The 64086-nt window shown below is 47.1% G+C and overlaps 4 protein-coding genes and 1 long non-coding RNA gene across 8 annotated transcripts; 3 read left to right on the top strand and 2 right to left on the bottom strand.

Moving 5' to 3' along the window:
- Positions 1-6133: 6133 nt before the first annotated feature.
- LOC122376246 lies at positions 6134-7753 on the bottom strand. Its single transcript, XM_043356043.1, has 3 exons — positions 7597-7753; positions 6889-7133; positions 6134-6458 (listed from the first exon to the last, which is right to left on the bottom strand). Exons 1-3 carry the CDS (start codon positions 7639-7641, stop codon positions 6398-6400), a joined length of 351 nt encoding a protein of 116 aa, XP_043211978.1. The 5' UTR covers positions 7642-7753; the 3' UTR covers positions 6134-6397.
- A 7556-nt stretch (positions 7754-15309) lies between these two features.
- Positions 15310-35001, bottom strand: LOC122376248 (protein SSUH2 homolog). Of its 4 annotated transcripts, none has more exons than XR_006255570.1 (8): positions 34903-35001; positions 21792-22521; positions 21247-21446; positions 20467-20612; positions 20067-20174; positions 19352-19539; positions 16180-16311; positions 15310-15854 (listed from the first exon to the last, which is right to left on the bottom strand). XR_006255570.1 is itself a non-coding variant. In XM_043356045.1 (8 exons), the coding sequence occupies exons 4-8, from the start codon at positions 20572-20574 to the stop codon at positions 15714-15716; spliced, it is 753 nt and encodes a 250-aa protein (XP_043211980.1). In that variant the 5' UTR covers positions 20575-20612; positions 21247-21446; positions 21792-22521; positions 34903-35001; the 3' UTR covers positions 15310-15713. The 4 variants fall into 4 exon arrangements, 1 of the variants encoding a protein (XP_043211980.1); XR_006255568.1 differs by lacking the exon at positions 34903-35001 and adding an exon at positions 23869-24083 and having other exon boundaries at positions 16180-16387; XM_043356045.1 differs by having other exon boundaries at positions 16180-16387.
- Positions 35002-36743: 1742 nt separating this feature from the next.
- LOC122376249 (protein SSUH2 homolog) lies at positions 36744-42158 on the top strand. The gene is made up of 8 exons (XM_043356046.1): positions 36744-36917; positions 37390-38006; positions 38356-38555; positions 38804-38947; positions 39251-39358; positions 40048-40232; positions 40510-40717; positions 41094-42158. The coding sequence occupies exons 2-8, from the start codon at positions 37511-37513 to the stop codon at positions 41232-41234; spliced, it is 1482 nt and encodes a 493-aa protein (XP_043211981.1). The 5' UTR covers positions 36744-36917; positions 37390-37510; the 3' UTR covers positions 41235-42158.
- Positions 42159-51808: 9650 nt separating this feature from the next.
- LOC122376247 lies at positions 51809-52517 on the top strand. The gene is made up of 2 exons (XR_006255567.1): positions 51809-52023; positions 52241-52517. It is a non-coding gene; the product is annotated as an uncharacterized LOC122376247 (long non-coding RNA).
- Positions 52518-54330: 1813 nt separating this feature from the next.
- On the top strand, positions 54331-59336 carry LOC122376250 (glutamate receptor ionotropic, kainate 4-like). The gene is made up of 2 exons (XM_043356047.1): positions 54331-55302; positions 59277-59336. The coding sequence occupies exons 1-2, from the start codon at positions 54331-54333 to the stop codon at positions 59334-59336; spliced, it is 1032 nt and encodes a 343-aa protein (XP_043211982.1).
- Positions 59337-64086: the final 4750 nt, after the last annotated feature.

Genomic DNA, 64086 nt, shown 5'->3' on the forward strand with positions numbered 1-64086 from the left:
TCTCTCTCTTTATATCTCTTCTCTCTCTCCTCTCTATCTCTCTCTCTCTCTCTCCTCTCTCTTTCTCTCTCTCTTCTCTTTCTCTCTCTCTCCTCTCTCTCTCTTCTCTCTCTCTCTCTCTCTCTCTCTCTCTCTCTCTCTCTCTCTCTCTCTCTCTCCTCTCTCTCTCTCTCTCTCTCTCTCTCTCTTCTCCTCCCCTCCCCCGTGTGACAGATGGCTGACTTTGACCTCACCTCGGGCAGTGTCGGCCAAAACCGCCCCTCCCCCTACCGCCCCCTGTGGGGGGACGCTCACGGCTCGGCACCGAGCCAAAGTCAACGGCCTCGAGAGCGGGCCGTCCGAAACAAAACAGACGTCAGCCTCACTGACGCCCACGGCGCCGATAATACAGAATTTATCACGGGAACTTTGAACTTTCTGTCATTGACCTGGAATTCTGCGATCGGTGAGGGTCGCGACCTGTACAGCGGCCTCTGAAAGTTTCCAGGTCCTGGACTTCAGAAAGCCTCTTGTATATTAGTTGATGTCTTGATCTCTTTTTCAAAACATCCTTCTCATCAAAGATAGAGAATCCTTACTGGCTACGGCAGTTGGAAAAGGGCACCCCCTCTCCCTCCCCCTGTGCCCCACTAACCCCCTGTGGGCGCAGAGGGGCGTCTGGCCCCCTCCCGAACAGGCCCAGAAGCGTGAGCTCCCCCCGCCCAGCGAGAGACCCGTCCGACAGACCGTACCGCAGCCGCAGCGCGATCTGCCGGACGCTCCAGTAAGTGGTAGTACGTGTGACGGCCACCAGGGCGGCGCTACGAGGCATTTGTAGCAAGCAGTTCTTGTTTGATATTCGATAGCATCGAGTGCAGAGAGTCAGAGACATGCTCGTATGAGTCTGCATTAAGGCAGGTTGTCGACTTGATCTTATGTATGTAAGTGCCAAAAATTTGTAGTGATCAGTTGACGAGTTCCGCCTTTGACCTTGCGTAGTATAGTTTTTTTTTTCGTGAAAATTACCGCTAAGGGTAAGCAAAACTGAGTAGACAACCGGCTTGTCGACCCTCTGACAGGTCGTTAGCTGTGCATCATGTTACAAAGTATTCTTTGATTAAAAGTCACTTCAACAGTCCAGAAGGTAACAAGCATGCACTGAACATGGTAGCCTAAGTTGCCAGTTAGATTAATCGGAACGAGGCGAGAAAGCCAAGCAGATCGCTTTGGGAAGTTGTTTGGCGTTTCATCTTGTGAAATGACGTCTTTCCTATTAAAGAAGAGGACGTCAAGGTTCCTTTTGCAGCGTTCCCTTTTGTAGTTGAAATGTATCTAGCAGTATCATGACATTAAGTTGTAGGTACAGGTCTCGCGAGATTAAGCGGTAGGTTTTGCACTTTTACATTTCCGGTTATATCTCAGAAACTAATCGATCTACGATGAAGCCATTTTACACGATCATGGCCGGCTTGTTACCCAACAAGTCGATCGCATCTTCAACACTTTAAAGCTTAAGACGACAAAGATATAGCCTGAAGTACACTAAATTTTCTAGGTGCAAAACCTACCGCTAAAACTCGCGAGACCTGTACTTAGGTACCATTGTTTTGTTTAGGCTGGAAAATGCGGAGCTTATGTTATTGACCAGGTCATTGGTTTTCCTTTCTTATAGCTAGTGGATTTTTGTCATTTATCAGATTTACTATTTCACGTTATATCGTGTAACAATATCTATTGTATTCGTTGTCACGTTTCCTCTCATTATCTCAAATAACTTGTGATCAACAGCGATCTCGTGTATGATTGCTCATGTGACCTCTGATCGTCTCAGCAGTTGACCTCTCATGACCTTACCAGCTGACCTTTGCTGACCTCAATCGAGCTCTGATGACCATTTGATCTCAGCTGACTTAATCAGATAACCTCAGCTGACATCGGCAGTTGACCTTTGCTGACCTCATCAAGTTACCTCAGTTGACCTCCCCAGCTGACCCTATAGCTGACCTCAGGTGACCTCACCTGACCTCATCTCTACCGTGTCCGCAGGCCGTCAACCAGCCGCCCTCAATGTTCACCAACTCGGACAAGATTGCCCAGAGCTACTCCTTCAACAAGCTCATGTGGTCTGTCGGTACGGCGGAATGACCAATCAACGGCCGCTACGTCCGCTCTCGGCCAATGGCCGCCCTGCTTGCCGCTGTAACAGCCAATAGGCGTCCGGCTTGCCGTTGTAACAGCCAATGGGCGCTCGGCTTGGCGTATAACAGCCAATGGGCGCTCGGCTTGGCGTATAACAGCCAATGAGCGTTCGGCTTGGCGTATAACAGCCAATGAGCGCTCGGCTTGGCGTTATACCAGCCAATAAGCGCCCAGCCGGGCGTTACGTTGGTGCAATGCGGAACTCGCAGCGACTCTGGCTTTTTGGATAAGTCGACGAGTGCTGGTTTGCTTTCGCTGTCCCGTGTTTGAGACAGAGCAGTGTAAATATACATGTACCATAACCTCCGCCATTTTGTCCCACTCTTCTGACGATTTTGAAACTGATTTAACTAATTGCGATGCCTGATAAACAACGTCAGCGCATGGCTTTCTTCCGTTTCTTTTTCACAACACGGAGCTCTGCTAGCTCTGATATTGCCTGAACATCCTGCACTCTTTTGTTTTATGAGAGGTAAGAATGCATTTGCGATATGATGTTTACTTTAACTAACTTCTGGATATGCCCAAACCGTGTTGTGCTTAGGAATGTGACACTGTGTTTTGAGACTAACAGTGTCCTAACAAATCAAAGGACCATGTAAGGTTCAATGACGAACTCACCTGGTCTGGCATGTCTAAACTAAGATAGTCATTTTACGGTAGGTACGTCATTTGATCAGAAATTGCACGAAGAAAAGTTATACCTACATTATGAATGGGTTTAGCGATTTGGGAGTAGGACAAAGCGGTCAAGACGTTCAAACATCTAGTCCATATGTATGTACCTAATAGCATTCTTGAAGCAGACATAACAAAGATATAACGCACACTTAATTAGTCATAGCAGAGTTCCAAAAGGACGTTTAGCCTTTAACAGAAAGTAGCCTAGCCATTATAACATAGGCATAGCTCATTCATGGCAATAAAATTCCGGTTATCGGGATATAGAAACCGAAACAAATATCAACCAAATCATGTGACGTGTCGAAAGCGAACCGATACTTTGAAAAAGAGGCTAATTATTTTAAATAATAATCACCCATCGATATCGTCCATCAATCAGACTGCTCGCGACTCTAAAAGCTAACCGTGGTCCCACTCGTTTCAGATCCCGTAGAGAGGTTGTAAGCCTCTCCCCGTCTTTTCCCAACACCTGGAAGTCAGTTCGTCTGTCCAGCCCTCGGCTAGTCTACCTACCCCCGGTCGCCCGAAATCTTCGCTTCGATCGAACGAGATTGCTTTGGCGGGATAAGGCAGGCCTCCAAACGCGGGCGACGCTGAGCGCAGAGCACCAGGCCTCTCTCTCTCTCTCCCTGCTTAGCCGCCGTGGTCGCGCAGCTCTAGACGTTTTCTTGCCAGAAGCTGCAGGAAGCGTTTCGCGTGTGTCTTTGGTTACGTTTCGGTGAAGCTTATGCGTGGCGAAGTATCAGCGCTTCACCGAACTTGGCGCGTCTCAGTTTTGTTGTAGGTAGCGGTTCATTCGCGTTGTGGTTGTTATAGGTGGCGCTTCAGTCGCTCCCAGGATGGTCGGGCGGGTATGCGCATGCGCGCTGTACTGTAACCCTCAGGCGGTAGTGGCGTGGTTTCCGGTTAGCCTCTGTATAACATGTGGCCATGCTAAAGCTGACGTTAGCCTCGCGGGCCCGGTTGTCATGGTAACAACTGACGCAGTGACGTTCTACTGACGTGACGTCAGTGACGGCTACGGTTTGTCGTTAATTGTGCCGTCGACGGTCGGATTTTGCGGTTAATAAACGCTTCGGGACACCTTTGTGTTTCACCACGGAGCAGAACTTCCTGAACGGCGCACAGTGGCCCTTTTTCAGAATTAGCACGCATAAATTCAAAATATTTTTTTCTTCTTTTGAGTAACAAGCAGTCTAATCGTGTGCAAAACATTCCAAACTATCCGATGGTGCCATTTTTACCTCCTAAAAAATAATTATCTTTGGTAAAACTGACCGCAAAATCGAAGTTTGTCGAGAGGCGCGCGGACACCACCGGCGGACCCTAAAAAGTAGGGTGAGATGAACATCAATTTGTAAGGCTTTCAGTGAGAAAATATTAAAAATTAGTGGCATGGCTGTGAAGCTGAGTTTACGTAGAAGCCCTAGAAACCACAATTTTCATTGTATAAACTTAAATAGACCACTTTTGCCGAATATTGTGGACACAATAACAGGACAATTATTAACTGGAGATGGCGGCATACATATGAAGCTTTATGTTAAGTAACACACTCTGGGACATATCGTATTATACATCGTTCGAATCGCCGATCTCTTCTGACTATGTCCACCAAAGGGCATCGCGCCATTTTGCGCCATTTTGCTTCTACGGTGAATAACGTGAGCCAGTTCAGTCCGCGAGCGGCTGTGGCTCCTATTCGATACGACTAAGCTCATTGACCTGGCTCGAAGCTGGTGTCACCTGGTGGGCGCCTAAATGTGGCTTGACTTTTGCCATAAGATGTGCTTATTGCAATGTCATATAGGCATAACGCTGTGCTCAAGAAAAACTGTCCGATTTCTTGTCGCGTTTGATGTCCAAGCCGCACAAGTCCCGTGGTCGGCTTAAGATCTAACGTCAAAAGCGCCTATGTGTTTGTATTGTTCGCGTCGCGCTGACCTTAGTTGCTGCCCGGCCGGGGACGATTAACGGTGGCTGGCAACAGCTGCAGATGCGGTCACGTGACGCCCTGAGGCGTCCTGGCGGTCAGTGCAGCGCGGTCGGCTGGCGGGCTCGCCACACTTGCGTTCGGAGCGGCCTGGGCCGGCGGGCGAGCCGTGCGAACGTGCGCCAAATCTTGGGCCGAGCGGCCTGTCGCTGTTGGGCCGAATCTCCTTGGGCAGTTCGTTTCTTTTCTTGTCTTTGCATTGGCAGGGAATACGTCCTTGATCACGTGGTGATGTCTTGCACCACTTTCAGGTAATGTGGGAATTAATGCGTGCTAATTCTGAAAAAAGGGCCACTGTGCGGCGGCTGACATGACCCACACGCGTCCAATATCCCACGACTGATCCTCACACAGTGAAAAACTCAAACGGGTTAGGAGGAATCTGCCAAAATTCCGCATCTAAGTCTCCAGATAGTCCTGAAGGATTCACTCATCACTGGAACTTTGGGCCAAACGAGGATCATCTAACGAAACATTTTTTGTAGTAAAAACAGTGTCATTTCAAACAACGCTCTATGCTACGTGGCTACTGCCTACGCGTCGCTGAAAACCCGGCTCAGAGGAGTTCGTAAAGGAGCCTTATAATACGAAGCCCCGTTGGATAGCGGTTCCAGTCAGGTCAAGAGAAGCCAGCTGCAGAAGTCATGAGCATTGTCCGCTGTTGAGTCTATGCACCAAGCTCTGCACCCATACGATTGGAATATGGTGACCTACTGCTTTTGCATGAACCATGGCTTCATTTTTCCGAGTATACGAGCACCAGCAAATCCACTGAGCGCATAGTAATTCAAGTGAGTAAGTGACATGAATGTAAATTGGTAGGTTGTACCTCACTGACCTAACTTTTGTGAAAATATGCCCGGACGGCATTGGTATTCATTTTGAGCTGAGTTTCGCTATAATATTTTCCCCACTCGCAGTGACTCAGTTTAGCATTAAGTACGTATTTTAGTAACTGTAAGTTATTTAAACTTTCAGTTGAGGTTGCGAAAAAGATTAGTTAGGATGATGAAAATTGACCTGTTGCTCGCTCCAATTGATCTAAAAAAATAATCCGGTTTGTTCTTTTCATAAACCACGCTTTTTTACTTGGCATGAGCAACAAGTTAAATTTAATTAACCTTCCAAGTTTAATCTGGAATCTTAAGCAACGCCATAAACCTTCGGTAAAGCCAACAAGCTCACGACGTCTCTCACATCGTAACCAAATCGCTGTCCCTATTTCAATAGCTATTCAAGGCCAGGTTACTGCAGTCGCAAACAGGCAAAAACAGCGTATTTCTCTCTGTATAGCACATATATTTCACAATCAACAACAACAAAGAGTGAGTTGGCTCCAGAATTCCACATTCTGGCAGCGTGATGGAAGCCCTGGTATGAACGCGTCTGGACGTGACCTTGACCGGTCACATTCAGGGATGGCTCGCCGGTCAATGAGCCCAGCGAGCATGACCTATGACCCGTGATCAGTGACTTGACCCCGGGTCAGGTCATGACTGGAATGTAAATGATATTCTCCGCGAAGATTGGAGACAGATGGAACTAGGCCTCGCACTTCTGGATGCACTTGTCGGTGTCGAAGATGTAGCAGATCGAAGGGCACCTGAAATCAGAGACGTTTGATTAGCCTAGTTGAACGCGAGGACACAAGTGTAAGTTTTACAATAAATATCAAAAGTTACATTTCAGTAGTCTGTTGCGGCGAACAAAAAAAACGTATATGCAAGGCAGAGAAAGAAAACGCCCAGTTTAACCTTTTAGCGATGTCAATGAAATTTATTGGCGGCAAACTTTGCAAGTTAATGTGGTGTTGTAATTAAATTCAGTCTTTCTTTATATATTGCGCCTTTTTGTAAAATAAAACACCATAGCAGGTATGATCGTATCTGTGTCTTATTCTCTTACTGAAATTCGTCTACGCTCGCTTTCCGAAACATAGCAGCCTTTACCCGACCCCTAGTCTTTCATTAACCTACAACCCCTTCCTCTTCCCCACACACACTCTTCTTTGATCCTTCTCACCCTCTACTTACTTTCCAGACTCGCACATGGCTGGCCTGTCACACTTCTTGCCATTGGCCTTCTTGGCTACGCATTCCCATCTGGTACCGCCAAAGTACTTGCAGTAAGCGTTGGTAGCTACGCATCCGGCGTCGCCGGGTACGGCGGAGGCGGGCCCGCAGTTCACTCCGTTACCCGTCTCTTTATCCTTCTTCTCGAAGTCGAAGAGGAAGAACTTGGCGTCCCTCGGAGCCGCTTCCACCTGGGAGGCCAGACACTGGAACAGAGGAGAGGGATCGGGTCAGAGGTCGTCTCAAAGGTCACTGAGGCCATACGCTAATAAGATCATGCTGAACTGACGCTATGAGATAAGCTGACATCATCAGATCATTTCTAACGCTGCTATCTGTTGGTAATTTTTTATCCAAGCAATGGGAGATATTTGGGCAAGAAACCGACTACTGTGGCATCAGTGGAGGCATTTGTGTCTGGCATCACTCTGTCAATCCTGCAATCATATTGATAAATGATACATAATATTATAATATATGATGGAACTTATGATACTTATTGAAGTCCCCGCAAAATTGAAGTGCCAAGATCAAATCAAATTTTAAGTAACACCTCTCAGCCATTTAAGTTCATAAACCCTTTTAACTTCGACTGTCGGTTTTGCTAAGCCGGTACCTGAGTACCCCTGTACCCCTGTACCCCTATACCCTCGCACCCCATCCACTCACCACTAGAGCAGCTGCCGCCGCAACGAGCACCATCCTGGACACCATGACTGGTTCTTCTTCTCACTGAATCCACCAACAACACACCAAGCTGGCTCTGCGGAGCTGCGCTGCGGACAGTCTGCTGCCGTCGACGACTGGTTAAAGCTCTGCCGTCTCAAGTCTCCCCGCCGCTTTTATAGGACGTCCGACGACAGCACGCGGCGGCTCTCCTAACCCCATTGCATCGGTAATGGGTAACCTGGCGGGACGCCGCCGCGTGCCCCGCGGTGGCGCCATCCGGCTGGGGGCGCGCGCGCGCCCGCGCGCGCGAGTACGTTGGCGCCCCGGTATGCAAATCTGGCGCGACGGAGGACCAGGGCATTGTGTCGCCGCGTTGGGACAGTGCAGAGGTGCACGAGGGAAAGTGGATTGCTCAAACGGGGCGCCGATTCAGAGACGGGCGCCAGCGCTGGAGGCTGCTCCGGTGGCAAGGACGGTGATTTGGAGGAGCCCGGGGCTCAGTGGAGGCACGTGGCCCGGGTATAGCGTGACGGACAGAGTTCGGTGTGAGGCTGAGGGCTTGAAGAGAGCCTATGGGGCTATATTTCGGAGTGGGATGAATTTGGGTAACAATTTGGATTGAATTCAGTCGCTCCCAACTAGTTATCTCTCCCAAGGCCGTATATCAGGATCTCTTCTGGGAAACGCAGCCTCAAAGTGCGACAAGTTATCCTTTGTCGCATTTTTGACTTAACTTAACTTTGATCCTCGTTTAACCCGCGCACCGACGGGGGTCTGCGCCAACTTAGTACCGACGGGGGGGGGCGGATGACCGCCCCCCCCCTGAGATCTCGAGAACGAAGCAAGATAGCGACAAGCGGTAAACGGCATCGGATACGCACGGTCAAGATCTACAATTTTTACTAAGGTCATTTTCAGGTCAGGTCAAAGATGACGTCACAGGGGTCGAAAAAGTCAAAATGGCGGCGCTAGATATGGAGAGAGTTTTTCTCGAATAACTTTCGAATTAGTCAAGATAGGAACAAACTAAGGGCATCATCGTGATCCTCTCGTCAATCCGCATCGAATGATATATATGTTGACCTCGAAAGGTCAAGGTCAAAGGTTGACCTCAGGTCACGTGACCTCGAGGTCATCATGTATATCATTCGATGCGTCTTGACGAGCTGAACACAATGAGACCATCCACGCGTCTGTATCTTGTTCCTGTACGGAGTTATTGGCCAAAAACCTTTGGTGACCTTTGATGACGTCACATGACCTCACAGCTGCCCAACAGCAAAACAGACCTCAAGGTAGTGAAGGTTGATCGTATATGAAGTCATGTATGGTATATGGGGCCATTCCGACCCGTTTTAGTGGTAAAAACAGGGAGTTGATTTTTCCCCCATTGACTTATAATGGGGAGGTCGCGAAATTGACCTGACCTTAGGTCACCGATATCAAAATTCCGAGATATACAAATTGTAGCTACTAATGACCTAATAACATCCTGCGACTTTCAAAGGCCTCCGACATCTACTGTAGCTCTGGCACGGTGACAAAGTTGCAAAAAAGTGACTTGAGGTTGGGTCATTCAAAGTGACCTGGTGACCTGACCTTGAAAGGTAGGAGGTTCAAACTTGCACACTATGTGTAAAAATGATAAGGGAATAGTCATACCAAATTTCGCGGCGCTACGCGCCGCGGTTTTCCCGCTATTCGCGAAAAACCTCAGGGGGGGGCGGATATCCGCCCCCCCCGTCGGTGCGCGGTACAGTGTCAAACAAATCCGCGAATGAGCTAGCGTCTTTCTACAGGTTTTGCGAAATGTATACAGAGGAATTAATTTTAACCTTACTTTAATGAAAACATTTCAACGGGGCGCCAAAGACGAAATAGGGGAAGTTCCATTTGCTCTTACAAGGGGTTGTAACTTAGTGTATAAAGTTTCCTATGAATGGTTTCGGGTTAGGACCATTCACCCTATTGAGCTATTTACTGGGTAACAAAGACCCAAGAAATCAAGAACGGACGTATGGCCATTCCATTTCCAACATAACTGATTTTAAAAAGAATTCCCAGAGTATTCTTGCAGCATCTTGTTGCTGTTAGTTTGTGTCTTTTACAACCATTAAGCTAATGTTGTCCGAGATCTCCCAAAGACCATTGAGCGCACGGGCGATCTTTTGCCAAGGCTAGATCGCTGAGACGGTAGGTCAATGATTCCACACTGGGTCAGGATTGAGACAGAATTCGATGCCAAATGGAAATGCGCGCAGTGTTGCAGCACGGTTGCATCCAGCTGGCTTGGTTCTATCAGCATTGCATGTAGCAACAAAGACATGTGACGAAACTGTGGCTGGCTTATTTGAGTCAGATTGCAAAAACTGGTCTGTAGACGATAAGTTGTGCTCCTAGCAACATAATGCATGTATGTATCGTATTGTTGAAAGGACTGATCTGCCAGGCAAGTATGGTTATCTCCTCAGAAAATGCTTAGAGATTGGAAGAATGTGCCACGAGGTAGCAATTATCTGCATTGAGCTACCAATTATTGAAAAGAAAAAGTAAATATATGAAGAAGGCACTGGTAATAAAATGGATGCATTGGAATCCTTTTATAGCGGGTTTCGATCAGATTTTACTAACGATCTACCTGAGATTCTTTTTTTAGCTAACTCACTTGAATGCACCTTTGATAGGTAATGTTATAGCCTTGAAATGATAACGTGAGAAAATTAAATGGATATTTTAAGGTGACTTTTTGTTTTCTTTCCTTCAAAGACACACTAGCTCCTTCCTCCACTCTTATAGAACTAAGAAGTTATCTAAAGGTTACTACCCCTTGTGGGGTCAGATATGCCTCTTATGTCATGCCTGCACTCTAAAAATGTTTATTGTGGCAGCTGATATCGATGTAAAGAAGCGTGGAAGGCTATCCTATCGAGCACACCATAGCATATGGACAAACATTAGGGAAGCCATCCCATCCACACATTCATTTCTCTCTTGAGATGAAACATAAGGAAGACAAAATATGGCGTGTCTAGTTTGGTGGTTATCGTTGGGCATATACAACCACATACCACCTATCAACAGCTCATATATTTGGCCACATGATACCGACTGTACATATGTTTGACAAGCACTGGTTGAAGATATATTCTGCGCAACGAAAGACGTGACTACATGACAGGCAAACGTTTCATGCCGAGGCCTCTTCCCAACGACGAGAAAGCAAGAGACACACACACTAGCTCAAACGAAACAACTAAACCACCTGAACCCCCACCCCTTATAACGGTTCTCTCGAAACCACAGCATCGTCACAAGAAGCGTCACCCGCAGTTCTTTGCTCCCTCTCCGGCGTGTGCGGATAATCCGCCACCGACCAGGCCACGTCGTGTCGCGAATGTAAATTCGGCACCGATGCAAATGTCACCGGCTGGACAGGCACATGCCAGACCCTGGATTGTGTGTCACAGTCGGGCCGGGCGAGTTGTGGGTCGCTGCGCCCGTAGCGGTCAACGGTGCAGTGAATCCAGGGCCTCTGTGCGGTCCAGCGCGCACGGAAGTAGTGATGGTCTAGTTTGAAGGGCTATGGATAGCCTGGGTTTGGGGAAACTTTAAGGAAAACTTTGGAGAAATATGGGGGAAATATATGTTATTCAATAATTGAATTGGTTATCATGAACTAAGTTTTTTATTGCATCGTATGTTAAATCAAGTTTTTTACTTCATTATTATAACCTCGCCTATGGCGTTATCCTTACATTATTGATTTTTGGAAGCGTCGTGTTTCTACAATTACGATTCTAATTGTAGAATTACAATTTACAATCGTAATTCTACAATTACGATGTGACCATTTCTTGGCATTTCACCACACTACCCTGAAACACCTAACTGATTACATCCCCGATATTAGCCCCATCCCTTACGTAACCCATCTCTTGCAGGGCTATTTCCTCACCCAGCCCCGTATTCCTGCACCCCTCTGCCACCCAGCCGCCCGGCGCACAGTGGGTCCCCTCGGCGGCCTGCCTGTCCCTCTGTCGTGGCGAAAGTTCGTCCCTGTCGGCCAGAAGACGTCACCTCCTCTGAGGTCGTTTTTGTGGGACGAGCCGCCGCGGCGGCAGCCGGCCGGTCAACTCAGCTGGCTCAACTCAACTCAGTGGGAGCTGTAGTGGTGGATCTGAGTGAGTTGAGTTTAGTGAGAGTGTAACGTTTGGAGTGTACTGGTAAGACAGGGTTAAATGTTAGCATGAGGAGCATGAATGTTGAAAACATTGATGACGCTTTAGTTGAATGAGGTTAGAAACTCGGGTGTTAAATTATTGATGAATAGAAAAGAGGATTTATTTCAATCGGTTTTGGGCTATGCCTTTCCGATAACTTTGCCTTTCCCTGTGCTAACCGGCTAGCTAAGTACGAATTACTGTGCGGCATTTCCTGCCATGACTTGCAGTTTTACAGCTATTCAATGCCATAGCCCGAGCTTCAGATGCTTCAGGGGTTTGATACTCTGACGCTCGACTGGTAATATGGTATCACCAACTTGGGTATGACGTTGGCAACTGGCATCTTCAACTGGCATTCGACATCAAACATGTCCCAGCACAAACACCACGACCAAAGGAGCTAGATACTCAAACTAGAGTGTTAAAAAGGCATACTTTTAGAGTGATGGAACAGGGAATATCACAACTTATAACCCAGCTCAGCTACTACACCTCATCCTCTCCGAGTTCGAGCTGGATTTGTTCAGTAGGTCACCGATACGGTACCAGCAGCCAGCAGGTCATCGACTCGGATTCGCTAGAGCTAATCCCACTGCTGAACCAACCTACACACAACCACTAATCCCATCTCCGACTCCAAGTCAACGATACGCAAGACGACCCAGTCAACCATCGCCACAGGTAAGGCCGCGGCGGCAGAGAGGCACCTCGACAAAACCGATGTCATTCATTCATAAGTCTTCATCCTGTTGAATGAAAACATACGCCACAAAACCTAGCGAGCATCTCAGATCGCATCTCTTCTAATGTCTCTTCTGACTTCTTACTGCCTTGGATGGGTTAGGGTATCCACCAGTCTCCTCGCCAAGAGACCACTACCCACCCCGGAGTCGAGGCGGCAGCGGCGGCGGCGGCGGTGGCGGTGCTTCTGATACGATCAGGAAGTACTACCTGGCCCCTCTGCAGAGGACCTCCCCACCCATCAGACACCCTCCCCCTCCCCACGAAGGGTGTCGGCATTTTCACCTGCCAGCCACCCCGAGCGCGGAGCGTCTTTGTGCGAGACTTCTTACGCAATAAGGACCGTTTCTAACGGCGTGCGCGCAGCGGCGGGGGTAGTTCGCACGATGGGGTGGTCCTGCACACTGCAAGGAGTGAATGTCATCGTAAACCTAGGGCTGTTACAGTGGCGGACGAGTTAGTAGAGGGGTGAAGCACAGAGCGGATGGCACTGATGCTCTAGTCGCTATGCAAAGTGGCCTCGGACAGCTGGCACACAGCAGTGACCCATTTTGGCAGAGAAGGGGACGGGGAGGGTAGAGGGGGAGAGAGGAGGGCAGAGAGGGAGAGAGGGGCCGATATCCGGTGCGGGAGAAACCGCTCAGAAGGGGTGGTGCGTGCGTGAAGGAGAGAGAGAGACAGAGCGAGAGAGAGAGAGAGAGAGAGAGAGAGAGAGAGAGAGAGAGAGAGAGAGAGAGAGAAGAGAGAGAGAGAGAGAGGGAGAGAGAGAGAGAGAGAGAGAGAGAGAGAGAGAGAGAGAGAGAGAGAGAGAGAGAGAGAGAGAGAGAGAGAGAGAGAGAGAAGAAAAGAGAGGTTTGCCTATGAACTATATTCGGCTGCATTGTCCTCCTAATTTACATTATTAATTGCAACAATCTCATAGTGACGCTAAGCACCTGGCAGTAAAAACGTTACATGGAAAAATAATCCATTTATTATTTTATTTGAAAAATAATACCTTTTGAAAAGGTACAGAAGTAAAAAGAGCGTTCCATTGTCAGTGTTGGCTGCCTGCGAAGTGATGGATTGAATTTCAATCGAGCAAGATACAGGGTGTCCGGAAATTATTTGCCCCTCCATCAACTCGCCGCCATAATTAATAAACAAAGAGCCCCCGGGTCATGGTTTATTTACCGATTTATCCCCTGCCGTGTCCCACCCATTTCCTCATCCGCTTGGGCATTTCATAGATCAAGATGTCCAGTGTATCCGCGCTGATTTTCAGCCACACCTTTCACAGGTTCCTCTATAGTCCGTTTTCTGTGGGAGCTGGTTCAATCTTGTTGAACTCCTCCTTCATGATTCCCCATAGGTTTTCGATTGGCATTAGGACAGAGGATTCGATAGACTTCCTACTTCATTTCAGTCTTCACCATAACTTCAGCGCGATGACGCTTTGTAGTTTGTCAAAGAGTTTCTTCGGTCATAGTAGACACCACGTTCAGGTGCGAGTTACGCCTGCCAAACACTGGCCCCTGGCGCCTCGCAAGTGTCAAGGTCATGTGACTGGGTTAGGTCATCTGGATAACCGACAGCTGTGGATAGCGTGAGGCACGGTCTTAGCAAATTTTCAACATTTATTAAAGCGCATGGTGGGATTTAGCTGAATGAACAAGGGGTGAATAATTTCCGGACACCCTGTATATCTGTGTGTCATCAGATGATATCAAAAGATATTGTTTTACTATTACAAGCAATCAGAAACGTGCCTGTCAGCTGATATGACTAAATAGGTATGTGCAATCGCCAGGTAGGTAAATGCAGTTCTATCATATGCATATTTCCTCAACTCGACTGATAAACAAAGCGATGTCTCATGTTCATATTATTGCAAAACCACTAGTTCGCCACAAGATCCTCATCAGAACAATTTTTGTTTCCAAGCACCTTGATCCATGTGGTTCTCATAATGCAAAACACGTCTTTGATGACCTAGAAGAATACATGTTTACTCGATCAATCGCAAATATCCATCACTAATCTACCCGTGATTCGTATCAACTCCTGACGCAAACCAGTTACCCGTGACTTCGCAACGAATCCAAGCGCTGACAAGCATAGTGCAGACCTTGTTCATGAACGGGATACTGCAATGTTTAGTGGGCCGTGTGGGCCAAATGCCAATTGCAACTGTGCACACTGTAGGTCTTTCACGATGAGATACAAGACAGGTTCGGTGACCTCCATAGGGCATAGATGGATGAGTGTTCACTTGATAAAAGTTAGCATCATGTTGCACAATGTAATCTGGCGACTAAAAGATGTGCTGGACAAAAAGGGCGATGAATGTGTTCTTTTTAAGACAGAAGGTGATATAGGTATTAACAAAATACATATAGTTATGTTAGGAAACGAGAGCAGCTTACTTTAAAATCGGTAATAGCTTTCAACTAATAAGGTGTAAAGCAACGGCAATTGAAATAATTAACCAACCCTGTTATTATGGCACCGTCATTCCTGTTATTTATGCATTTTATTTTATTTACTTATTATATCCAGCCTTCATTGCTAGCAGCTTTCATCTTTGTCATTTCGATTTTGATACGTTCCGAAAAGATCACTGACATAACCAGAAAATCTTCGGTGAAATCTCACCGCCAAATGCAGATGAAACACGATTGATTCATACGTTGTATGGAAGGCATTTGAGCAAAATGTATCTGCTAACAAAAAAAAAAATTGTTTGTGACTTCACAAGTCTTATTATAGAGGTCTAACCTGACAGACATCAACATAAAAACTAGACTGCGAGGTGCCTTGACTTTGAGCAAATGTCAGTCACCCTTACTTCACAGATTCTGAATTAGCATACATAAGCTCATACCTAGCCAATATCGAATTAACAAAATATTCATCAATAAAGACATTGACATAAATAAATATAAGACAAAAAGACAATAAAGACATCAATAAAGTTCATTCTTCAAATGGTCACTAAATCAATTCTGGGTCATCGCATTGTCGCGCTTCTTCAAAGACACGCAGGCCTCCATGAGCCTCTAGTTCAAGGCTATAGATTGTGTAGAACTCCCCCTAGTCCTTCAAACACACACCAATCAAAACACGATTTCGTCCAGCCTAGCACACGAATATCTCATACGTCAAGCTCTCACTTCACATGATCACACAGCAGCACTGTTTGGGGTAGTCGGGGAAGTGGATTTTCTGGCTGTTTCCGTAGATGAAGAAGTCGTTCTGTTTGCCGTCGTAGTGGTAGGTGACGCAAAATACCGGCACAGACTGCACCGAGTGACGCTGAAATGAAGGAAAAGATGACGGTTAAGTACGTTTCAATAGACAATGCATAAATATTTAATAGTTTTGAACTCTTGTTATGGTAACATCTTGTTATCAATTGATATTCATTCATTCATTCATTCATTGATTCATTCATTCATTCACTTTCACTCGATTGTTCGATTATTGTTCATTTATTTGAGTTTTGATGCTTTATTTATTCATTCGTTTCTTTGAATACCATCGCCTTTGATCCAGCTGCCAATGGCAATGGCAACATTTTTTTCTTTTCTTTCTACTGAGCAGCCCATTTCAAAAAGTCCACTGTAGTAGCACAGCCCACCTGTCTGAATATCCGCTCCTGGGGCCACTGCTGGCCGTGTTTGTGCACCAGCTCCCAGGAGCTCTCGCTGACCAGTCGGTCCGGAAAGCCGACGATCGGGTGCACGCGCTGCTCCTCGGCTCTGAACACTTCCTGACCGGAGACGGAGCGGATCAGGTTATCGGGCAGGTCGGTGCGCTCCACTACCTTGATGTCCTTGTGGTTTTGCCTGACGAAACAGAAGGTAGGAGAGGTCAGGGGCTACATGAATAAAGGGGAAAATTACCGGGTTCAGAGGGAGATGCTTGCGTGTAAAAGAAATAATTTCAAAGTAAAAGAACCAGGATGAGAGCTGGTTGACAGAAAACAACAAAATGCAAGAATCCCAAGGTTTCTGGAACAAAATCTCAGATGTAGATACATTGAAACCTGAGCTTAAGAAAAGGAGTCTAAGTCAAAGACGGAAATGTTAAAATAACTAATTATTTTCAGCCGAGCGGAGACGCGTTATTGAAAGGGGGTGAAAAATAATTCAGTAAGAGTAGACAAGAAGACATTGTTGTAATTCTCTCATCTACTTCATGTTGTACACGTGTTTTGACAGCTGGAAACCTTAACAGAGAGCGATCATGTAATATAGTTTAACCCGCGACCGCCTGGGGGGTCGGATCCGACCCCCCTCTGTTTTTCTTAAATAACTCATGAACCGCTTGAGCTATCAACTTGAAACTTCGCATACCTTCTCCCCCATCAATTTGACGTCTCCTGTGCAATTTTTAAGAAAACATTTTCAAAATTTTTTGAGATATATCGATTTTAGTGATGTAACTACATGGCGTTTTTAGTCAAAAAATGGTAAATGTTTAAAAAATCGCCAAAAATCGAGGTTTTAAGCAAATTGCAAATTAAGGACATGAAAAGACGCAGCTCAACGAGTTCTTTAAAATGGCTATCTCGGATTTTCCATAAAATGCGTTTTTCACTCCTAAAAATTCAAAAAACTATATTTTTTGGAAAACAGCTAATAAAATCCAAAATTTTGAGAATTTCCAAAAAACCGGAATATATGTTATAGAGCTTTATTAGAACATTAGATGTCCCAAATTTCAACTTTCTATCTTGATTTTTGACCCCCAAATTGTAAAAAATAGCACCAACATGCATAGGGCATGGTGACGTCATAAGCATTTTCGCGAATTAGAGGCACTTCTGAACATCGCATGTGAAAACAAATGGCACCACTAGATTCCTGGGACAAAGCTCGTCTAGAAAAGTGCATTTTTATGTCAAAAATAAAAAGTTGAAAAATTGACTTTTTTTCTTAGCCCTCGTTTAGTTATGTATGGTATAAACGATTTTTTATGCTTTCAATGCACACTTATCACCAGCACAGTGACTTGGGGTCACATATAACCATTACTGACCTTGACCCGTACTTAGTATGACCCCTATACGCACATGGTACCTTCACTAGGTCTTTGAGGTCATTTGTGGTGAGTTTCGAGCAGCAGCTATCGATTCCGCTGTCCGTAAGCCTAATCATGCAAAACCCCTGAATTTGACCTTTGACCTGACCTTGACCCGAAAGTTGACCTCAATCTTAAAATCTTAAGAGTGCTTTGGGAAAGTCTCGTAGAGACCTTTCGAACGCCGCCTCGCGGGGCTCGATACGACCATTGGTTCTCGAGATAACAGGGGGGGTCGGATCCGACCCCCCCCCCCCAGGCTGATGTGGGTACGGAAATAGCCCAGGCGGTGCCGGGTTAAAAACAATGATACCTAACGACGATCTATATAATGTGAAACCGCAAATCATTGAAACCCAAATAGGTAGTCATTTGGAAAAGACAGCATTCGTTGCAGAACGTTGTCATTTCTTGGTCATTTCAACCCAGCTTCAACTCGACTGAAGACCAACGCACGTGACAAGTCACTGCATATGCAACGGCACTGACTTGAATTCTGTCACTTTCGCGACACTCTTATGCGACCATCTAATTTGCAACCGTCGCAATGCGAACGCTTCGTCCGCTTTCACTTCTCGTCTGAGACCGTGGTCGTGTTTAAAAGATGACACCACTCGCACATCCAATGTACTCAGTGAGAATTAGCATAGTGTGTGACTTCTTTATAGAGCGGGCAGCGTCAGCTGACATTATGTAAGTATGTGAGGTTGTGTCATAAGACGAGCATAGGTGTGGTTGGAACGATACCATGTCGTGTACGGTACACCAGTACATACAAAATGAAAGTGGATCTACTCATCCTTTTGTTTGGTAGATCTTGCGAATGGTTCGTCTGCCATTTTAATATGCTTGCTTGGCATACGAAATTACTCGATAAATTTAAAACACTATTTTTATGAAAAATAAGCATCCTAAAGCAAGGCGATTCTCGAATTTCCATTACGCAAAAGAGTCACCAGCATTTCCCTTAAATATTTTAAGGCAATAAAACAGGAAAGTACAGAAGGTCAGGGAAAAGCTGGCCCAATTTTAAGCAGATTGCATAATTATGCCGTCCAGTAAAGAAAGCATCTTACAATAAAAAAAATTCCTTCCAGGGTTTTACATGAGCATCCTGGTTCACAAAATTTATCTCGCTGAGGTGTGCAAATGCTACCAGATCTGCCACCCCAAAGAACTCTGGCAAGAAGCTGCGGTGAAAGTCCTCTCCGCATCGGTCGAGCCTAAAAAGCCTCAGCAACAATGGTGGCTCCGACGTCTCGCGTCTCTTGGTGTCGTCAGTCGTGTGCCCTTCCTCTCTTCTCTACCTTACGGACGCTCTTTCCTGTCCCTCCCCAACGCTCTTTAGCGCTTGAAGTCAGGTTATCACAAGTGACTGAGGCAAGAAAATGAGTTTGAGCACAGCATGGGGCTCCATAGACATGTGAGCTTGGCAAGGTAGCTTGCCAATTAAAGTCGATTTTAGTCTGACTAGCACGCGGAACCGAAAATCAGGACAATTAATTAATTTCCTTTTCAGTACTATATTATCTTACATGCGAATTAATCCTTCATGAAACGATAACTGTTTACGAGCAAAGCTATGGATGGTTTGGGCTAGTTTTCAGCGTGGATCTCTATAAATGCAGAAACACATACATAACATGATATTCACAAAATCGGACCACCACTTCATACAAATCAAACACCTCTCAGCTCATCTCACTCATCTAACTCATCCTTCTCACCATTTGACTGTGAGTTCCACGAAGCAGCGGATGTGGCCAACGGCCTCACATGTGGGACAAGGAATCATCCCTGCAGCATCGCAAGTAAGACAGCGTCTGGAACCTCGGCCATGACAGAAGGAGCAATCGTTGTTCAATCGGCTTGAGGGCGTCGATATGCCGTGCGGATGGCAACAATTGCACCGTGTCTGCGAAAAAAAAAAACGGGAGAGAGAGAGAGAGAGAGAGAGAGAGAGAGAGAGAGAGGGAGAGATAGAGAGAGAGAGAGAGACAGACAGAGAGAGAGGAGAGAGAGAGAAAGATGAAGTCTAGTGCGTAACATTCAAAAGAATCATAAATATTGCTTCACAACACTTTATCTCACCCACTTTTTCACACTTCGTGCGTAGTTTAGCCCAGGCTTTTAAGTTAGTGGCTTAAATTCGTGCCTAAGTTGAATGGCGAACTTCATATCACCGCTTAGCATAAATGCGTAACCATAAATGCGTAACTTACGAATCGCATCCGACAGGACAGATCCTAGCTTATGAATCACTGTGCTTATCAATGGGTATCATGCGTAGTACGCATGATACCCATGATACCCATTGATGAGTCGCGTACCCCCGTCAGCGTCAGTGCGTAACTTATGTTTCCTGTCCGTATCAGAGCGTAACTTACGCATTCGCGTAGGACGTAACTTACGCATCCACGTCCGTGGTAGGGCATAACTTACGTATCCGTGTCCGTGGCAGCCCGTGCAGCGCGTCTCCCGGAGACCGCGGCAGTTGTGGCAGACGCGTACCGTCTGGGTGTTGGGCACCTCCGCCACAGAGTTCAGGTTCTGGGGCACACACCAGAGGGCGGTCACAACGCGCAGAGGGCGCGGGAGATAGCAGAAGGGTGAACAACCTATCTGCTACTTCAACTTCCCTGTATAAATTAAGTGAGCAGAGCAAGATATTCTACCACTTTTCCTACCGGCTCACCAATTTATTATTTTGTCTGTACGCTTCTCTGCATCAAGTTTGAGCCTTTTGGATGACGAATATCCAAAAACAAGCAGCTTTTAAAAGCGACGATATGTTCCTCGCCTGACCCAACCAAACCCTTCCCCTGACACCCCCGGAGCGCACCTGGAACCACTGGGAGGGCTCCAGGGTGATCAGCACGTCCCAGGGTCCTGGCGGAGGACCGCTGGGCGGCGGCACGGTCTCACCACGCCACGGCACGTATAGTTCCATCGCGTGATGCGCGTCTCCGTCATGGTCTCGAGCGTGTACTGCCGGAACGGGAGGGGTCAGGGGTCAGAAAGGTTTCGTAAAGGCCATGTGGGTCACATGGGGTCAGACAAGTGCACGTTTGTTCGTTCGTTTTCTTTTGTTGGGTTACGCTCTTTGCGTCTAACAAGAGCATTTCAGAGTCGGAAGGATGATAGGAATTAGGGGGAGATATTGTTCTGGGCGGGCACCCTGGTGACCCGTCGGGGCTGAGCCCATCCAGTGGACAGGCCACCCAGCCCCCTGACGGTCACCGCAGTCGCACCTGGCTACGGGCCTGCTTCTGGGGTGGAGCAGGTAACGACGGAGCGGAGGTCCATTGCTTCCATCCTCAGGATAGTCGAATGATCGAATCCTTCTCCTCCACGCCTCCACCCCCTGTTCCGGGCTGGAAGGGCAACTTTATCCCATGCGGGAAGCTCCTATAGGAGCACGCCCGTAGCCGGGTGCAGTGAGTGCCTTGGGGCTGGTCGGCCTGTCCTCTGGACGGGCTCAGCCCCGGCGACTCACCAGGGTGCCTGCCCAGACCAATGGCTCCCCCTTATTCCCATCATACTTCCGGCTCTGCAATGGTCTCTTCTATGCTCATTAGACCGAAAGTGCCTAACAACAAAACAAACAAACCCATATTCTCACCTTCAAGGCGGGTGTGGGCGTCACGGTGACAATCTTCATGTCCTCGATGGGTCCCTTTCCGAAGCAGCAGTGCTCGGCCACGTAGCCGGCCACAATCTCTCTGATCCTCTCAGTGCTGGGTACTTCGTGCTGCACGTTCACCTGGCCGTAATTCTCCGGCGGAGGGGGCAGGGCGGCAGGAGGCGGCGGAGGCGCTCCCCCTGTGCAGAGGGGGGGGGGGCGGGGGTGAGTTTCACCTGGAATGGGTAACGGTAGTTTACCTCTACTGTCTCCGTGCCATTTTCTGCATTGTGTATGATGAGAGAAAGATCAAAATGGGAGAAGTTCGCTCATATACCCGCCCATTTGATACCTACTTCAACGTAAAACTACAACGTGAACAGAACTCTGTGAAAGTGAAAATATTGTAGCACTGGGTTTAGGGCCCACGCTCCTTTACCACATTTTTATAATTCATCCTTCCCTTCTCGCACAGTATTTCTCTTCAATCCTTCATCCCACTCGCAGCCTTCTCCCTCCAAGTCTCGCAAATCCCTCCCACCCACCTCCAGTGAAGTCGAGTCCCTCGTAGCCGGGCAGCTTGTCCATGGAGTCGATGGGCGGCGCCGTCGGCGAGGGGTCACTGCCCTCCTCTGCCAGCTCCTCATCCGGAGTCAGCGAAGCGCGGCCCTCCAGTTTGGCAGCCGTCTCCGGCTTCAAAAAGTCCATTGGAGGAGCAGATTCTTGCGGGGGAGCGCCCTGGGGTGGGTAGGCGCCCTGTTGTGGGTATTGCCCTTGAGGTGGATATTGCCCCTTCTGCGGATATTGTCCTTGAGGATATTGCCCTTGTGGTGGATATTGCCCTTGCTGCGGATATTGTCCTTGAGGATATTGCCCTTGCTGCGGATATTGCCCTTGCTGCAGATATTGCCCTTGCTGTGGATATTCTCCTTGCTGTTGAGGATACGCTCCCGGATTATAATACCCATGTTGCGGTGGATATTGGCCCGCTGGCGGCCGGCACCGGGACAGTGGGACTGGATCCTGACCCATCTGCAGTGGATTTTGGTCAACTCCCACACCACCGGAGAAGCCACTTTGCACTTCCACGACACAATGAGATCGACTTGTCGATATCTTCGCCGCGCTGGCGAATTTAGCTTTGGTGAACATCAGACTGTTGAAATATTCGTCTAGGATGAAACGATTACTTCGATTGAACTCTTTGAACTTATATTAATTTAATTGATGCTTGAACTGATCTTGAGTGTGCGTTAGATAACTGGTACATTTGGCCTGAAAGAAACGGAAATTTATCGGTGAGAGGAATCATAAATGATGATAAACATACAGCCAATAGCACACTGAAAAAAATAATGACACCTAAAAGGGGTGTTTTTTGAAGCGTACCAAAAACGCGCAGTTTTCTGGAGTCCGATTACACCCGGAATCAGACACTTTCTAGGGTATTATGACACTGGTTGAGGGTGTATTTTTATACCGTACGGCGTCAAATGATTCCCGGAATCATACGCCTTATGGAATAAAAATACACCCCAAATCAGAGTCATAATACTCTAGGAAGTGTCTGATTCCGGGTGTAATCTGACTCCTGGAAACTGCGCGTTTTTGGTACGCTTCAAAAAACACCCCTTTTAGGTGTCACTTCAGGGAGTAATCGGATTTTGAGGGTGTATTTTGATCCCACACGGTGTATGATTCCGGGAATCATTTGACGACATGTGGTATAAAATACACTTCCAACCAGAGTCAGATTACCTCGGGGGTGTCTGATTCCGGGTGTAATCGGACTCCTGGAAACTGCGCGTTTTTGGTACGCTTCAAAAAACACCCCTCGTAGGTGTCACCTCAACGGTGTCAAATGACTCTTGGGATGGTTTTTCTATACCGGCTCAGAGCCTGTTCCTGTTAGCGCCATACATCAGCTAATATCAATATTACCGGTACTTTTGGTCTCCTATATAATAAATACCGGTAATATTCGAATGCGGGGATTGGGTTGTGTGCAGGGGTGAGGGATGCACTCGAACCGAGCTGCGGCGAGGGTATAAAGGGTATATTCATCGCATCAGAAAAACAGGTCGCCTGGGCCCTTATCTTGAGACCAATAGTTTGGTACAACTAACCAACATACGGCATACCCATGGGTATGTTCTGCTTCTGAAGCTTATAGGAACGATTAGCCAGACTGCAACGAGACTTTAAATGTAGCTTACATGTGTCTTCACCCTTGCAGCTACAATTTTATTTATTGACGACGACGTCTTCTTTTCAATCAGTCTTTATACCAGATATTGTCAAATGATTCTCGGAATCATACATCTTATGGGATCAAAATACACTCTCCAACAGAGTCATAATTGCAGTTGTTAACCACGTGACGCAAATTAACAATACATGCATGTCATTCTTTATTTTATATGCAACAATAAATTCCAAAACATTTGGGCACGAAATGTATGGCGAAATCTAATGAAAACTTATCGTAAAGCTCATGGGTCCGTGACTCCATTCACCGTAAGGAATTACTCACATTTCAACAATGTTCCATCAACCGGTGATTATTACTTAGCTACTTACTTAGGTAGAGTTATTCTGCAGCTTGATGACATAAAAACTTACCTCCGTCTCCATGGTGCGTTGATATCTTGTCCTACTTCAAAATTTCGCCGAGTGCAGGGCGCCTCGTTGTTTAAATACGCATGTTGAGCAAACTACAAATAATATCTGAAGTTTATCGTTAAAGCGCTATTACTTGAAGTAAATCTACACTTTAAACAACGTTTGGCGACATTAAAAGCGCGTTAATTCAAATAAGTTCCTCTCCCCGCTCACACCACACGCCATGGGCGGCGCCACCGGGGGGGACGGGGGGGACAGGTCCCCCGCTATCGAAAGTTAGGGGGGTACAGTACCCCCCTATCGGCGAGGGCCGTTCAATAGTTGATAATAATGCATTATAGAGCTATCCGTCGCATTTAATGCATCGTTGGTTAATCAAGGCAGGTTCTGAATAAAGATTGCTGTTGGGATGCATCGCAGGGGGTCCTGGCCATCTGCAAAAGGTGTGGAGCTGTGATGCCTGTAGTTATAAGGTGATCGGCAGGGCCTCGGGGATCGTGCCCCCTTTTTGGGGCGCCAGGCAGGGTTATTACTTATAACCTCCCCACCCCATTGCCAGACCCCATTGCCGATAAAACCAAGTTCACTGAAATTCCATAGATTTCCGTTACCATATGAAAATTTTCCATTCCTAATTAGTCAAATTCAAGCATGGCAGTTCTACCACAGGAACCATTTGAAATCTATGCCATTAACCCCAGCACTTGTGGGGAGAAGTGTTCGGATAGATCACAGGCAGGACCAAAAAAGCACGCAGTAGCCCAAGACCTTATAATTGGATATAGCATTGACTCCCTCTCGTCAAGGGGTTCGATAGCACTCGTTTTTTTTTTCTGCAAAACTAAGTTCGGTCGGCGGGTCTAATCGAGCCCCCCATCCCTCCCCTTCTTACGTCAGCGGCTGTGAAAATGCCATTACCAGCTGTTGAAACATGGCAGTTGCTTTTGCATGAGTGCACGAAAGGGTTTTAGGTTCGTGATACGTGAAAGGTTCTACATGAAAATTGAGATACACCAGCTTATCAAATTGTGCTCACTGTGGTGCGCTCGGATTTACCTTGACTATTATAGTCTTTGAATTCTGGGGTGAAACAGACCAGTCAAGAAACCTGTTCCATAAGGAGAGCCACTAATGCTAAAGAGATGTGGGATGAGGTTTCCAGAGACCTTCATTACCTCCCAAAGGGAGGTAATGAAGGTCTCTGGATTTTGCCGAGCTATCGTAACAGCGCCTGCTGTAGTTACGATTGGAGGGTGAATATGAGAACGATGCAGGTCGTGCCAGCTCGAGCATGACGAACACAATGGTGCCGACATCACAGCTCTACTGCCATTTTTGACGAAGTTAATCAACAAGCACCGGAATCCTACCCTGGGGCATTTCACCTGCAGAGGTCGCCGGACCTGAGACCCTTTCACTCAATTTTTTCAACGGTGCATGCGCTCGTTTTTCCCGCGAAGCTCTTGGCAAGTAAAATCCATCAGAAAGTGTGATCAAATAACGGCTGGTGACCTTCCATGACCTAGCATGGCCTTTTGAGTGACCACCGATGACATGACCACTGACGGCTAGCCATTAGCTGCACCCTGCCCGTTACATATGGATCAAGTGGTGATGTCATGATTCTGAAATTATATTGCAGTTTTGGCGCACTTGTCAGAGCAGAAGACATTCCCACTTTTCCTCCACCATGACTATATGATGGTGAAGCCCTGAAGCTGACCAGACGTAAGATCGAAAATTTGAAAGTACGAAACGTAAGAATAGCTGGCACTGCTACTCATACCTAAGCAATTCGCAGCTTGTAGGAAACCAGCTTTGAGTTGGCAAGACTGCAAATTTTGATTTAGAGGCAAGGATGCTTGAAAAGGTGATCGATCTTAATTGTCCTAGGATAAGTTTGGAAACGGGATGCACCATTCGATGTGTTTTGGGCCTTGCCAAGTTTCGCGGCGTTACGTGCCTCGTTTTTTTTTTTTTGCATACACAATCAGTATCTCCTTTTGGGATTTTCGATTTTCGGTCCCCGTCCCCCCCTATCGAAAACCCGTGGCGCCGCCCCTGCCACACGCACCCACGTGGGCACACTTCCGGCAACTGAAGTCAACGGCTTTCCTAACGGTTTTCCTGCAAGGTCGAGCTATTTCATCTTCGTGGCGGACCGGCATGGCTAGAACACAAATGACGTCACACGACAATGCAGCTTGCTGATTGGCCGGGCATTGACTCAAACCACTGGACCTGCTCGCATTTCTTCGTCTCGCATTTCTTCGTCTCGCATTTCTTCGCCTCGCATTTCTTCGCCTCGCATGTCTTCGTCTCGCATTTCTTCGTCTCGCATTTCTTCGTCTCCGTATTTTTTCGTCTCGCATTTCTTCGTCCGCACATTTCTTCGTCTCCGCATTTCTTCGTCTCGCATTTTTCCGCAAATCTTCGTCCGCCAATTGACAGTGCAGCCTGCTCATTGGGCTATTGCCTATTTCATCTTCGTAGCGGACCAGCCATGGCTAGCTCACACATGACGTCACTCGGGGTGTGACCGCCAAAACTGTCCTGTCGCCCGTCTCGCGAGCAGGGTGGCGGGCGGCCGGTGGGTCAGCCGAGCGGGCCGCCGCGCCGTCCCCCCCCCCCCGCCCCAGTGGGGGTGTTTTTGCGCGCACCTGTGTGTGCCGGACCTGACCCCTCTCGCGGCGACGCCCGTCGATAGCTTTGTTCACGGGGAACGTGGTCAGCGCGGCGGGCCCGGTTACGTTTGTTTAGCGCGCTGCGTCCGTCCCGGCGGCCGCTGGCGCGCTGCGTCGCGCCCTATCTCTTTCTTTATCTCCGGTTCGTCGCGTCCAGTTAGTTTGCCTAATACCGTTTGCTTTGCTCCCTCGCTATCTCCCCTGTGTGTGACCCCATTGCCAGTCGTATTTAAACCTGTTGTAAACACCTCCCTCTCTCTGTTCTCTCTCAGTCTTCGCGCCGTGCGGTTGTTCGCTCCTCTCGGCTCAGCTTCCACGCAGTGTGGTGGTTTTCTGCCGGCTCTTTGCTCATCGCAATATAGACTGTGAATTAGTGCAGTGGTGTGTCCAAAGAAGTGGTCACCTGGAGCGATTGAGCAAAAGACTTCAAGTTAGCGGCACAGTATACTCAAGTTATTCTCTGTTCTGCCTCAGTCGTCGAGCCGGGCGGTTGTTCGTTCCGCTCGTCGCAGCCTTCAAGCAGTGTAATTGGTTTGCCGGATCTTGCTCTTTGCAATACAGACTGTGAAATCAGTGCAGTGGTGTGACAAAGGAAGTGATCACCGAGAGCGAGGAGTGAGAGAATCAAGATAGCGGCACAGTATACATTCCAGTTACACTTCACTTCACTTACACTTCAAACGCAGAATTACCCTCCTCCCTATACCTCGCCCGATCGTGCCATCACGGTCTCTATTCCTCACCTCTGTTCACGCCATCGTGGACTCTGTCCTTACTAGCCCCTGTTGCGCCAGCGCGACTCTTTAACCTTCCCTCGTGTCACGCCATCGTGGCCTCTATCCTTATCTCTCTTAAAGGAAATAGTTCACTTTTTAACATGGGTTTTGAACTGGAATAGCAGTTCCGTAGCTTGGGCTGAGACGAGCATAAATCAGGAGCTTTTACAGCCCAACGATCACCCTAGGCAAAGATATTCTATTTCTCGTCCCGAAAAAGGTGTCTTGCGTTGAGGATGTGTGCCTTGCATATATTTCCATCCAGTATGAAAAGAGCATGGGTCCCGAAAATTCTTCAGAAAGTAGAGAAATTATCTACGAGAACTCTAGAGAAATTCTCGTACTGATCAATTAGGACATTCAGGGGAACATTATCAGATCGAGCAGATCGCCCAAATGCCGGTGGCTGCGATAATTTCTCTGTTTCTGAAGAATTTTCGGGACCCATGCTCTTTTCATACTGGATTGCGTGTGCCTTACAGAAACTGAAAAGTTCTTCCTATATCAAAATATAGAAAATAATCTTTTGTTATAAAAAGGTTTTATTTTCTTTGCTGATTATTTTGAACATAAAAAATCATAAATCCGTTGCAAAAAAATAATTTCGTGAAAGTGAACTATTTCCTTTAACCCTCGCCCATGTAGGGGGGGGTTGGTGCAACCCCCCCCCCCCTGAGGTTTTTCGGAAATAGTGCAAAAACGGCGGCGCGCAGCGCCGCCAAATTTTGGGTACCTTATGGGGCAAACCTTGCGCATCTTTTGATAAAAAAAATTTGACCGGGTCATGTCAGGTCACGGAGTTATGACGTCACAAAGGGAACAGCCTCCGGCCGGATTTTCACAAACTGAGTGCCAACGCCCGAGGTTTCCTGCCGGTGGTACGGACATCGGTTGATGGATCGTGATGAAACTTCCCATGCATGTTGGGGCAAGTATTGGCTATCATATGGTATAAGAAACTTGACCGGGTCAGGTCAGGTCACGGAGCTATGACGTCACAAGAGGAACAGCGTCCGGTACTATTTTTGAAAAGCGCCCGAACCACTATTTTGCTAATTCTTGTCACCTCAATGGGAATATGCAGCAATATTAGCTTCTATAGGGAGCAAATGGACCTTCCAAATCCAAAAATACAATCAAATTTCAAAAATTTAAATTTTGATTTTTCGAATTTCTGCCGCCGACTGTGACCTTGCCGACTTCCGGCGCTCCCAACGCGCCATTTTTAGAGCTAGGGAAACGAAATACATACCAAACGATAGAGAATTGATCAAGGAACACGACAGTGAAGGTTTCAAGTCGATATCTCTCACCGTTTTGCCGCAATCGCCGCGGAAAGTTGAAAAAAGTCTATTTTTCCGAAAATTTGACCTTTGACCGGTCAAAAGTAGGTCAAATGTTGACCTAGGACCAAAAAATATACCACCAATCGCGAGATCTCGGCGAGAGCAATCCGTTGGTCTTTTCCGCTAAGCTCTACGACGCTCCGTTTTCAAACGCCAAGGGGGGGTCGCACCAACCCCCCCCCCTGCATGGGCGAAGGTGGCAGATCGCCGTTTACGGGCGAGGGTTAAAGGTAGGTCGGCACAGCCCCAACCTCGCCCGATCGTGCCATCACGGTCTCTATTCCTCACCTCTGTTCACGCCATCGTGGACTCTGTCCTTACGAGCCCCTGTTGCGCCAGCGCGACTCTTTAACCTTCCCTCGTGTCACGCCATCGTGGCCTCTATCCTTATCTCTCTTAAAGGTAGGTCGGCACAGCCCCAACCTCGCCCGATCGTGCCATCACGGTCTCTATTCCTCACCTCTGTTCACGCCATCGTGGACTGTGTCCTACGAACCCCCGTTGCGTCAGCGCGACTCTTTAACCTCCCCTTGAGTCACGCCATCGTGGCCTCTATCCCTACTCATCCTTGTACCTGTTATGAGGGTCTGCGTTTCAGTCACCTAAATGCCATGGACCAGTAGCCAAGCCCAGTCACACAGAAACAAGATACAGTCCACTATAGAGCGCTCGTGACGCACAGGCACAAACGTCACCGAGTCGGCGCCGGCTGCTGCGTCTGCGACATTTAACTGGTCCTCCGGGCCGGATAGAGCCCGCATCATGTCAGAAACAGAAGGTACAGATCAGCCCGGCGCAGCCGAGCAAGAAGAGAGCGTCCAGGAAGAAGCTCGTCAAGAAGCAGCCAGTGAAAACTTGAAACTGCTGCGCCGAAAACGGGGGCAAAAGTTGGCAGCATTCTCACGGGCGTGTCACCGAGCGGAAGCGATCATCGCCGCTCGTGGGAGTCGGTCGCGCCTGGTAGGTTTGTTGGAAACCATTGACTCGACCCTGGAAGGTGTCATCGCAGCAAATGAAGCTTTAGAAGCCTGTCTGACATCTCAAACTGAAAGGGCTGAGGCAGAAGCGTATTACGCAAAAGCTGAGCACGACAGGGAGGAAATTGGGGAAAGAATCACTCAGCACCTTGCTGAGCGCAAAGATGAGGCGCCATCGGAAGCCGGCTCTCATGTGTCTGTCGCTCAAAGAAGCAACACAAGTAACGCCTCGAAAGCTTTGCAAGTTGAAGCAGAAGTCGCTGCAAAGTTGAAGTCTTTACGTCTACAGCAGCTGAAGCGCAAGCAAGAAGAGGAGCGGCTTCAAGAGAAGCAAGAAGAGGAGAGACGACGAATTCAAGAGAAGCAAGAAAAGGAGAGACGACGAATTCAAGAGAAGCAAGAAGAGGAGAGCCGACGAATTCAGCAGAAGCAAGAAGAGGAGAGACGGCGCCAAGAAAAGGAAGCTCAGAGGAGAAAACAGCTACAAGACGCCGTAGATGAAGCTGAAGCCGCCCAGCTAGAAGTCAGTCTGCGCAAAGAGCTCAGCGATGACCTCCAAATGGAAAGAAGAAATGATTTTGAGGATGAGCTGTTCGAAGCCGAAGAAGTTGTGACAAGGAACCGTCAGCTTGAAGTGCAACCAGTGTGTGAAGGAGCGATCACCAGAGCGGCCCGTCGAGTGGGAGTGCGTCCTGAAGAGCCAGTTGAAAGATCGGAATCACGCAAGGTGGGAAACGCGACGTCATGGATACAAGGACTGCAAGGCCCGCAGCAGGCGCCGCGCACAGATGGAGCGACCGCGTTTTCTGCCTTCACAAAGAGTATTCCAAGACTAACTCTCCCTACCTTCAGCGGAAAGGCATCAGAATGGCCGAGGTGGGTTGGGTTATTCAAGGCGCTGGTCCATGACCAACCATCCCTCTCCGACACTGAGAAAATCGCCCACCTACAATCATCTGTAAGTGGTCTGGCACAGCAGACTATATCTGGCATGTTATACGACGGAACTCTCTACCATCAAGCTCTAAAGGCGCTTGAAGAGCGTTTCGGCCAGGACGATGACGTCATTCAGCACAACCTCAACAGCATCTTTGACGCTCCGGACCCACGTGAAGACGACGCCGAATCACTGGAAAGGTTTCAAGCAACCGTGCACTGTGCGGTCACTATTCTGCGAAACATAGGAGCGAGCGCAGACCTGCACAGCAGCAATAGCTTGCAGCGAACAGTGGAGAAACTACCAAGAGAGCTGAGGCGCGAGTGGGGCAAGTTCTCCTTGAAGCTGAAACCTGGAAGACCGTCGCTTTTGGATGTAGATGCGTGGCTGCAGACTCAAGTCAAGATAAGCAGAAGCTGCCCAAAAGGAAAACAGAGCTCTGAAGAAGCCAGCCGTAAGCACAGGAAGGAGAGCGCTGTTGAGACTGTCAGCAGACAGGCCTTTACCACGGCTGCGAGGCCCATTCAGAAACAGGAATGTTCTCTCTGCGGAGAATACCACAATCTGGATCAGTGCAAGCTGTTCACTGCAAAATCTCCCGACGCCCGGTTGAAGCACGTGTTTGGTGAGCAACGATGTTTCCGGTGCCTGAAGAAGGGCCATCGCGTGAAAGACTGCCGGAAGGCAAAACGCTGTGGGAAGAACGGCTGCAAGTACCGGCACCACGCTCTCCTCCACGGCGGCCAGCCAGTCAGGCCTCAGCCTTCCGAAGTGTCAACCGCGGAAACGGAGAGAAAGGCTGATGAAGCAGCTTCGAGGATACGTCTCGCAACCAAGCAGAAGAGAGTCGCGGCAGCCTCGGGATGCCATCAAGAGGACAAAGGCAATGTTACGCTGCTGCAAGTAGTCTCAGTCCGAGTCTTTGGAAGTACAGGAACCAGAGACACGCTGGCTCTACTAGACCCTGGCGCCCAGACATCCCTATGCAGTCAGAAATTAGCGGACAAGCTGGGCATCTCAGGCGAGCCACAGGAACTATGCATGCAGACGATTCAAGGTACCGGAAAGAGGCAAGTGGCCAGGAAGCTGGCAATGGAACTGCAAGGTCTGTCCCCTGAGGCCAGCGAGAAGCGGATAGCATTATCCGAGGTGTGGGCCGTACCGAAGATGAACATCTCTGTGCCACGAATCAGCAAACAGCACCGACAAACATGGCGTCACCTGGAGAACCTAGATGTGCCAGACTGCTCCAAAGGCGAAGTGCAACTGCTTCTCGGTGCCAACGTTCTCGAAGCTGTGATCCAGCACGAGGTGAGAGCTGGACCACCAGGGCAGCCAGTCGCCATCCGAACCGACTTCGGCTGGGCCCTTACGGGGGCGGTGCATGCCCTCGTCCAAGAGCCCGCGCAACAGAAAGCATCAGCGGCAGCAGCAGCACCGGGGGCGGTGCATGCTCTCGTCCCAGAGTCTACGCGACAAGCAGCAGCAGCAGCGGCGGCGGCGGCAGCACCGCGAGCGGTGCATGCCCTCGCCCCAGCCACGCAACCGACGGCGGGGCATCAAGAGCGTGTTCGCCGGAGATCCAGCGCTCCTCGCCGACTCCAACACACTGCCGGCTACGCGACCGCTCGCCCGCATGACCCAGGTGTTCCCGGGACCAGATCGAAGAGTCCGTTCTGTCCAGATCAAGACAGCGGGAGGATAAGCGGGTAGATGGTCGTCGCCCAGATCGCGGTGATGGGAGAACAGTGAGCAAGTGCTGTGAACAGTAATGTAAATATGTGTAAATATGTGGGAACTGCCGATCGCTTGCCCGGTCCGGACTCCGCCCCGTCGAGGCCTTCTACCAGCCGATATATCAGTGGCGGTACAGAGTTTAGTGTTCTCATAGAGTCGAACACGGGGGGCGGGATGTGACCGCCAAAACTGTCCTGTCGCCCGTCTCGCGAGCAGGGTGGCGGGCGGCCGGTGGGTCAGCCGAGCGGGCCGCCGCGCCGTCCCCCCCCCGCCCCAGTGGGGGTGTTTTTGCGCGCACCTGTGTGTGCCGGACCTGACCCCTCTCGCGGCGACGCCCGTCGATAGCTTTGTTCACGGGGAACGTGGTCAGCGCGGCGGGCCCGGTTACGTTTGTTTAGCGCGCTGCGTCCGTCCCGGCGGCCGCTGGCGCGCTGCGTCGCGCCCTATCTCTTTCTTTATCTCCGGTTCGTCGCGTCCAGTTAGTTTGCCTAATACCGTTTGCTTTGCTCCCTCGCTATCTCCCCTGTGTGTGACCCCATTGCCAGTCGTATTTAAACCTGTTGTAAACACCTCCCTCTCTCTGTTCTCTCTCAGTCTTCGCGCCGTGCGGTTGTTCGCTCCTCTCGGCTCAGCTTCCACGCAGTGTGGTGGTTTTCTGCCGGCTCTTTGCTCATCGCAATATAGACTGTGAATTAGTGCAGTGGTGTGTCCAAAGAAGTGGTCACCTGGAGCGATTGAGCAAAAGACTTCAAGTTAGCGGCACAGTATACTCAAGTTATTCTCTGTTCTGCCTCAGTCGTCGAGCCGGGCGGTTGTTCGTTCCGCTCGTCGCAGCCTTCAAGCAGTGTAATTGGTTTGCCGGATCTTGCTCTTTGCAATACAGACTGTGAAATCAGTGCAGTGGTGTGACAAAGGAAGTGATCACCGAGAGCGAGGAGTGAGAGAATCAAGATAGCGGCACAGTATACATTCCAGTTACACTTCACTTCACTTACACTTCAAACGCAGAATTACCCTCCTCCCTATACCTCGCCCGATCGTGCCATCACGGTCTCTATTCCTCACCTCTGTTCACGCCATCGTGGACTCTGTCCTTACTAGCCCCTGTTGCGCCAGCGCGACTCTTTAACCTTCCCTCGTGTCACGCCATCGTGGCCTCTATCCTTATCTCTCTTAAAGGTAGGTCGGCACAGCCCCAACCTCGCCCGATCGTGCCATCACGGTCTCTATTCCTCACCTCTGTTCACGCCATCGTGGACTCTGTCCTTACGAGCCCCTGTTGCGCCAGCGCGACTCTTTAACCTTCCCTCGTGTCACGCCATCGTGGCCTCTATCCTTATCTCTCTTAAAGGTAGGTCGGCACAGCCCCAACCTCGCCCGATCGTGCCATCACGGTCTCTATTCCTCACCTCTGTTCACGCCATCGTGGACTCTGTCCTACGAACCCCCGTTGCGTCAGCGCGACTCTTTAACCTCCCCTTGAGTCACGCCATCGTGGCCTCTATCCCTACTCATCCTTGTACCTGTTATGAGGGTCTGCGTTTCAGTCACCTAAATGCCATGGACCAGTAGCCAAGCCCAGTCACACAGAAACAAGATACAGTCCACTATAGAGCGCTCGTGACGCACAGGCACAAACGTCACCGAGTCGGCGCCGGCTGCTGCGTCTGCGACACGGGGCATTGATTCAAATCACTGAGCCTATAACCAGGGTTACGGAGTCAGAGTCGGAGTCCGTTGGAGTCGACAGTTCTGGCCGTAGTCGGAGTCGGTTGGAAACGACAGTTCTGGCCGTAGTCGGAGTCGGAGTCGATATTGGAAGCCGGAGCTGGATTCGGAGTCTGATTCACCGAAAATCTCTTGACTCTGCAGTGTTGGTTCCTATAGGAACCAACACTGCAGAGTCAAGAGATGGTGGTATACCACCAGTGACGTCAAAACAATTTCTGTAATAATTTAGTGTTTTTTGATACTATCATGTGGAGTTTTTTAACCCTCTGGGTGTCATTTCACTCAGTTGAGCGTTTTCGTAATCCGTGACTCGCTTATTAGGTGTAATTTGACCCTCAGTGGTGCCATAATATTTCGGTGTCATTTGAACCCCATGGGGCTCAAATGACACCGGAATATTATGACACTACCGAGGGTCAAATTACACTCAATAAGTCATTTGAACGGAATATTATGACACCACTAATGATCAAATTACACCTAATAAGGGAGTCACGGATTGCGAAAACGCTCAACTGTGTGAAATGACACCTATAGGATAGGTATAAAAACTCCTCATGACAGCGTCAAAAACGCTTAGATGTGTTATTTTACACTGACACCGTGCAGGATCTTTTGACACGACCCCTAAAATGGGAGTCAAAATTTTGGGAGTCAAATGACCCTTGGGTATATGATTCTGATCGAGATCAATTTACACTAAAAAACGGTGTATGGACACTGTTTTTCAGAATCGGATTACACCTTGGGTGTCAGTTGATTCCCAAATAGGGGATCGTGATTCCCGGGGGGAGTAATTATTTTTCTCTAGTAATATCTACACAGTGCTGGATAAAAATGGCTTACCTTATAAGCAGTTGGGCGTTTACTGGGCGTTGTCAAACCAACCACTGCCACTCAAAATATGTGTCGTACTGTCGCGGTATACTTTGAATCAGTGAAAGAGCCGTATCAGACACAATAGTCATTATCGGGACTGGCATGGGCGTACATATACGAACCAGGGGTCGTGGCCCGTATGTCAACGTACTACTTATCAAAGCAGCGATAGGCTATCACACTCTAAGTCTTGCCATATGTCTCGGTAAACGACGAGGACCTTGATAAGACATGGAAAACACAAATGGAAAGCGACAGTCACGTTAGCAATTGCTTCCACCAAGTGCTCTAGCACACGCTTGGGCGGCCCGTAAAATGCCAAATAAATTTGTACTAAAATAAATTTGAATACCGTGAGAGAATGATAGTCACATCACACGCTAAAAAAATACATGCTTGCATTCCTTTTTGCAACAGCGATGAAATTACACGCAGCATTCATATTTCATGAGTACCCGAAGCCTACCCTGGCAATCCTGACTGTGCCACTGTGACCGCGACCCGCCCACTCCCCACACGCACCTCACCTCCAAATGCGAGCCTTGCTAAGTCAGCTTTTCTCCAAAACTTGCAGTATTTTAACATATAAGCACAAACACTACGCTTGGCTCTAACGCAGCTCTTAAAACGCTGCAAAACAGGTTAGAAGTGAGGACCTTCTGTTCGTTGTCGGACATCGGCGATAGACTGCTTCGTCCGAGTTCCGACTCCGAGTCTCGCACGCCGCACGCATTAGCGAGCTGTGTTGGCTGCCTCAAGGCCCCCCCACTTCCTTACCCCCCCCCCCCCCCGGATGCTCTGACTAGGCCGGGATCTGGCGGATCAGGCGTGTTGCAGAGTATTGCAAAGACAGAGATTGAGGTAGCGCGAATCTAAATTTAGCTGATGTAATTCTGGCAAAGTTCTATCTGACGTGATTGATAAACTGTTAAGCAGAAATAGCAGTGCAGTACAGTACAGGGATTAACCCTATAAACGGTGGAATGGTTCAGGATAAGGAAACGATTTAAAATCGACCTTCGTGTCGAGTATCATCTAATTATGCTGCATCTTTCGATCACATTCAAATGTTAACATTCCTGTCCTGAATTCACTGTGGGAATTCTTACTAATCCCGCTATCGCCGATAAGTCGTTGTTGATAGCTTAGAAAGTGCATCGGTGAAACGTCCCAAACTATCTCAAGTCGTGTGTTGTCCACGCATTGGCACGCGCCATGGCGGCAGTTCGATCCAACACATCGAGGAGGCGTGACAAAATATTCTAGCAACTTCCAACAAATCAAGCGATCAGCGAGTAAAATCGAAAAGCAGATTGAGGTTCCGCCGTGCCGTATAAATGCAGAGAGAAGACAACAAAACGACAGATATAGAGACGCATACATTTCTATGCACTTGCATTGCAGTGTACAAAGACAATGTAGTTTGCTTGGCGGATGAGTCAGAACTATGTTCAATAGACTGTCACAAGAAAATGACAGTTCTGAAGATAAAGCTATTCGAGCAAGTTCTGATAGCCCTCCTTCAAACCTGTCAAAGATTTTGTCCTGACAATGACATAGTTACATACATACATACATACATTGGGGAGACGGCAGCATTGGGGGCAACGCGGAAGAAGGAAAGGGGCGGCAGCAGACGGACAGACGGACAGGATTCGGCATTCGGACGGCATTCGGCAAGGGCGGATCGAGCGCAGTAGAAGGGGGGGGGGGCGGCGGCGTACATGGCAGTTAGCGGCGGTAACCTTCAGCCGACGACAGGCGGCCTTGAGCAACGCGCTGGCGTACCCACGAACGCGGGACAGTGCGGCAGGCGCCGACGCAACAGCGGGCGAGCATCGTGCTCGTGCCCTCGTTTGGAGATTATTTTACACGCTAGAGCAGTGTATTGTGAGGTGTTATAAGAAGGTTTATTTCTGCGTGTTTGTTTTGTATTTTTGTGGTGAGTTTGGAAGAGAAGTCGAAGAGGATTGTGTGCTGAGGTGAGTCGGTGCAAAGGGGGGACGTGTGGGCGCGGCACGCCGGTTCATAGGCGGAGTCAGGAGCGCAGCAAGGGGAGGCGTCCGAATGCTGGTGCATTGACGCATATAATATCCGACGCACAAAAATCATTTTGCACAACTTCCTATGTAGAATAAACTTACGCTGTTCTTTCCTTCTTACATTATGCGGCATAATGTAAGAAAGAAGGAACAGCCCTACGTGTCATAGCAATCGTACGGTAAAAAGTGGCTCGCAATCGGTCTAGCTAGAATCAGTCATGACGAACGGCTTTTTTATTACACTTAGTAGTGTTATTTACACATAAGTGATCATTTATTAATTTTTACCCTCATCAAAAGCATCCCTTGATCCACCCGTACCGTTTTACCGCTTGTTGTTGGGGGCGTGGCGGCAGCGGGAATTTTGTCATAGGTACGTCTTGCATTATAACAATTAACTTTTCTATTTCAGACTTTTTGTCAAGTAATCCAGTGTTGAGTGTGCCTCTAAAGTCCAATCAAGATAAACACCCTTTCTCAAGCGAACATCCGAGCAATTCAAAGCAGAAAACAAGAGTCATCTCGATTAAACCATGGCACAACCGACCCCGGGCGGTTACCCTTCTTACCCTCAGCCTGGCGGGCACAGTCCTTACCCCGGAGGTCAGGGAGGTTACCCATATCCACCACAAACGGGTCAATACCCACCACAGCCGGGTCAGTACCCTGCTCAACCCGGGTATTATCCGGGTAATCAAGGGCAATATCCACCACAAGGACAATATTCTCAAGGACAATACCCGCCTCAGGGACCATATCCTCAAGGACCATATCCACCCCAAGGGCATTACCCACAACAGGGGCAGTACCCACCACAAGGCGCCTACCCACCCCAGGGCGCTCCCCCGCAAGAATCTGCTCCTCCGATGGACTTTCTGAAGCCGGAGACGGCTGCCAAACTGGAGGGCCGCGCCTCGCCGACTCCGGACGAGGAGCTGGCAGAGGAGGGTAGCGACCCCTCGCCGACGGCGCCGCCCATCGACTCCATGGACAAGCTGCCCGGCTACGAAGGACTCGACTTCACTGGAGGTAGGTGGAGGATGTGCGGGATTTGCAGGGAGAAGGCTGCGAGTGGGATGAAGGATTGAAGAGAAATACTACGCTAGGGGCTGGGTTATACGAATGTATCTGGTAAAGAATAGTGGGCGACAAGCGTAGTTCTACCTATGACAAGTTTCACTTTCACAGAGTTATGTTCGCTTTGTAATAGCTAGGTGGCAAATGAGCAAGGATGTTGCTCGACTTGATCCGCATGGAAACACGCAATCGAGCTTGGAATCATTGTCACCTAGCACAGATAAAAGGCACGAGGACAGCAGTAGCAGCAAACTACCGTTACCCATTCCAGGTGAAACTCACCCCCCTCCTCTGTGCACAGGGGGAGCGCCTCCGCCGCCTCCTGCCGCCCTGCCCCCTCCGCCGGAGAATTACGGCCAGGTGAACGTGCAGCACGAGGTACCCAGCACTGAGAGGATCAGAGAGATTGTGGCCGGCTACGTGGCCGAGCACTGCTGCTTCGGAAAGGGACCCATCGAGGACATGAAGATTATCACCGTGACGCCCACACCAGCCATGAAGGTAGGAAGATCAGCGGTTGGGCAGGGGTGATGGATGGCACGAAATTGTCCGAATGTCTTATCCAAGTTTATGTAGTTTTCGGGGATGAGAGACATCTCGTCTCGAGACGACATACGACTCCCCACTTTCAGTATGATACGCTTGACTTTCCACAGCTGCAAATGAGTCTAGCGCACTCGTCTGACCCTATATGGGACCCACATGACCTCTGTGGCACCTTTCTGACCTGATCTCTCCGGTTCCGGCAGTACACGCTCGAGACCATGACGGAGACGCGCATCACGAGATGGAACTACGTGCCGTGGCGTGGTGAGACCGTGCCGCCGCCCAGCGGTCCTCCGCCAGGACCCTGGGACGTGCTGATCACCCTGGAGCCCTCTCAGTGGTTCCAGGTGCGCTCCGGGGGTAACAAGGGGAGGAGTTAGGTCAGGCTAAGAGCATCGGCGTTCATCGCTGCTCATCATTCGAATCTATTTGTTAGTTGTGGATATCTCTTTGCATCTCTAATGCTCAACACTGATACCTATAAGCGTACAGACAAAAATAAAATAAATTAGTGAGCGAGTTGGAAAAGCGGTAGAATGCCTTGCTTATTTATTTCATACAGGAAATGTCAAGTAGCAGATAGGACGTTCTCCCTTCTGCTTCCTCCCGCGCCCTCTGCGCGTTGTGACCGCCCTCTGGTGTGTGCCCAGAACCTGAACTCGGTGGCGGAGGTGCCCAACACGCAGACGGTACGCGTCTGCCACGACTGCCGCGGTCTCCGGGAGACGCGCTGCACGCGCTGCCACGGACGGGGATACGTAAGTTACGCTCTGCCGCGGACGTGGATACGTAAGTTATGCGCTGATATAGATGGTGATACGTAAGTTTAGCGCTAATTATAGATGCGGATACGTAAGTTACTCGCTGAAACTTACGTGATGTGTCAATTAGGTATTGCTACGAACAGTGGTGCAGATGTTAGGGCCTGATATGCTTAGCGATTTGTAAGTAACCTCACCGCTACGGATGTTGATACGTAATTTCGCAATTTTGATTAACAGTTCTACGTATGTTGAAGCGGCATATAATGCTCAAACCATCCGCACGTATGCAAACTTTAGTTTTTTTTTGTGGAACTAGGAGTATGATGCCTCTGTTGAGCTGTCTAATTTCACACTTGCCTCTATCCTCCCTTTCATTCCCTTCCATCCCTCTCTCCTGCTCTCCCTCTCTTTTCCCCTTCCTCTTCCTCTCTCCTTTCCCTTTCCCTTCCCCATCCCTACTTTTCTTCCTTTCTCCTAAATCTTCGCCTCCCTCTCTTCTCTCCCCCTTCTCTCCTCCTCTCTCTCTCTCTCTCCCTCTCCCTCTCCCTCTCCCTCTCCCTCTCCCTCTCCCTCTCCCTCTCCCTCTCCCTCTCCCCCTCTCTCTCTCTCTCTCTCTCTCTCTCTCTCTCTCTCTCTCTCTCTCTCTCATCTCTCCCTCACACCCTTCCCCATGTATTCCACAGACTCGGTGCAGCTCCTGCCACGGACGAGGAAGCAGAACAATACACAACGATCGACGGCGCTGCACGTGGTGCCATGGTCGTGGCTCACGTCGCTGTATCACCTGCCATACTGAAGGAATGGTCCCCTGTCCCACGTGTGACGCCCAAGGAAATATCCGCTGCTTCGTGGAGTTGACTGTGAAGTGGTGGGTTAATTGGTGTGACGTCATGAAATGTAGCAGTTATGTCTTTGGCAGTTATGTCTAGGCAGTTTCCTTAGGCGGTTACGCAGTTATGTGTCAGTTATGGTTTTAGCAGCCCTTGGCGTTGCTGGCTTAATCTATTGATGTCATGGCTTTTGGACACAGTCTTCCAGTGTACGATTTGTTGATGAACATTTCATCGTTATGTTTGCTTCTACCTATCGTCATTTTACCCCAGATTCGGTCTTACCGCTCACACTGTTCGTCTCTTTTACGTCAGGCAAAACCACAAGGACATCAAGGTGGTGGAGCGCACCGACCTGCCCGATAACCTGATCCGCTCCGTCTCCGGTCAGGAGGTGTTTAGAGCCGAGGAGCAGCGCGTGCACCCGATCGTCGGCTTTCCGGACCGACTGGTCAGCGAGAGCTCCTCGGAGTTGGTGCAAAAACACGGCCAGCAGTGGCCCCAGGAGAGGATATTCAGACAGGTGAGCTGCGCTACTACATTTGAATATTTGAACTGGACAGCTCAGTAGAAAGAAAAGGATAAGTGATGGAACCACGGTGCAGATGTAAAAGTAAGATAGAGCTATAGAAAGAAAGAATTGAATGGATCGGAATGAATGAATGAATGAATGAATGAATGAATGAATGAATGAATGAATGAATGAATGAATCGCTGGATGAATGAATGAATTAACGTCAAATTATATCAAGATGTTATCATAACAAGAGTTCAAAACAAATGATGCTTTGGGCGTAATTGACCTTTATTACTTGACTTAACTTATTGATAGAAACTGCCTTTATTACTTGACTAATTACTCGACTAAATATGCTTGACGTTATTTTTTCCTTTTTCAGCGTCACTCGGTGCAGTCTGTGCCGGTGTTTTGCGTCACGTACCACTACAACGGCAAACAGGACGACTTCTTCATCTACGGAAACAGCCAGAAGATCCACTTTCCCGATTACCCCAAACAGTGCTGTTGTGTGGTTATGTGAAATGAAAGCGGCCCGTTACAAACGAGTTGTGCGGGACGATCGGGTTTTGAGAGCTTGTTCATGTGAACCGAGAATCGAGATATTATTTGTTACGTACCTACATAAGCGATAAGCAATGAATGGCGAGCGAATGTCCGTGTTAGGGAAGATGAAGACGTGTAAAGAAATGAGTTTGTGGTGAGTTTTATGACTGTGAATGACTAGGTTAGGATGCTAGAGCTGACTTCTATTTTTGGGATTGATAGAAACTGCCTTTGCCTACTGCCTACATAATTACTCAGGATGAAACAGTTGGTGCCTATTATGCTTGTATAGAACTATACACAATTGGAAATCAGCATAATATAGACAAAGTTGACATCGACTCGACATATTATGTGCATGTTGCTTATCATTTTTCTAGACGTGCAGTGTCCCTCCCTATACATGATATCAGCTCTCTGTCAATAGGCAAATCGTTTTCTCAGAATAGTAGTAGTCGTAGACATTGTTCTTCTTCGCCACTCACATACGTACACTAGCATTTTTGTGTAGACGGATGCATGCTGATAATTTGAACTCATAGAACATATTTGAATGTTTGTTTGGGTGATTGTGTATGTGCTATCCTGTGAAACAAGCATGAGTTAAGTGATAGCCGGAACCTCAAGCAGTTTCAACAGAACAGGGATTGACAGTATTTGAAACCCTGTTAATATGCAATGGTTCCTTGGCGGCTGCTTGAACTGGTGCACTATTGCACTGATGCACTGTTTTACATCTTGCATTGCTTCCTGTTACCACAAGAAAACAAAACGTTGGTATCCGATTGCCCGCCTAGCCTGTTTCGATCAACTGTGCCGTGGATTGTGAATGCATTTGTCACAAAACTGTTGCGAAATATCACACACGTTATCCGTGAAAATACACGGAAAGGAAAGACAATTGGTCATAATGCATGCACCACTACCGCAGTCACATTAGCAAGTAAATACGCATTGGAAGCGAAATCAGCATTGAACGTGTCTGCAATGCATTTATACGAAGGGCATCTGTTTTACTTTGGTGCGCAAAATTATAACGCCTCATAACTTTTTTTGACTCGACGGCTATCAATCGAACGTACTGACTAAATACCTAATAAATAAACGATAAAATAGATACTCTAATAAATTATTTTAATATACTTTACTTACAATACTTTATAATACTTTAATAAATTACTTTGTTCGGTACATCACCGTTCCGTCACTCCTTGTCGGTCCTTCATCATTGCGTCAGCTAGCTGTGTATGTCCCGACGTAGTCCAAGGCAGATTGACGAGAGCTGCCTGTGGGTAATTCGGCCACTCAGGTCAGGTTAGGTCATATTACATTAGTTTCAGGCAGGCAGTTACTTATTAGCTAGTTTCCCGTGTTCATTAGTTCTGGAAGGACAATGTACAGGTAGGCGGGGACCAGTGAATAAATCGATGTGTCGCCACAAAATTGATGATAATTCAGTCGAAAAACAAAAACAAAATAGCTTTGTGCGTAACGTAGCCATGCATGGAGTGAATTTAAGATTCATGGTCGCAGTAATACCTAATCAGCAAGGTTTCAAGCTTGGTGACCAAAGTAATTTCCCTCTGCACTCTGCAGGGTTTGCGACGCCACAGTTTTTAACGTTAATCTGAAAAGCTCACCCACACCCAATTTGCACCCAATACAGCCGGACGCGCCCTAGCGACATCTATCCACCCTCTGCTGGGCTGTCGGTACTACAGTCATTCAGAAAAACTTCATCTCTCGCTGCCTCGCTTCTCTGCGGGTCAGCGCCCGGCACCGGCGTTTTTGTTGGACCCTCAGCAGACCAAGGGTGCCTTTTTTCGTCTGAGGTGCTCTGATGCACCGTGCTGAGTAGCTTGGAGCATCAAACGCCAGTCAGTTCGGGCGGGCTCAGTGGACGCTGGACGTTGTTAGGGAAGGGGCAGGGCTGTGTGTGCAATATTGTGGTCAGCTGGTTACTGCCTTACACCGTCTATAGCTGAATGTGGATAAGATCGGTGGTTGTTTTAGGTAAGATCATGCAGCCTCCGTTTACATTTCTGTAGTAAGCAAGCATATAGTTATTACCGCTTTTATGAAGTTCTTATGACTTGTCACTTGCAATCTTTCAACAATGTAACTAAACGTCATGCATTTCTCAAACTTAGATTTCATTTTATGCCATCGAAACTAGACATATTCATGAAATGAGTTTTGGGTCGAAATTTGACAAAATCATTAATCTCGAACCCTTTGTTGAAAGTTACATTAGTCACATATCTATCAGTTTATCTAAATATCGAAAATAATAACCTCTCGTCAGTTTGTTCCATGTCGTTCTCGCTGCTCTACCGCTGTGGTAGACAAATGGCCAGTCGGCGGCTAATCGCTCTGCCCTCGCTCTCGCTGCTCAGCCTGCTGGCGCTCTTTCTGATGACGTCACTGGTCTGGTACCGGGGTATGACGTCACTAGTGACAAATCAGCACCAATCGGAGCACTACAGGTAAGGCCAGGGAGCTAGAGGCGAGGAGGCGATAAGCCAATACAATGCTAAAATGAGACACTGTAGTCTCTCATTTTCAGTACGGTTTAAATTACACAAGAATAAAAAGCAGCATAAAATCGCAAAATGAATTGTTCTTTTGAAATAATATTGTAGTTTGGCCACTTCCATCTCATAATTAAATATTTCTGTCCCTTATCAAACATAAGCTCTGCACCGGCTTCGCTGTTGTCATTTAGTCAATCCACCGCCAACTGACGCCTATGTGTCATTCATCTGTGGTCAATATCAACTATCCAACTAATTACCAACACCTTTAATGCTAATTATGCAAATAGATATTTCCTGTCACTGGCACCCGAAGCATCATTGCTGTAAAACCTGCCACTGTCATCTGCCTGTCTAATATATATTTTTCCCCGTCAGCTCCCGATCGCTAGTTTGTCGTTCTGATATGAACGTCAGCGTGCTGCCACCAATGGCCGACGATGACCTGACCTTGACCCGGGAGCTGTTTACCTATTTGACCTCACCTGACCCGGCCGCTTGCCGAAGACTGGCCAAGTTTGGAGGAACAGCGGTGAGTGCACGTGCCGAATGAGAGTATAAAAGTTTGCTCTATGTACATAATGGAATGACAGCTATATAATGGAATATATATAATGGAATAATATATATATATATATATATATATATATATATATATATATATATATATATATATATATATATATATATATATATATATATATATATATATATATATATATATATATATATATATATATATATATATATATGTATATATATATATATATATATGATGGAATATATCCCTCGCCCGTATTGGTGTTTTTCCAGCCGCGAACGTATAAGGGGGGGGGGGGTCCGTTGGACCCCCCCTTGCCGTTTCGCCCCTGATCGAGCTAGAGCTTCGCGGAAAAAACGAGCGTGTTGCCCGTGACGAGAGGAAGCCGATGATACCCAATTTTAAGGTCCTAGGTCATTGGTTGACCTTGCAGGTCAGGTCAATGACCCCAAAGGCGGGAAAAACGGGGCCTCTTAGAACGTCGTAAAGTGTGGCTGCTACGGGGTTTTTCGGGGTGCTGATCACGAATATCATGTTAGTTTTGATCACAGATGATGTCTTTATGTATTTACACACACACACACACACACACACACACACAACGAATTTTATTACAAACATAAATGGACAGAAATAAAAATAAGATGAACATGCAATTGGCGCAAAAGTGCCTTAGCACTTGATTCATGGCGCCTTTTGCTTAATCAGCATTTTGATTTCGTACACTTTTTACCTTATTATCTATGTGTTTGCTTACTTATTCATTTATGACTACTTGTTGACCGCCGCTCGTGTAGGTGTGGTTACTTTTACCCGCTCAGTAATAAAGATGGATCAGCAGCCGGCAGCAGCAGTGCCAGGGGTTCCCAGAACTACAGACGAGGGTGTACATGATGTCATTAAAAACGTTTAGTTGACGTAATATAATTTTGGACCTGTTGTGCTAATGTCAGGAGTTGTTCGTGGTCGTTGGTTGTACCGTGTAGGAGGAGATTCAGTTTATATGAGTCTGGTTTGAGGGCGAAGTCTTCACAAATATTATGGGTGATGAATCTGTATAAGGTTCGTCGTTGTTCTTCATATGATGGACAGTGAAGAAAGTAGTGTTTAACATTTTCCAACTCGTTGCCACAGTGACAGCTCGGCGAATCTACTCTTTGTATTGTAAATTGATGCGCATTTAGTTTTGACATTCCTACTCTAAGCCTCGTTAATAGACAGTTGCCTATTTTCTTACCCAGGGAATAATATTTCAGTGGGTGCTCTTTTGCCTGCATTTTGTAAATTTCTTTGTTGAATGCCTTTTTTGTCCTCAGAGCTCTGCTCTCTTCCTTAAGTTGATTCCAAAGTCTCGTAGTTGATGGAACATACGAATTATGATATTTTTTAGTACGATTGACTGGTTCCGTTCTTGTTGTTGCGTTTCTTAATGGTCTATCGATTTGATTAATTCGTTGTGGTGGTATTATTTCTTTGATATAGGATGGGATTTTTGGATTGTTAATGATAGAATAGAACATACTAAGTTTATGTTGTTTTCGTCTTTCTGATAAGGTAGACCATCCCAGATCTGTTCTGAGTTTGTCAGATCAAGTCCGAGTTAGGGTGCCGGTGATAACTCTAGCAGCCCTATTTTGGAGTCTTTCAAGTCTAATTGCGTCGCTGGTCGTTATAAGTCCGTCGTAGATCATGTCTGAGTTGTCGAAGTAGGCTCTTATGTAAAGTGTGTATATTTGCTCTAGTATCTTTCTAGGTAGATATGACGCTATCGGGTACAGGGGTCCTAAGTTTCTGTTTACTTTGCTTATTATTTCGTTGACGTGCTCCTTGAACATCAAGTCTTCAGAAAACGTAAGGCCTAAGTGCTTATGGTTTTTGTGTATGGGTATGAGTTCTCCTCCAAAAGTTAAATGAGGCAAGCTTTTATCAGTTTGCTTGCTGCTGAATGTTTGTTGAACTGTTTTTGTAGCATTAAATGTAATCAACCACTTCTCACCATATTTATAAATTTCGTTCAAGTCGTTTTGCAGGGAATTTTCCACTTCAGTCAAAGTGGCTGACGTATGTGAAGCATACATAGATGTGTCATCTGCAAAAAATAGAGTTTCGTTTGATGTTTTGTTAGATAGATCGTTTAAATACAGAAGAGCCAAGAGAGGACCCAGGACCGAGCCTTGTGGACAGCCTGCATTAGTAGTGAGAATGGTTGAATAGGAGTCTTCTATTTTCACACGCTGCCTTCTATCTGATAAGTAAGAAGTGAGCCAATTTAGAAGGTTGCGGGTTATTCCAAATTCGTATTTACATTTATGAAGAAGACCCTTGTGCCAAATTTTGTCAAAATATCGGGAAATGTCCAAATATATAGCAGTAAAGTCTTTTCCATTGTCGATAGACTTGTACAAGTTATGTGAAAGGTACATCAACTGTAACTGGGTGCTATGATTTGGCCTGTAGCCACTTTGTTTTTCAGTGAGAAGATTGTTGTTCATTAAATGCTCATATATATGCTTGAATACCAGTCTCTCAAGAACTTTTGAGAGGCAAGATAGGAGGCTAATTGGGCGGTAATTCGATGCATGTGATGGCGATCCCTTGTTTTTAAAGATTGGTTTAACCCTCGCCCTGGCAGGGGGGGGTCGATGCGACCCCCCCCCCCTAAGGTTTTTCAAAGATAGCGTAAAAACGGCGGCGCGCAGCGCCGCCAAATTTGGCACAGCCTATGAGGCAACCTTTTTACATATGACCTGAAAATTTCAGGTCCGGGTGACCTTGGGTCAGGTCACCAGGTCAGAAAAACCGGTACAAGGTCATGGTCAAATTTCAATTTTCTTTATGCACCTGTCCAACTCACAGTTTTCGACTGATTTCCTTCAAACTTTCAGCATGTGCTAAGTTCACCGAGTTGTATAACATATAGTCCGGTTTTTTTGAGGTCACTGACTTGAGGTCAGTTAGAGGTCATTACGTCGTAATGTTAAGCCTATGGGAAAATACTAAATTCGGAAAATACTGGAGATATCCGCTTCGTTTTATCACTTTTGTGCTTTGAAACCACGGTACTTAACAGCAGGACACTTGGTGCTTCTTTGTTTGGTGTACTTTTCCATGGGTCAGGTCAAATGAGGTCAACTGAGGTCAACTGACGTTTTTGCCAATAACTTGGCACATAATGACGCTAGAGCTTAAAAAATGGTATCATCGTGTTCCTGGTGATCAGCCGAATCAAATGATATGCGATATGATGCAATTTGGTTAATTTGAACTTAATTTATTAATTAAAGTTTACTTAACCCTCGCCCGTAAACGGCGATCTGCCACCTTCGCCCATGCAGGGGGGGGGGGGGGGGGGTTGGTGCGACCCCCCCCCCTTGGCGTTTGAAAACGGAGCGTCGTAGAGCTTAGCGGAAAAAACCAACGGATTGCTCTCAACGAGATCTCGCGATTGGTGGTATATTTTTTGGTCCTAGGTCAACATTTGACCTACTTTTGACCGGTCAAAGGTCAAATTTTCGGAAAAATAGACTTTTTTCAACTTTCCGCGGCGATTGCGGCAAAACGGTGGGAGATATCGACTTGAAATCTTCACTATCGTGTTCCTTGATCAATTTTCTATCGTTTGGTATGTATTTCGTTTCCCTAGCTTTAAAAATGGCGCGTTGGGAGTGCCGGAAGTCGGCAAGGTCACAGTCGGCGGCAGAAATTCGAAAAATCAAAATTTAAATTTTGAAATCTGATTGTATTTTTGGATTTGGGAGGTCCATTTGCTCCCTATAGAAGCTAATATTGCTGCATATTCCCATTGAGGTGACAAGAATTAGCAAAATAGTGGTTCGGGCGCTTTTCAAAAATAGTACCGGACGCTGTTCCTCTTGTGACGTCATAGCTCCGTGACCTGACCTGACCCGGTCAAGTTTTTTATACCATATGATAGCCAATACTTGCCCCAGCATGCATGGGAAGTTTCATCACGATCCATCAACCGATGTCCGTACCACCGGCAGGAAACCTCGGGCGTTGGCACTCAGTTTGTGAAAATCCGGCCGGAGGCTGTTCCCTTTGTGACGTCATAACTCCGTGACCTGACATGACCCGGTCAAATTTTTTTCATCAAAAGATGCGCAAGGTTTGCCCCATAAGGTACCCAAAATTTGGCGGCGCTGCGCGCCGCCGTTTTTGCACTATTTCCGAAAAACCTCAGGGGGGGGGGGTTGCACCAACCCCCCCCCTACATGGGCGAGGGTTAAAATTTAAGAAAAACTTTAAGTACACTTAATAAAGCTAAAAAGTATATCATTCGACTTGCCTTGACGTGCTGAATTCAATGGTGCTTTTCTTTTTGCTCTATCTTAATTAGATCAAAAGTTATAGGCGAAAAACATTTGACCTGTTTTTAGCGAAATTTTTACATTTATACCCCCCCAAAACCCCCCTAAATATTGACCTAGAGCAACCAAATTTGCACAGGGGCGAGAACTCCGGGGGGCCCACCTACCTACCAAATTTGGTGTTTCTAGGTGCCATAGGAGCCAATCGCGAGGGGGGGGGGGTCGCATCGACCCCCCCCCCTGCCAGGCCGTGTTATGAAAAATGCCCTGCCAGGGCGAGGGTTAATATTAGCAAGCTTCCAAGATCCTGGAAAGATGCCTTCATTTAGTGATTTATTGAATATCTTCGCTAATGGCTCGGCAATGATGATAGCAGTAAGCTTTAAAATTTTAGCGGGGAGTTCATCTGGACCAGTTGATTTATTTGGATCTAAGGCATTCAGGGCTTTTAAGACTTCTTGACTGCTTACGTTAATCGAATTTAAGGTTGGAAAAAGTGCCGGCTGTGAAGTCAACTGGGTAGCGTGGGTATCGGGAACATCAATGTTTGATTGTGCTGCAAAAAAGTTGTTAAGAAGCGATGCTTTGTCCTTGCTTTCAGTAATTGTCTGGCCATCTGTCGTCTCAAGAGGTGGTATAGCTTTATCTACTTTTCTTCCAGTTATATTACGTAGTGTTTGATGATACTTGTGGGGGTTCTGCTTGTTTTCCAGCAATACAGACACTTGTGTCTGCATGTATTGTTGTTTTCTTTGTTTTGTTATTGTTGTTGTTAGGTTGCGTTGTTCTCTCCACCTTCTCCAGTCATATTCAGTCTGGTTGTGCTTGGCGCGTTTAAACAGTCTGTCTCGTTTTCTGATTGCACGTTTAAGGTCAGCAGTCACCCAAGGTTTGTCTCTCTGTCTTATAGTCACTTTTTTTGTTGGTATTGCTTGGTGTGCAGCATTTAACAAGTTAGTTGTGAAATCTTCTACTGCAGTATCAATGTCCTTTTCAATTATGTCATTCCAGTTTGTGTTCATAAGTGTTTGTGTTAGTCGGTCGGCGTTCAATTTGTCATAGTCCCATATTGTCTTGTACGAGTTTGGTATTGCTATCGGCTCCATTTGCAATGATACAAATGTTGGAAAATGATCTAATGTTGAGAAAGATGATAGGATACCACTGTCATTAATCAGTTGTGTATTATAAACAAAGCATAGATCACGGAGGTTTTTTACTTCAGGTGATGGTCTGGTGGGTTCACTTATAAGTTGTGCTAGCTCCAGTGCTTCTGCTACATTTTTCAATTTGTTATCAAATAATGTGATACCACTGTGGTTGTTTTCGTTTTCTAAGTAAATATTACCTGCGTTAAAGTCACCCAGGACAATAATGCTGGAGGGATTGTGTGCATGGGCTGCACTTACACTTTCACTAAAGCTGTCTAAAAAATTGTCTAGTCTATCTGTGCTGAGGTTGGGTGGCAGGTAAAGGCAGCAGATGATTAAGGTAACGTTGTTTAGTTTTAATTTGGCCCAAAGCCATTCTTTATCATTTAGGCCAGGTCGGGTCAGGTCAGGTCAGGTCAACCAGTAAGGGTATTCGTAGTAGGTGGCAACCGCCTCTGACAGCTTCGTAACATGTTACGAAGGCACCAAAACTACTTCGTAAATGTTCATATGGTTGCTAAATTCGAATTCAGCTCCAAAAACTGGCCTAGAAACATGTAAAACTCGAAAAAGTGAACCGAGGTCATCAAAGGTCAATGACCTGACCTGACCTTCAGGTGACCTTGACACCCACCCTAATGCATGGGGGCAACATCATATCACATGTTTGAACGCTTGAAACCACGAAAAGATTGCAAACGCGCGGCTAATGTGAGCCGACATACGCCGAATCGCGATTCCAGCCAAACATGGTCTCGAAAAGTAGGTCACAGGTCAAAGGTCATTTGGGTCAGGGTCATGAAATTTTCAGAGTAGGTGTGAAATTGATGAACGCGAGGGTACTGAAAGTTTCGTCGCGATCGGCCGCTTTTTACGCGAGTTATTCGCGAAAAACCATGGGGGGGGTCCGTTCGACCCCCCCCCCCCCCTATACGGGCGAGGGATATATATGGAATATATATAATGGACAGTGTATATAATGGAAAAAGACAGCTTTCTGGGGCTTACTGACGTTTGTTGAATAGAAATAATTTATCCTTGCTTTAACGTCAGTAGGTGCCTGGCGCAGGGCGTTGTATTGCAAAGCTAAGTCGGCTCGGATCATTGTCGGTAATTGAACTTATCAAATACCGGTCAGAAACGCTGTGAATGCATTTGTCCTTGTGGCACACCTCAATTCAATAAACTAAGTTGAATGTTGTGTGTCTAATTAGGCGATTTTTTTCTGAGATAATTGGGCGTCTCCCGCTGTTATTCAAGTTAAAATAGCACTAAGATACAATGAATGCCTGCCTAACTGCCAGCTTGATTTTTTATCATCTTACCATATCTGCGTTAGTCGGTCTTTCTTCTAAAAATAAGAATTGCTCTCGGTGACCCACACAAATCACCCCCCCCCCCCCAATACTCCACAGATCTTGGACGCTGCCAACATCCCGGTTCTGGACGGTCAGAAGGGGGTCTGTATGGACGCCGAGTTTGCATCTCTGTTTACCCCGGACTGCCTCATTGTTATCGTTCAGCAGCACCGTGACCCAGTATTCGCTCGAGATGTCAGCGAATTTGGCTGTCAGGTGAGGCTAGGCTAAAGCGAAACCAGAGAAAGACGTCCCATGATGTGATAGGAATTATCATCGTAAGATCAGAACTGTGCGCGCGTATACGCAGAAGCATCCGCAAGTTAGTGATATTTGATCATCGATCACATATCATTATAAGTATACGGATATCACTGCATATATGTTTTATCGAAACGCAGTAAAATGGGATGCAATGTTACGTCTAAACTCTAACAGAATATTGCACGAATAATGGCACTTTTTCGCTGTATCTACTTTTCCTTAAGCAGTGGTATATGTTTATTACACATTTTCTTGCTTATATCACAGTAATTGGCTGTTTCGTTTGATTAAGAAATTGTGTGGCTCCATGAAATTTTACTTTCGCAGTCGCAGTCCCTTTCCCTGTATCACTTGGGTTTATGTGTCCTCCAACAGCTGGTCTATCTGCCTGTCCCAGCCGCTGACACTGCTGAGGTCACTGACCTGACCTCTACCCTGGGTCAGCTTACAAGTCACACCGTCCCGCTGCTGGTAGTTACTGACCCTGCCGATAGAGGTCTCTGGCTGCTCGAACGGGAGCTGAATAGATCGGAAGAGTCGGTGCTACGTAATTCGGTGCAGCAGCTGGTTATTCGCTTGAACTTTCAAAGGTGAGAGGAATGATTAAATGTTATTCGCAGAATGAAAGAATCCAAAGGTACTGTTCAGCGATTTTATCGTTTTTTTTTTTTTTTTAAGTGTGTTGTTGTTCTAAAGCAGTTTTCAATAGAAGTGTTTGACAGAAACAGCTCCATAACGCCTGTAACACCACCGGCCTCTACCCAGCTGAACCAAATATCTTCTAACTAATTCGATCTCCATTTACAGATACCTACCAGTTGCCAGTCACAGCGCATTCTACCGAAATATCTACGCCATCTTCCGCAGACTACAATCACTAGGGTTTTACCCTTTTGCCCATGAGCCTAACTACTTTACTGAAGATAATGTGACAGTGGAGGGGCTAGAGAATCGTGTGTACCCTTCAATGGATATCGGGTGGATGAGAACAGCGTGTTTTCCGTATGATAGTTCTTAATTGTTCCGTTCGAAATGGGTCTGCTGTATGAATACGCATAAATAATAATATAAGTCTAACGTTAGAGTGCGACCTTTTCTGTATTCTCATATTCTCCTTTGTCTATTTTTATGCATAGAGAAGTTGCTACCAGCTTATTATTGCGGTAATGAATTTGCCTAGCCAATCAGTAGACTGGTCTGCCGCCCATCTTTACATTTTATCACTGCCACGGCCACCACTGCGGGTCTCATAAGTGAGCCTAAAAAATGCCCACTTTCCTCATTAGTCATACCAGTAAAACGTCTTTTGGGCGAAGACCGAGCGAGCGAGATAGTGAGCCCTGTACGTGCGGAAGGGCGAGAGAGTACTTCCAACGCGCTTGTGCAAAGCACCCTTCTAACCGGTCGCTAGCGGTGTGCCAAATTTGAACGCAATCGGCCCAGCCGTTCCTAAAATCTGGGAGCGGCATTCTGCACGTGCGCACGTGCAAACGGGGTCCAAACTGACTTTTGCACGGCACCCTACTAACTGGTCCCCAACCGTGTACCAAATTTGAGCGCAATCGGCCCAGCCGTTCTCGAGATCTGGGAGCGCTCCCTGCACGTGCGCACGTGCAGCAGCACCCTAACCGCAACACATGGGAATGCATTGCCTGTTGGGTGCCAACATGTATGCCAAGTTTCAGCGAAATCGCCCTAGTAATTACCGAGTTATTGAAATGGGAACAAATTTGGCACCTCTTCTTTTTTGCATTTTGCACGTGCAGTGGGGGTCACTCACATAGATAAAGAGTATCCGACCTTTGGTAGAAGAGATGCAGCTACCCTACAAAAATTACCGCAAGACAATCGCACAAGCCGCTGCTGAGATATGGGCCTCTCAAAATCACTACTTTTGCAAAACAGCTTGAACATCCTTGACTTTTCACGTGGACTGGCACGTGCCACGACGGTCACTGACACTGAGATGTATCAAAAGTAGTCAATTACGGGGTAGAAGGGATGGGGTTACCCAGCAAAAAAGACCGCAGGCCAATCGGTCCAGTGGTTGCTGAGATATAAGCCTCTCAAAAGCGTTACAGGCCGGGCCGGGCCGGGCCGCTCATACTGAGATTTTTACGTTATATTGAAAAGACTCGCTTCGCTCGCTGCGCTCGCTCGCTCGTAATTAATCATCTTATCTGCTGTTCTTCGTGAATATCCTTGTACCGTTCGTTGCTCAACTCCTAACTCGAAAAAAATATATTAAATATTTTTTGTGGCAGGGCGGGGTTATTCGTTTTGTGCTAGTTTATGTTTAAATGTCGATAGATTGAGGTTGATATCAGTGGTGACGGAACACCTTCAATTAAGGGGGGGGGGCACTGTCGACTTTTGGTCCCATTCTTTCCATGCAACGCACATAGGGCTAATGTTAAAATGCCAAAATCAAAGGGAGGCAGGGTGCCCCGGTGCCCTCCCCGTTCCGCCGCCTATATGGTTGATATGCTAGGACTTCGTATCTTTTCGTGTACTTGCTGCATTTTACTGTACGCGCAACTGCACCCTTAGCTATTTCATGCATAAATGAAGACCATACCTGGAAACTGAACTTATCAGGGGCGGTTAAAGATACTTCGCTGTAGAAAGTTAAACATGGCGCATGTTTAAAAATTCAGTAGATATCACAGCAGGCATGAGCTGATTGCGATGACACCTGAATCGACCGTATTTTACACATGTCGTAACTCGTAACCACAGTAACAACGCTACATGCCGCTGAGTCTTTCACTTGTGCTGCGACTGTCGCGGAGTGAGCATTCTTCAAAGCTTGGCGTTGTGTATCTAATCTTGGTCACGCTCCCTTGCAGACATCACCATAGCCTCCAAACCCCTCCGTGGCCTACAGCAGACTCGTGATGGACGCCCAAAGGAAGCTATTCCTCCTTTGGAATTCAACCACCGCCCCGGAACAAGATGATTCTTGGAAGCAAGAGATCAACATCACAGCTATCCACGACCCTCCGTACTTCTTCATCAAACATTTGGTGAACGGCTCACATAGCTTCGGTGGATACATGCACGACGTGTGGCAAATTATAGCTGCCAATATGGATTTCAAGTACCGCATCATTCCATGTCCCGGAGGAGGGTATGGTGTCCTGGACTCGAACGGCACTTGGAACGGCATGGTGGGAGAGCTAGCGTCACGACGTGCCCACCTAGCGCTGAACGGGTTGTTCTACAATCGCCAGCGAACCAGCGTGGTGGATTATGTCAGCTCGACGCCACTAGACCAGCAGCAGATCAGTTTCTTTGTGCGTCGCGGGTCACGCGCGATGCCTAGCTTGTCAGCAGAGTTGTTCGCAGGTCTTCTCACACCGCTCGATAACACCGTCTGGTGGGCGTTGCTTGCCTCGATGATCGTGCTGTGGTTGGCCCTCTGCGTGACTTTGCGTCTGGGCGACCGCCGTACGCAGGATCCTCAATCGACGAACGATCTTCACTGGACCCTGTGCCCGCTGTTCATTTACAGCACGATAGTGTGCCAGGGGTGGAGCATCGTCCCTGAGGTCCTCTCCGCTCGCACTGTCACCATCTTCAGTTGGATACTCGGCCTCATCATCTACACCTCCTACACGGCCAACTTAATCTCCCACTTGGCTGTAGACCGCATGCAACGACCCATCAACAGTCTAGAGGAATTCTCCAAGCTCCCAGACTGGTCTCTTGCCGTGGAACCTGGCACCAGTCTCATCAGCGCATGGAGATACAGTCACAATCCTTACGAGCGACATCTGTACAGTCGAGTCCTGGACGGGAAGAATCTGGTGTATCTTAACGACTCCGAGAGCGCCGTCCAGCGGGTTCTGAGACCTCGGGTTCTCGTGGTCAGTCCCCGGAATCGTTTATTCCACTGGCTCGGAACAGAAGGATGCCATTTTGTCCCACTTTTAGATGTTGAAGCGTACGGTAAGAAACCAGTCTTCTTGGCGCTTGCAAAGGGAAAGAAGAAACTACGACTGGCGCTCGATCGCCAGCTATTGAGACTCAAGGAGCTGGGTCTGCTGGACGAACTGTGGAGAAAGTGGATAGACGTTGACCCCAGCATGTGCGAAGTACCGTCAGGATACCGTGCGGTGTCTCTCACTGATCTCGCGGCCGTTGTTCTTGTAGTTGTTTTCGGTGTGGTGTTCAGCCTGGTTGCACTAGCGGTAGAGCTGGTTGTGTTTAGAGCCTGTCACGCGTGCAGGACTGCAAGATGTCGGTGTGTTAGTCGCTCAGATCGGGCTGCGATGGCAGCATGGGGGCCGGAAGCTAAAAAGGGAATGAAAATGAGACCATGATGAGGGGGATCAGGACGACTACACGGAACGGTTTTTTTTTCTGACGCAGCATCGCGTGTCAATGGCATCATGTACATACATTTTACGTACATGATTATTTGAAGTGTATTTGTGCTCTGTGCTAAGGCACTTAGATATCAATATACCTATTATCTATAATGTGACAAAAATTTTACACGGCTGTTTGGCGTAGAAGTGTCCATCACCTTTCATTCTATTCTACATAAATGCTTACAATGGCTCATTATTTACCATGAAATGTAGTATGAACATCAACCATATGCTAATGTGCACATGAATGAATTAACTATGGAGTGTTTACTACACAATGAATACACATCAACCACCGCCACAAGAATGAACGCTCCTATATAGCAAACTTAGTACCTGCACCCCTACATGGAGTAATGATAATACGTTAACCCGCGCACCGCTGGGGGTCCTGGATTTCCACGCCCTGCTGGAGGTGGGGTGGGGTGTTTTCACGCCCCCCTTCTAACTCGGCTCCTAAGCCACGTAGCCATAACAAGGAAGGCGGCGTTCGAAAGAGCGTCAAAATTAACCCGCGCCCTGGTGGGGTCTGTTTATAACGCGACCTGGTGGGGGGGGGCTATTTTTTGCCCCCCTCGTATCTCCGAAACTACTGGACGGATCCGCAAAATTCAAACGGCGTTCGATAGCCCTGTCAAATTTGTCGAAGGAAACCAAATTTTATTGACCTCGGGGTCACCTATGACGTCACAGGTCAGGTCAAAGATAAAATGTTTCACCGTTCATGCACGGGGCTTCTAGGGAAAGCGCTAAACACCGAGTAAAACGCATGTTGTCGAAAATCAGCGATAAGACGTCAGTTGTCTAGTACATATGTTGCTATTAGAGGTCACTGGTCATACCAGGTCAGGTCACAGGTCAGGTCACCAAAGGTCACCAAGGGTCACCACATGAACCCAACTTTACTAAGGTTGTGCGATGCATGTTTTATGGCCAGTTTTTCATTTCCAACCCAAAGGTGTTGGTTATAAGACCATCAGGTACGGTTTAGGTCACTTTCTGGTGGAGGTCAGGTCAAGGTCAGGTCAAAAAAGGTCAAATTTCAAAGTTGATATTTTTGCATAAAATGGGTATCGATTCGATGCAGCTCGTCACGGGGAGTCTAATGGTGGTCTTTGTTTTGCACTACGAGGTCTAGAATTGCTAAAAATTGAGTTTGAAAATTTGACGTCATCAATTTTGAACAGTTTTTTCGCTATAACTTCGCCAAAAAAAGAGGTATCAATCTAAAATTTGGTATGTGGATGGAAGGCGGTAAGGACTATCACATACATTCCGGTTTTTGCGAAATTCAAAAAACTTTTTGGATTTTTTGACTATTATATCCCAAAAATCTATTTTTTGATTTTTGGGGGTCAAAATAAAAAAATCAAAAATCCGAGATAGCAGTTTTGTAGCCCTGTCAATTCTACAGCTCTTATGTCCTAAACATTTTTCTGTATTTGCAAAGCTATAGGCCTGACAGCTCTTCCCGCGAAACCCTTTTTTGGGTCGAAAACGGCAGAACATGACGTCACTCTGACGTCATTTTCGGCCAACCTATCATAGCTTTTGGAAAAATTTTGGTCACAATGTGTAAAATTGATGTCCGGGAGGGTACTGAAAGTTTGGTGACGATCGGCGCAGCGGTTCTGGAGATATATCGAAAAGTCTGGAGGGGAGCAGAAAATAGCCCCCCCCACCAGGTCGCGGGTTAATGACGAAATAAATCACTTCGGTTACTTTTGGTCAGGTCAAAATTCAAGTCACCAAAGATCATTGAAGGCAAAATTTCGCTGATTTCCAGATCGAATGTCGGCAATTTTCAAGAAGCCAACGCATAACTCGGGAACGAATAGACCTGTAGCGCCGCGGAAAAATTGCATTTGATAGCCCTATTAACGTCCTTTCTGATCGCTTCCCTCAGATTTGACCTAACGTCAACGGTTTCGCCTGCAGGGGTCAAAAGCTGCCAAAGTAGACTATTTTTGCGGAAACAGTTTTTCTTCAACAACTTTTCACCCAAGCCTTGTTCGAGATTTCTTTTACCGGCATCATGTTTCTCTTGTCAAGACGCGTCGAATGAATTATAAATTTTACCGCAGGTCAAGGTCATGTGTTAACCAGAAAGGGTCATGTTGCATATCAGTTGATCCGTATCGTCGAGCTGAACATATATAGGGCGCTTTCATCGCTCTAGCATGCCTCTGTCAAAAATTATTCGCAAAAAAACTGTTATATAGATAGCCTTCGTGACCAGAGATGACCTCAGGGTCATAAACAGGGGGTGTATCTTTCGTGTATCTTTGACACACTGAACATACAAATGGCTTCCGTGACCCGTTTATGACCTCAGGGTCATAAACAAGGGTCACGGGTGACCTGTTTATGTTCAGTGAGTCAAAGATACTTAAAATTCATTGGTTGAGAGGGTTTGTAATGACGTTGGTCCAAAAGAGGCGCCTTTCAATTTTCTCCCATTGACTTATAATGGAGAGGTCGCAAAATTGACCTCACCTTAGGTCACTTCCGAGACATAAATTTTGTACATACTCTTATCAATTGCTCTTATCTTGATGCTATTATGCTCTTATGCTCTATGCTGTTATCAATCGCTGAAAGTTTCAAAGTAATCGGTCACTCGGTGTAGCTATGGCAGACATTGAAAATTTTGTACCTACAAGGTGAGCTGACCCTAAATGAGCTTGGTCTACAATTTTCACAACATGTGTAGAATAGATATATGATAAGGTTTTTTAGATATTCGCGAAAACCCGCAGGGGTGTTCAAACGCCCCCCCCCCCCCCCCCCAGCAGGGCGCGGGTTAAAATTTGCACCTCTGGCCAGGGCGTTGGCTCATAAATGTGCCACGCACAGCATGCCAGCGGCCAAAAATAGTCGATGACCCAGCTCCGCCCTCCTACAAGCCTGCACTAACGCTGCAATTTCTATCGTCTCGGTCAGAGGTGGAAGAGAAAATCGTCATGGTTCTTACAAATGAAGCATAAAAGGAGTACCAAATAACATAGGTTATCAAAGCTGCTTTTGGAAATCTATAAAGCAAGAATGCACCTTACGCCAAAACGCTGATTAGAATAGCCATGAATGATCTGTGATTTGTGATAGATAATTGGGACGGAATGTGGAGCAAAAATAAGAATGAACTACTGGAAACACCGAATGCTAAAAGAGCATTGTTTAGATAAGTGTAGGTACGACACGAATTTGGTTTTCGAATGAAGTTTCTAAAACACACAAAAAATATGTCGTGGTGAGTGTAACTTTATTTGCACCTGCGAGAACTATGAAGAAGCGCCACCTATCGATTACACTTCCCACTCGCCCGGCTCTAGTGCTTCTGTATGCGGCCCACACTGCAGCCATAACATCTCAAGGCTGGTATTCGCGGCCCTACCCCGCTGCGCCGCTCCTCCGACGAAAATGACGTCACCTAGACCTCCCCCCCCACTCCCCCTACTCCCCCGTAGCGCCGATGCTGCGAGACCGGCTCGGCACAGCCTGGCACAGCCCAGCTAGGCGGAGTCTGAGCTCAGTTGTGCCGCCACCTCAGCCGTCTCCGCAGCCGCCGACATCGTTGCTGTTCCGCTAGAGTCATTCGTGAGGCGCAAACTTGTGAATTGACACTACGTGATCCTTCCGTGAACAAGTTCGTGAGTTCATACGTGATCGTGAGATCTTATCATCAGAATGCGTGCCACCGCCGCCGCCGTGCTGATGCTGACGCTGATGGTCGCCAGCACGCCGACATCAGCGCTCGAGTGCTACGCCTGTCGCATGAGCAAGGACATAAGCACCGTCAAGCTAGCGCCCATCCTCACCCAGGGCTTGGCCAAGTTCCCCACCTGTGACGTCATGGACAAGGAAGGGCCGTCGGATAAGTTCAAGCAGACCTGCGCAGCGACTGATCGCTCCTGCGCCAACATTGTCGACCCAGACGATCCAGCCAATCGTGTGAGGACCTGCTTCCCTCTGGCTAAGGATGACTGCAAGAACACGGCTTGCTACTGCACAACAGATCTGTGCAACGCAGCCGGAGGTGTCTTCACGTCTGTGGTGATGATGGTTGCGTCGTTGGCGCTATTCCTGCTGGTGGGATACTGAGCAGAGAGCTGGTCAAGCTGGAGAAGATGTTGGAGGGGATGTTACTGAAGTTTGACGGTGAAACTCTGGTGCAATGGTGCTTTGGGCTGATCAAAAAGGACGCTGTGCGGTGGTTGGGATCAATCAGTAGGTATTCATTTTTGAATGACGAGATCTTGAAAATGATAAAAAATGTCTTCCCAGTAAAAACGAAACTACACCACTGACTTGCAGCTGAAGCGATTCATCTGTGCCGATAGGACTCGGAAACAAGCTTGCAGACGCTACTGTTCCTTTCACATGTTGTTACTTGTATTGGTGCCGCAAATAATCCAGTAAATAATGAACATGATGCATGCGATCAACAAGATCAGTCCAGCAAAAGCTACCGGCTGGTTGACAGCCTTCTACGTCTAAGATCGGATCCCGATATTAGAAGCCTTTCTTTGCTGTCAGATCAGAATGAAACTTTATAACAAGCCATCGTCGTGAGTGATTGACTGTCTTCCGTGGAATTGTCTGACTTCTGTGGAATTGTTCATTGATTTCTTCATGAAATATGACTGGGCTGGGGCTGGTCAACGCGAGTGCCGAAACTGCGATGTTCCAACCGTTCCAATTTGGTTCTCATAAAAAACTCCCGTGAAGAAGCGAGCCCTGAGCAGATGAGACACAAGATGAAGTGAGAATTTTACCCGCGCTGACAGCTATTGATGATAGAACTCACGAGGTGTGAAAATCAGCATAGCTGAACTTCGGTGGTATAGACGAAGACTACAGTGGTGTAGAAAGTTTGTGTTGGCATTGGAATTTGGAGTGTGAAGAGCAAACGAACAATTAAAATGCCCTTGAGCATACATCCTTTCCATGGAGTGCAGGCTTCGTGAATGTGTATATCGCCATTTGCTATCATGAATTCGACATGATCTTTTTAGGAAACAAAATGAAGTTCGAAAAACAATCTTGAGCCGAATGAAGGATGTCAACTGGCCAAAAAGTCTTTGGTCTTTGTTAGCCTCGCCAAGCCTCTGTATCGATATCACGGCTTTAGTTTTCAGTGAATTAGTATTGCAAACCCTTTCCAGTGTCCAGTCCCGCTGTCAGGAGCTTAATGTGATGCTGAATGTTGATGTTTGCCGTCCTGCAGCGCTCCTTTTAAGCAGCATGACCTCATCTTGCCTATGGTAATCGCTATAGCTGGTTGCTTACGTAACGATTCCCGGATGAATCGTGATTTCTGTCCAGTGTCTTGGCCATGCGCCTTTCAGCAAAGACCGATTTCATGTATGTCGAAGTTACAGGTGTTCGGTCACATCAATGCCTGTATGCAATACTGGAGCTCACACCAATTTCCTTTGTACTTATGATACGGCTCCGGTAATCATGCATTGCCACGCGAGACTTAACCCGCGCGGGGCTGGGGGGGGGGGGGTAAATTTTACCCCCCCTCGCGAATTTTTGCGATATCTCAAAAACGGCGGCGCGCAGCGCCGCCAAACTTTCAGTACCTTTTCTTACATCAATTTGACACGTTCCCTGAAAATTTGAGCGAAATCCGTCGGAAATTTTTTTGAGAAATTGACGTTTTAGTGACGTCATGTTCGCCATTTTCGCCTCAAAAAAGGCAAAAGTTCAAACGCCGCTAACATCTTCATTTTTAAAGGAATCAAGACGTAACAAAAAAAGGTTATACGTAATTTTACTTTGTCTATCAAATGGCTATCTCGGTTTTTTGAAAATTTTGGATTTTGGCCTAATTTTTTTTTTCAAAAAACTGATTTTTTTGGGAAAATCATTATAAAATCCAAAATTTTGAGTATATCAAAAAAAACCGGAATATATGTCAGAGAACTGGTCTATGTGCACCTACATACCAAATTTTAGAACAATCGGTTCAAAAATGTGGGAGTTATTCAAAATTTTATGACGTCACGACACACAAATTTTTTGAAAAATGACTTTTTTGGAAGTTCTAGACCTCGTACGGAAACAAAAATAGCACCATTCGATTCGCCGTGAAAAACTGCATCAGATAGACACCTTTTTAGGCCTTAGCAACCAACTTCAAAATTTGACCTCACTTGACCTGACCTTGACCTGACCTCGACCTGAAAGTCATCCAGAGGTGGTCCATATCACTTATTGAGTGTGCCTATTGAATTCTATGAGTAAAATGACCCATAAAACATGTGTCGCACATGCCCTTTTCTATATTTTGTTTTTTGGTGACCTGACCTGACCTGACCTGACCTTGACCTTGACCTCTGAATGATATTGTATGCAACGAATATTGTCTTGGTAGCCTAAGAACACGTTTTGGGCGATCAGTCTCAGTCCATGACTCCATTCTTCGGCAACTACGGTGCAAGGCCGATACTGTAGAAACTTGCAATTTGTACCCTTGACCTGACCTTGACCTTGACCTCAAACTTTAAATTAAGTACATGTTTTTAGTAGTTCGTGATGAGAGCTTTCGATTGGTGTTTGAATTTTCCAAATCGGACCATTAGTTTGGGAGATAACAGGGGGGGTAAAATTTACCCCCCCCCCCCCAGCCCCGCGCGTTCGGCTGGAGACCCCAGCCCCGCGCGGGTTAAAAATAAATAAACAAACATTGAGTAGTTTTGTTTGAAAACACTAGCTGTTCGATATTCAAATCTCCTTGTTCCTTGAGTGCAATGAAAGTGTTGGCATAGGATGACCGATAAAATAGATTGGTATTTTATCAAAAAGTAAATTTGAAAAAAAATCTTCCTTCACCTTATCTCGACGAATCATGTTATCCTTCCTTGTTATGCTGGCATTTGAACGAATGCATGGGACATGAGTAGATACGAGTGTTTTAACCCGCGCCCCACTGGGGTCTGTGTATAACACGCCCTACTGGGGGGGGGGGGGGGCTATTCATAGCCCCCCCCTCCTAACTCCGAAACTACTGGGCCGATCGTCAAAATTCAAACGGCGTCTGATAGCCCCGGAAAAACTGTCGAGCGAAACCTAATTTCATTGACCTCGAGGTCACCGATGACGTCACAGGTCAGGTCAAAGTAAAAATTATTAGCATTTTTGCTTGTTCACATTTTGGGCTCTGGCCGCCGTCTTACAAGTCAGATCAGGCTCATTTTTGGTTTCCACACTCGTGAACAGATGCTCTAGATACCTTGAGGGTACCAAACTTGTACTTTGATTTTCAGGTCAGGGTCAGGTCATCACAGGTCACGAAAATATTATATCATGCGTCGGTCACGTGACACATGTTTTATGGTCCATTTAGGCCATAGATTTCGAATTTGATGTCGTCTGTGTCATTCGAGGTCATTTTGAGTCGAATTTAGCTTAGGTCAGGTCACTTTCAGGTCAAAAAAGGTCAAATTTTGAAGTTAAAATTTTTCAACAAAAAAGATATCTATTGGATGCAGTTTGAGCTCAGGAACACGATGGTGCCATTTATATTGGTGTACGATGTCAAATACGTACTGAAAAATTGATTTGAAAAATTAATAATTGTGAATTTTTTGCAATAATGCGTATAACTTGGCCATTTTTGAAGATATTTAGCTAAAACTTGCTTGAGTTAGTCATTATCATGCATTCTGTCACATATATTCCGGTTTTTTCGAAAAGTCAAAAACTTTTTGAAAAAAATATAAAAATATAAATTTTGAATATTATTATATACAATTTTCGAAATTTTCAAAATTTAGAAAATCCGAGATAGCAGTTTGATAGCGCGGTCAATTCTGAGTCCTTTCATGCAAAGAAATTGGATCTAGCTTAAAAACTGAGCTCTTGGGAGCGATTGCCGTGGTTCAATGTTTTGCGTCGAAATCGGACGAACATGACGTCACTCTGACGTCATTTCCGGCCGACCTATGGTAGGTACGAAGTTCAAATTTTGACACAAGGTGTCAAATTGATGCAGCCGAAGGTACTGAAAGTTGGCGTCGATCCGTCAAGCGGTTTGGAAGTTATTGCAGAAAAACGGGAGGGGGGGGGCTATAAATAGCCCCCCCCCAGTGGGGCGCGGGTTAATTATCTAAGCGATAGCCAACCCTTCACTTTCGGTTCAATTTGAATTGCTCGTAACAAGACAGATCTGAGATTGTTGTCGCACCCGGACTGTTCGGGTGCACAATGTTACACGTCGCTGTGCACGGTGCACAAGGCCGGTGCAACACCGTTGGCTGGCAGCCATCA

Source organism: Amphibalanus amphitrite, unplaced genomic scaffold, assembly GCF_019059575.1.
Source record: "Amphibalanus amphitrite isolate SeventyFive unplaced genomic scaffold, NRLGWU_Aamphi_draft 002066F_arrow, whole genome shotgun sequence".
In the NCBI taxonomy this organism is placed as follows: Eukaryota; Metazoa; Arthropoda; class Thecostraca; order Balanomorpha; family Balanidae; genus Amphibalanus; species Amphibalanus amphitrite.

Bases quoted from the DNA above. Each gene is read 5' to 3' on its own strand.
- LOC122376246 (XM_043356043.1), bottom strand. From the start codon at position 7,641: ATGGTGTCCAGGATGGTGCTCGTTGCGGCGGCAGCTGCTCTAGTG. The intron at 7,134-7,596 runs GTGAGTGGATGG...CCTCTGTTCCAG, and splicing joins CGGCGGCAGCTGCTCTAGTG to TGTCTGGCCTCCCAGGTGGA. The intron at 6,459-6,888 runs GTAAGTAGAGGG...CTCTGATTTCAG, and splicing joins GCCATGTGCGAGTCTGGAAA to GTGCCCTTCGATCTGCTACA.
- LOC122376249 (XM_043356046.1), top strand. From the start codon at position 37,511: ATGGCACAACCGACCCCGGGCGGTTACCCTTCTTACCCTCAGCCTGGC. The intron at 38,948-39,250 runs GTGCGCTCCGGG...GTGTGTGCCCAG, and splicing joins AGCCCTCTCAGTGGTTCCAG to AACCTGAACTCGGTGGCGGA. The intron at 40,233-40,509 runs GTGGGTTAATTG...CTTTTACGTCAG, and splicing joins GTGGAGTTGACTGTGAAGTG to GCAAAACCACAAGGACATCA.
- LOC122376248 (XM_043356045.1), bottom strand. From the start codon at position 20,574: ATGGAACTATACGTGCCGTGGCGTGGTGAGACCGTGCCGCCGCCCAGC. The intron at 20,175-20,466 runs GTGCGCTCCGGG...TGTGTGCCCCAG, and splicing joins AGCCCTCCCAGTGGTTCCAG to AACCTGAACTCTGTGGCGGA. The intron at 19,540-20,066 runs GTAAGTTATGCC...TTTTTTTCGCAG, and splicing joins GCTGCCACGGACACGGATAC to ACACGGTGCAATTGTTGCCA.
- LOC122376250 (XM_043356047.1), top strand. From the start codon at position 54,331: ATGGACGCCCAAAGGAAGCTATTCCTCCTTTGGAATTCAACCACCGCC. The intron at 55,303-59,276 runs GTCAGTCCCCGG...ACTCCCCCGTAG, and splicing joins TGAGACCTCGGGTTCTCGTG to CGCCGATGCTGCGAGACCGG.